Source organism: Procambarus clarkii, unplaced genomic scaffold, assembly GCF_040958095.1.
Source record: "Procambarus clarkii isolate CNS0578487 unplaced genomic scaffold, FALCON_Pclarkii_2.0 HiC_scaffold_159, whole genome shotgun sequence".
NCBI classification, from domain to species: Eukaryota; Metazoa; Arthropoda; class Malacostraca; order Decapoda; family Cambaridae; genus Procambarus; species Procambarus clarkii.
In genome coordinates, this window is record NW_027189192.1 from 72,414 (window position 1) to 140,664 (window position 68,251).

The 68,251-nt window shown below is 32.7% G+C and overlaps 1 protein-coding gene and 1 long non-coding RNA gene across 2 annotated transcripts; both read right to left on the reverse strand.

Annotated features, from left to right (window-relative positions):
• Positions 1-46,672: 46,672 nt before the first annotated feature.
• LOC138361062 (uncharacterized) lies at positions 46,673-47,450 on the reverse strand. Its single transcript, XM_069320538.1, has 2 exons — positions 47,277-47,450; positions 46,673-47,017 (listed from the first exon to the last, which is right to left on the reverse strand). Exons 1-2 carry the CDS (start codon positions 47,373-47,375, stop codon positions 46,793-46,795), a joined length of 324 nt encoding a protein of 107 aa, XP_069176639.1. The 5' UTR covers positions 47,376-47,450; the 3' UTR covers positions 46,673-46,792.
• A 3,375-nt stretch (positions 47,451-50,825) lies between these two features.
• Positions 50,826-51,672, reverse strand: LOC138361061 (uncharacterized). The gene is made up of 3 exons (XR_011226770.1): positions 51,579-51,672; positions 51,204-51,433; positions 50,826-50,998 (listed from the first exon to the last, which is right to left on the reverse strand). It is a non-coding gene; the product is annotated as an uncharacterized lncRNA (long non-coding RNA).
• Between the last annotated feature and the right edge of the window lie 16,579 nt (positions 51,673-68,251).

A 68,251-nucleotide genomic window follows, 5' to 3' on the forward strand; every position in this document is an offset into this window, starting at 1 on the left:
ACCTTAAATACTTTATTTTCAATCATCTATTTGTTTCTCGTTAAAATACTGAGTAAGATATTGAAAAGGGGAGAAGTTCGGTTCTTATTGCATATATCGATGTTTCAGCCGGATTAGAGCGGTTTTACCTGTACATCTTCCCTCGTTAAAATAAACGGAAAATCAAGAACATTATAGTTAATTCTAATGAAAACACATTGTTTTTTATCATTTGTATTGGAAACAACATTGTCATGTCTTTTCTTGGAACTAAATAATACGAAACCTCGCTCTATGATTTGAAGGTAAAATCCTCAAATATGGTAAAATAGTGACTTTTTCACGTTAATCATGTAGTTTGATATTACGCAAATACGCATTTTTACCAATACTTCGATACTATTTCATGTAGTATCACGATATGTGATTTGGCCTTCAAATCTCAGAATTTCGCATAATATTGCATTTTAAGCAAGTTTTCTTGCATTTTGTTTCGTACGAAAAATCATCGAATTTAGCAATATTTTGACGTTTATCATCCCCTTTTCCTTTATTTGATTTAAACAAAATATCATCGAATTAGGCAATATTTTGCGGTTTTTCCACGTTTTTGTGAATTTTCAGTCTATGGGTATTAATTCATTATATATACGATAAAAATGATGCAAACACATAATTGATTAGATAATAACCTTAAATACTTCATTTTCAATCAACTATTTGTTTCTCATTAAAATTCTAAATAAGATATTGAAAAGGGGAGAAGTTCTGTTTTTATTGCATATATCAACGTTTCAGCCGGAATAGAGCGATTTTCGTGTACATCTTCCATCAGTAATATATACGGAAAATCAGGAACATTTTAGTTAATTCTAATGAAAACACATTGATTTTTATCATTTGTATTGGAAACAACATTGTCATATGTCTTTTCTTGGATCAAAATAATACGAAACCTCGCTCTATGATTTGAAGTTAAAATCCTCAAAAATGGTTAAATAGTGACTTTTTCACGTTTTTCATGTAGTTTGATATTACATATATATATTCATTTTTACTAATATTTCGATACTACTTCATGTAGTATCACGATATGTGAATTGGCCTTGAAATCTCAGAATTTCGCATAATATTGCATTTTAAGAAAGTTTTCTTGCATTTTGTTTCGTACGAAAAATCATCGAATTTAGCAATATTTTGACGTTTATCATCCCCTTTTCCTTTATGTGATTTAAACAAAATATCATCGAATTAGGCAATATTTTGCCGTTTTCCACGTTTTTGTGAATTTTCAGTCCATGGGTATTAATTCATATATATGCGATAAAAATGATGCAAACACATAATTGATTAGATAATAACCATAAATACTTCATTTTCAATCAACTATTTCTTTCTCGTTAAAATACTGAGTAAGATATTAAACGGGGGAGAAGTTCTGTTTTTATTGCATATATCGACGTTTCAGCCGGAATAGAGCGGTTTTACTTGTACATCTTCCATCGGTAATATAAACGGAAAATCAGGAACATTTTAGTTAATTCTAATGAAAACACATTGTTTTTTATCATTTGTATTGGAAACAACATTGTCATATATCTTTTCTTGGAACTAAATAATACGAAACCTCGCTCTTACCAATAGATTTGAAGGTAAAATCCTCAAATATGGTAAAATAGTGACTTTTTCACGTTAATCATGTAGTTTGATATTACGCAAATATATTCATTTTTACCAATATTTCGATACTATTTCATGTAGTATCACGATATGTGATTTGGCCTTCAAATCTCAGAATTTCGCATAATATTGCATTTTAAGCAAGTTTTCTTACATTTTGTTTCGTACGAAAAATCATCGAATTTAGCAATATTTTGACGTTTATCATCCCCTTTTCCTTTATGTGATTTAAATAAAATATCATCGAATTAGGCAATATTTTGCCGTTTTTCACGTTTTTGTGAATTTTCAGTCCATGGGTAATAATTCATATACATACGATAAAAATGATGCAAACACATAATTGATTAGATAATAACCTTAAATACTTCATTGCAATCATCTATTTGTTTCTCGTTAAAATACTGAGTAAGATATTAAAAAGGGGAGAAGTTCGGTTTGTATTGCATATATCGACGTTTCAGCCGGATTAGAGCGGTTTTACGTGTACATCTTCCATCGGTAATATAAACGGAAAATCAGGAACATTTTAGTTAATTCTAATGAAAACACACTGATTTTTATCATTTGTATTGGAAACAACATTGTCATATGTCTTTTCTTGGATCTAAATAATACGAAACCTCGCTCTATGATTTGAAGTTAAAATCCTAAAATATGGTTAAATAGTGACTTTTTTCACGTTTTTCATGTAGTTTGATATTACGTAAATATATTCATTTTTACCAATATTTCGATACTATTTCATGTAGTATCACGATATGTGATTTGGCCTTCAAATCTCAGAATTTCGCATAATATTGCATTTTAAGCAAGTTTTCTTGCATTTTGTTTCGTACGAAAAATCATCGAATTTAGCAATATTTTAACGTTTATCATCCCCTTTTCCTTTATTTGATTTAAACAAAATATCATCGAAAATGGCAATATTTTGCCGTTTTTCCACGTTTTTGTGAATTTTCAGTCAATGGGTCGTAATTCATATATATACGATAAAAATGATGCAAACACATAATTGATTAGATAATAACCTTAAATACTTCATTTTCAATCAACTATTTGTTTCTCGTTAAAATACTGAGTAAGATATTGAAAGGGGAGAAGTTCTGTTTTTATTGCATATATCGACGTTTCAGCCGGAATAGAGCGATTTTCGTGTACATCTTCCATCGGTAATATAAACGGAAAATCAGGAACAATTTAGTTAATTCTAATGAAAACACATTGATTTTTATCATTTGTATTGGGAACAACATTGTCATGTCTTTTCTTGGATCAAAATAATACGAAACCTCGCTCTATGATTTGAAGTTAAAATCCTCAAATATGGTTAAATAGTGACTTTTTCACGTTTTTCATGTAGTTTGATATTACGTAAATATATTCATTTTTACCAATATTTCGATATTATTTCATGTAGTATGACGATATGTGATTTGGCCTTGAAATCTCAGAATTTCGCATATTATTGCATTTTAAGCAAGTTTTCTTCCATTTTGTTTCGTACGAAAAATCATCGAATTTAGCAATATTTTGACGTTTGTCATCTCCTTTTCTTCATGTGATTTAAACAAAATATCATCGAATTAGTCAATATTTTGCCGTTTTCCACGTTTTTGTGAATTTTCAGTCCATGGGTATTAATTCATATATATACGATAAAAATGATGCAAACACATAATTGATTACAAAATAACCTTAAATACTTCATTGCAATCATCTATTTGTTTCTCGTTAAAATACTGAGTAAGATATTGAAAAAGGGAGAAGTTCGGTTTTTATTGCATATATCGACGTTTCAGCCGGATTAGAGGGGTTTTACGTGTACATCTTCCATCGGTAATATAAACGGAAAATCAGGAACATTTTAGTTAATTCTAATGAAAACACATTGATTTTTATCATTTGTATTGGAAACAACATTGTCATATGTCTTTTCTTGGATCTAAATGATACGAAACCTCGCTCTATGATTTGAAGTTAAAATCCTCAAATATGGTTAAATAGTGACTTTTTTCACGTTTTTCATGTAGTTTGATATTACGTAAATATATTCATTTTTACCAATATTTCGATACTGTTTCATGTAGTATCACGATATGTGATTTGCCCTTCAAATCTCAGAATTTCGCATAATATTGCATTTTAAGCAAGTTTTCTTGCATTTTTTTTCGTACGAAAAATCATCGAATATAGCAATATTTTGACGTTTATCATCCCCTATTCCTTTATTTGATTTAAACAAAATATCATCGAATTAGGCAATATTTTGCCGTTTTCCACGGTTTGGTAAATTTTCACTCCATGGTTATTACTTCATATATATACGATAAAAAGGATGCAAACACATAATTGATTAGATAATAACCTTAAATACTTTATTTTCAATCATCTATTTGTTTCTCGTTAAAATACTGAGTAAGATATTGAAAAGGGGAGAAGTTCGGTTCTTATTGCATATATCGATGTTTCAGCCGGATTAGAGCGGTTTTACCTGTACATCTTCCCTCGTTAATATAAACGGAAAATCAAGAACATTATAGTTAATTCTAATGAAAACACATTGTTTTTTATCATTTGTATTGGAAACAACATTGTCATGTCTTTTCTTGGAACTAAATAATACGAAACCTCGCTCTATGATTTGAAGGTAAAATCCTCAAATATGGTAAAATAGTGACTTTTTCACGTTAATCATGTAGTTTGATATTACGCAAATACGCATTTTTACCAATACTTCGATACTATTTCATGTAGTATCACGATATGTGATTTGGCCTTCAAATCTCAGAATTTCGCATAATATTGCATTTTAAGCAAGTTTTCTTGCATTTTGTTTCGTACGAAAAATCATCGAATTTAGCAATATTTTGACGTTTATCATCCCCTTTTCCTTTATTTGATTTAAACAAAATATCATCGAATTAGGCAATATTTTGCGGTTTTTCCACGTTTTTGTGAATTTTCAGTCTATGGGTATTAATTCATTATATATACGATAAAAATGATGCAAACACATAATTGATTAGATAATAACCTTAAATACTTCATTTTCAATCAACTATTTGTTTCTCATTAAAATTCTAAATAAGATATTGAAAAGGGGAGAAGTTCTGTTTTTATTGCATATATCAACGTTTCAGCCGGAATAGAGCGATTTTCGTGTACATCTTCCATCAGTAATATATACGGAAAATCAGGAACATTTTAGTTAATTCTAATGAAAACACATTGATTTTTATCATTTGTATTGGAAACAACATTGTCATATGTCTTTTCTTGGATCAAAATAATACGAAACCTCGCTCTATGATTTGAAGTTAAAATCCTCAAAAATGGTTAAATAGTGACTTTTTTCACGTTTTTCATGTAGTTTGATATTACATATATATATTCATTTTTACTAATATTTCGATACTACTTCATGTAGTATCACGATATGTGAATTGGCCTTGAAATCTCAGAATTTCGCATAATATTGCATTTTAAGAAAGTTTTCTTGCATTTTGTTTCGTACGAAAAATCATCGAATTTAGCAATATTTTGACGTTTATCATCCCCTTTTCCTTTATGTGATTTAAACAAAATATCATCGAATTAGGCAATATTTTGCCGTTTTCCACGTTTCTGTGAATTTTCAGTCCATGGGTATTAATTCATATATATGCGATAAAAATGATGCAAACACATAATTGATTAGATAATAACCATAAATACTTCATTTTCAATCAACTATTTCTTTCTCGTTAAAATACTGAGTAAGATATTAAACGGGGGAGAAGTTCTGTTTTTATTGCATATATCGACGTTTCAGCCGGAATAGAGCGGTTTTACTTGTACATCTTCCATCGGTAATATAAACGGAAAATCAGGAACATTTTAGTTAATTCTAATGAAAACACATTGTTTTTTATCATTTGTATTGGAAACAACATTGTCATATGTCTTTTCTTGGAACTAAATAATACGAAACCTCGCTCTTACCAATAGATTTGAAGGTAAAATCCTCAAATATGGTAAAATAGTGACTTTTTCACGTTAATCATGTAGTTTGATATTACGCAAATATATTCATTTTTACCAATATTTCGATACTATTTCATGTAGTATCACGATATGTGATTTGGCCTTCAAATCTCAGAATTTCGCATAATATTGCATTTTAAGCAAGTTTTCTTGCATTTTGTTTCGTACGAAAAATCATCGAATTTACCAATATTTTGACGTTTATCATCCCCTTTTCCTTCATGTGATTTAAATATAATATCATCGAATTAGGCAATATTTTGCCGTTTTTCACGTTTTTGTGAATTTTCAGTCCATGGGTAATAATTCATATACATACGATAAAAATGATGCAAACACATAATTGATTAGATAATAACCTTAAATACTTCATTGCAATCATCTATTTGTTTCTCGTTAAAATACTGAGTAAGATATTAAAAAGGGGAGAAGTTCGGTTTGTATTGCATATATCGACGTTTCAGCCGGATTAGAGCGGTTTTACGTGTACATCTTCCATCGGTAATATAAACGGAAAATCAGGAACATTTTAGTTAATTCTAATGAAAACACACTGATTTTTATCATTTGTATTGGAAACAACATTGTCATATGTCTTTTCTTGGATCTAAATAATACGAAACCTCGCTCTATGATTTGAAGTTAAAATCCTAAAATATGGTTAAATAGTGACTTTTTTCACGTTTTTCATGTAGTTTGATATTACGTAAATATATTCATTTTTACCAATATTTCGATACTATTTCATGTAGTATCACGATATGTGATTTGGCCTTCAAATCTCAGAATTTCGCATAATATTGCATTTTAAGCAAGTTTTCTTGCATTTTGTTTCGTACGAAAAATCATCGAATTTACCAATATTTTGACGTTTATCATCCCCTTTTCCTTCATGTGCTTTAAATAAAATATCATCGAATTAGGCAATATTTTGCCGTTTTTCACGTTTTTGTGAATTTTCAGTCCATGGGTAATAATTCATATATATACGATAAAAATGATGCAAACACATAATTGATTAGATAATAACCTTAAATACTTCATTGCAATCATCTATTTGTTTCTCGTTAAAATACTGAGTAAGATATTGAAAAGGGGAGAAGTTCGGTTTGTATTGCATATATCGACGTTTCAGCCGGATTAGAGCGGTTTTACGTGTACATCTTCCATCGGTAATATAAACTGAAAATCAGGAACATTTTAGTTAATTCTAATGAAAACACATTGATTATTATCAATTGTAATGGAAACAACATTGTCATATGTCTTTTCTTGGATCTAAATAATACGAAACCTCGCTCTATGATTTGAAGGCAAAATCCTCAAATATGGTAAAATAGTGACTTTTTCACGTTAATCATGTAGTTTGATATTACGCATATATATTCATTTTTACCAATATTCCGATACTATTTCATGTAGTATCACGATATGTGATTTGGCCTTCAAATCTCAGAATTTCGCATAATATTGCATTTAAGCAAGTTTTCTTGCATTTTGTTTCGTACGAAAAATCATCGAATTTAGCAATATTTTGACGTTTATCATCCCCTTTTCCTCTATTTGATTTAAACAAAATATCATCGAATTAGGCAATATTTTGCCGTTTTTCCACGTTTTTGTGAATTGTCAGTCAATGGGTATTAATTCATTATATATACGATAAAAATGATGCAAACACATAATTCATTAGATAATAACCATAAATACTTCATTTTCAATCAACTATTTCTTTCTCGTTAAAATACTGAGTAAGATATTAAACGGGGGAGAAGTTCTGTTTTAATTGCATATATCGACGTTTCAGCCGGAATAGAGCGGTTTTACTTGTACATGTTCCATCGGTAATATAAACGGAAAATCAGGAACATTTTAGTTAATTCTAATGAAAACACATTGTTTTTTATCATTTGTATTGGAAACAACATTGTCATATGTCTTTTCTTGGAACTAAATAATACGAAACCTCGCTCTTACCAATAGATTTGAAGGTAAAATCCTCAAATATGGTAAAATAGTGACTGTTTCACGTTAATCATGTAGTTTGATATTATGCAAATATATTCATTTTTACCAATATTTCGATACTATTTCATGTAGTATCACGATATGTGATTTGGCCTTCAAATCTCAGAATTTCGCATAATATTGCATTTTAAGCAAGTTTTCTTGCATTTTTTTTTCGTACGAAAAATCATCGAATTTAGCAATATTTTGACGTTTATCATCCCCTTTTCCTTTATTTGATTTAAACAAAATATCATCGAATTAGGCAATATTTTGCCGTTTTTCCACGTTTTTGTGAATTGTCAGTCTATGGGTTCATTATATATACGATAAAAATGATGCAAACACATAATTGATTAGACAATAACCTTAAATACTTCATTTTCAAACATCTATTTGTTTCTCGTTAAAATACTGAGTAAGATATTGAAAAGGGGAGAAGTTCGGTTTTTATTGCATATATCGACGTTTCAGCCGGATTAGAGCGGTTTTACGTGTACATCTTCCCTCGTTAATAAAAACGGAAAATCAAGAACATTATAGTTAATTCTAATGAAAACACATTGTTTTTTTATCATTTGTATTGGAAACAACATTGTCATATGTCTTTTCTTGGAACTAAATAATACGAAACCTCGCTCTATGATTTGAAGTTAAAATCCTCAAATATGGTTATATAGTGACTTTTTTCACGTTTTTCATGTAGATTGATATTACGTAAATATATTCATTTTTACCAATATTTCGATACTATTTCATGTAGTATCACGATATGTGATTTGGCCTTCAAATCTCAGAATTTCGCATAATATTGCATTTTAAGCAAGTTTTCTTGCATTTTGCTTCGTACGAAAAATCATCGAATTTAGCAATATTTTAACGTTTATCATCTCCTTTTCCTTCATGTGATTTAAACAAAATATCATAGAATTAGGCAATATTTTGCCGTTTTCCACGTTTTTGTGAATTTTCCGTCCATGGGTATTAATTCATATATATATACGATAAAAATGATGCAAACACATAATTGATTAGATAATAACCTTAAATACTTCATTTTCAATCATCTATTTGTTTCTCGTTAAAATACTGAGTAAGATATTGAAAAGGGGAGAAGTTCGGTTTTTATTGCATATATCGACGTTTCAGCCGGATTAGCGCGGTTTTACGTGTACATCTTCCATCGTTAATATAAACGGAAAATCAAGAACATTATAGTTAATTCTAATGAAAACACATTGTTTTTTATCATTTGTATTGGAAACAACATTGTCATATGTCTTGTCAAAATATCATCGAATTAGGCAATATTTTGCCGTTTTCCACGTTTTGTGAATTTTCCGTCCATGGGTATTAATTCATATATATATACGATAAAAATGATGCAAACACATAATTGATTAGATAATAACCTTAAATACTTCCTTTTCAATCATCTATTTGTTTCTCGTTAAAATACTGAGTAAGATATTGAAAAGGGGAGAAGTTCGGTTTTTATTGCATATATCGACGTTTCAGCCGGATTAGAGCGGTTTTACGTGTACATCTTCCATCGTTAATATAAACGGAAAATCAAGAACATTATAGTTAATTCTAATGAAAACACATTGTTTTTTATCATTTGTATTGGAAACAACATTGTCATATGTCTTTTCTTGGATCTAAATAATACGAAACCTCGCTCTATGATTTGAAGTTAAAATCCTCAAATATGGTTATATAGTGACTTTTTTCGCGTTTTTCATGTAGTTTGATATTACGTAAATATATTCATTTTTACCAATATTTCGATACTATTTCATGTAGTATCACGATATGTGATTTGGCCTTCAAATCTCAGAATTTCGCATAATATTGCATTTTAAGCTAGTTTTCTTGCATTTTGTTTCGTACGAAAAATCATCGAATATAGCAATATTTTGACGTTTATCATCTCCTTTTCCTTCATGTGATTTAAACAAAATATCATCGAATAAGGCAATATTTTGCCGTTTTCCACGTTTTTGTGAATTTTCAGTCCATGGGTTTTAATTCATATATATACGATAAAAATGATGCAAACACATAATTGATTAGACAATAACCTTAAATACTTCATTTTCAAACATCTATTTGTTTCTCGTTAAAATACTGAGTAAGATATTGAAAAGGGGAGAAGTTCGGTTTTTATTGCATATATCGACGTTTCAGCCGGATTAGAGCGGTTTTACGTGTACATCTTCCCTCGTTAATATAAACGGAAAATCAAGAACATTATAGTTAATACTAATGAAAACACATTGTTTTTTTATCATTTGTATTGGAAACAACATTGTCATATGTCTTTTCTTGGAACTAAATAATACGAAACCTCGCTCTATGATTTGAAGTTAAAATCCTCAAATATGGTTATATAGTGACTTTTTTCACGTTTTTCATGTAGTTTGATATTACGTAAATATATTCATTTTTACCAATATTTCGATACTATTTCATGTAGTATCACGATATGTGATTTGGCCTTCAAATCTCAGAATTTCGCATAATATTGCATTTTAAGCAAGTTTTCTTGCATTTTGCTTCGTACGAAAAATCATCGAATTTAGCAATATTTTAACGTTTATCATCTCCTTTTCCTTCATGTGATTTAAACAAAATATCATCGAATAAGGCAATATTTTGCCGTTTTCCACGTTTTGTGAATTTTCCGTCCATGGGTATTAATTCATATATATATACGATAAAAATGATGCAAACACATAATTGATTAGATAATAACCTTAAATACTTCATTTTGAATCATCTATTTGTTTCTCGTTAAAATACTGAGTAAGATATTGAAAAGGGGAGAAGTTCGGTTTTTATTGCATATATCGACGTTTCAGCCGGATTAGAGCGGTTTTACGTGTACATCTTCCCTCGTTAATATAAACGGAAAATCAAGAACATTATAGTTAATTCTAATGAAAACACATTGTTTTTTTATCATTTGTATTGGAAACAACATTGTCATATGTCTTTTCTTGGAACTAAATAATACGAAACCTCGCTCTATGATTTGAAGTTAAAATCCTCAAATATGGTTATATAGTGACTTTTTTCACGTTTTTCATGTAGTTTGATATTACGTAAATATATTCATTTTTACCAATATTTCGATACTATTTCATGTCGTATCACGATATGTGATTTGGCCTTCAAATCTCAGAATTTCGCATAATATTGCATTTTAAGCAAGTTTTCTTGCATTTTGCTTCGTACGAAAAATCATCGAGTTTAGCAATATTTTAACGTTTATCATCTCCTTTTCCTTCATGTGATTTAAACAAAATATCATCGAATTAGGCAATATTTTGCCGTTTTCCACGTTTTGTGAATTTTCCGTCCATGGGTATTAATTCATATATATATACGATAAAAATGATGCAAACACATAATTGATTAGATAATAACCTTAAATACTTCATTTTCAATCATCTATTTGTTTCTCGTTAAAATACTGAGTAAGATATTGAAAAGGGGAGAAGTTCGGTTCTTATTGCATATATCGACGTTTCAGCCGGATTAGAGCGGTTTTACGTGTACATTTTCCATCGTTAATATAAACGGAAAATCAAGAACATTATAGTTAATTCTAATGAAAACACATTATTTTTTATCATTTGTATTGGAAACAACATTGTCATATGTCTTTTCTTGGAACTAAATAATATGAAACCTCGCTCTATGATTTGAAGTTAAAATCCTCAAATATGGTTAAATAGTGACTTTTTCACGTTTTTCATGTAGTTTGATATTACGTAAATATATTCATTTTTACCAATATTTCGATATTATTTCATGTAGTATCACGATATGTGATTTGGCCTTCAAATCTCAGAATTTCGCATAATATTGCATTTTAAGCAAGTTTTCTTCCATTTTGTTTTGTACGAAAAATCATCGAATATAGCAATATTTTGACGTTTATCATCCCATTTTCCTTCATGTGATTTAAACAAAATATCATCGAATTAGGCAATATTTTGCCGTTTTCCACGTTTTTGTGAATTTTCATTCCATTGGTATTAATTCATATATATTCGATAAAAATGATGCAAACACATAATTGATTAGATAATAACCTTAAATACTTCATTTTCAATCAACTATTTGTTTCTCGTTAAAATACTGAGTAAGATATTGAAAAGGGGAGAAGTTCTGTTTTTATTGCATATATCGACGTTTCAGCCGGAATAGAGCGATTTTCGTGTACATCTTCCATCGGTAATATAACCGGAAAATCAGGAACAATTTAGTTAATTCTAATGAAAACACATTGATTTTTATCATTTGTATTGGGAACAACATTGTCATATGTCTTTTCTTGGATCAAAATAATACGAAACCTCGCTCTATGATTTGAAGTTAAAATCCTCAAATATGGTTAAATAGTGACTTTTTCACGTTTTTCATGTAGTTTGATATTACGTAAATATATTCATTTTTACCAATATTTCGATATTATTTCATGTAGTATGACGATATGTGATTTGGCCTTGAAATCTCAGAATTTCGCATAATATTGCATTTTAAGCAAGTTTTCTTCCATTTTGTTTCGTACGAAAAATCATCGAATTTAGCAATATTTTGACGTTTGTCATCTCCTTTTTCTTCATGTGATTTAAACAAAATATCATCGAATTAGTCAATATTTTGCCGTTTTCCACGTTTTTGTGAATTTTCAGTCCATGGGTATTAATTCATATATATACGATAAAATTGATGCAAACACATAATTGATTAGATAATAACCTTAAATACTTCATTGCAATCATCTATTTGTTTCTCGTTAAAATACTGAGTAAGATATTGAAAAAGGGAGAAGTTCGGTTTTTATTGCATATATCGACGTTTCAGCCGGATTAGAGGGGTTTTACGTGTACATCTTCCATCGGTAATATAAACGGAAAATCAGGAACATTTTAGTTAATTCTAATGAAAACACATTGATTTTTATCATTTGTATTGGAAACAACATTGTCATATGTCTTTTCTTGGATCTAAATAATACGAAACCTCGCTCTATGATTTGAAGTTAAAATCCTCAAATATGGTTAAATAGTGACTTTTTTCACGTTTTTCATGTAGTTTGATATTACGTAAATATATTCATTTTTACCAATATTTCGATACTGTTTCATGTAGTATCACGATATGTGATTTGCCCTTCAAATATTAGAATTTCGCATAATATTGCATTTTAAGCAAGTTTTCTTGCATTTTGTTTCGTACGAAAAATCATCGAATATAGCAATATTTTGACGTTTATCATCCCCTATTCCTTTATTTGATTTAAACAAAATATCATCGAATTAGGCAATATTTTGCCGTTTTCCACGTTTTTGTAAATTTTCACTCCATGGGTATTACTTCATATATATACGATAAAAAGGATGCAAACGCATAATTGATTAGATAATAACCTTAAATACTTTATTTTCAATCATCTATTTGTTTCTCGTTAAAATACTGAGTAAGATATTGAAAAGGGGAGAAGTTCGGTTTTTATTGCATATATCGATGTTTCAGCCGGATTAGAGCAGTTTTACCTGTACATCTTCCCTCGTTAATATAAACGGAAAATCAAGAACATTATAGTTAATTCTAATGAAAACACATTGTTTTTTATCATTTGTATTGGAAACAACATTGTCATGTCTTTTCTTGGAACTAAATAATACGAAACCTCGCTCTATGATTTGAAGGTAAAATCCTCAAGTATGGTAAAATAGTGACTTTTTCACGTTAATCATGTAGTTTGATATTACGCAAATACGCATTTTTACCAATACTTCGATACTATTTCATGTAGTATCACGATATGTGATTTGGCCTTCAAATCTCAGAATTTCGCATAATATTGCATTTTAAGCAAGTTTTCTTGCATTTTGTTTCGTACGAAAAATCATCGAATTTACCAATATTTTGACGTTTATCATCCCCTTTTCCTTTATTTGATTTAAACAAAATATCATCGAATTAGGCAATATTTTGCCGTTTTTCCACGTTTTTGTGAATTTTCAGTCTATGGGTATTAATTCATTATATATACGATAAAAATGATGCAAACACATAATTGATTAGATAATAACCTTAAATACTTCATTTTCAATCAACTATTTGTTTCTCGTTAAAATTCTGAGTAAGATATTGAAAAGGGGAGAAGTTCTGTTTTTATTGCATATATCAACGTTTCAGCCGGAATAGAGCGGTTTTACTTGTACATCTTCCATCAGTAATATGTACGGAAAATCAGGAACATTTTAGTTAATTCTAATGAAAACACATTGATTTTTATCATTTGTATTGGAAACAACATTGTCATATGTCTTTTCTTGGATCAAAATAATACGAAACCTCGCTCTATGATTTGAAGTTAAAATCCTCAAATATGGTTAAATAGTGACTTTTTTCACGTTTTTCGTGTAGTTTGATATTACATATATATATTCATTTTTACCAATATTTCGATACTACTTCATGTAGTATCACGATATGTGAATTGGCCTCGAAATCTCAGAATTTCGCATAATATTGCATTTTAAGCAAGTTTTCTTGCATTTTGTTTCGTACGAAAAATCATCGAATTTAGCAATATTTTGACGTTTATCATCCCCTTTTCCTTTATGTGATTTAAACAAAATATCATCGAATTAGGCAATATTTTGCCGTTTTCCACGTTTTTGTGAATTTTCAGTCCATGGGTATTAATTCATATATATGCGATAAAAATGATGAAAACACATAATTGATTAGATAATAACCATAAATACTTCATTTTCAATCAACTATTTCTTTCTCGTTAAAATACTGAGTAAGATATTAAACGGGGGAGAAGTTCTGTTTTTATTGCATATATCGACGTTTCAGCCGGAATAGAGCGGTTTTACTTGTACATCTTCCATCGGTAATATAAACGGAAAATCAGGAACATTTTAGTTAATTCTAATGAAAACACATTGTTTTTTATCATTTGTATTGGAAACAACATTGTCATATGTCTTTTCTTGGAACTAAATTATACGAAACCTCGCTCTTACCAATAGATTTGAAGGTAAAATCCTCAAATATGGTAAAATAGTGACTTTTTCACGTTAATCATGTAGTTTGATATTACGCAAATATATTCATTTTTACCAATATTTCGATACTATTTCATGTAGAATCACGATATATGATTTAGCCTTCAAATCTCAGAATTTCGCATAATATTGAATTTTAAGCAAGTTTTCTTGCATTTTGTTTCGTACGAAAAATCATCGAATTTACCAATATTTTGACGTTTATCATCCCTATTTCCTTCATGTGATTTAAATAAAATATCATCGAATTAGGCAATATTTTGCCGTTTTTCACGTTTTTGTGAATTTTCAGTCCATGGGTAATAATTCATATATATACGATAAAAATGATGCAAACACATAATTGATTAGATAATAACCTTAAATACTTCTTTGCAATCATCTATTTGTTTCTCGTTAAAATACTGAGTAAGATATTGAAAAGGGGAGAAGTTCAGTTTGTATTGCATATATCGACGTTTCAGCCGGAATAGAGCGGTTTTACGTGTACATCTTCCATCGGTAATATAAACGGAAAATCAGGAACATTTTAGTTAATTCTAATGAAAACACATTGATTATTATCAATTGTAATGGAAACAACATTGTCATATGTCTTTTCTAGGATCTAAATAATACGAAACCTCGCTCTATGATTTGAAGGCAAAATCCTCAAATATGGTACAATAGTGACTTTTTCACGTTAATCATGTAGTTTGATATTACGTAAATATATTCATTTTTACCAATATTTCGATACTATTTCATGTCGTATCACGATATGTGATTTGGCCTTCAAATCTCAGAATTTCGCATAATATTGCATTTTAAGCAAGTTTTCTTGCATTTTGCTTCGTACGAAAAATCATCGAATTTAGCAATATTTTAACGTTTATCATCTCCTTTTCCTTCATGTGATTTAAACAAAATATCATCGAATTAGGCAATATTTTGCCGTTTTCCACGTTTTGTGAATTTTCCGTCCATGGGTATTAATTCATATATATATACGATAAAAATGATGCAAACACATAATTGATTAGATAATAACCTTAAATACTTCATTTTCAATCATCTATTTGTTTCTCGTTAAAATACTGAGTAAGATATTGAAAAGGGGAGAAGTTCGGTTCTTATTGCATATATCGACGTTTCAGCCGGATTAGAGCGGTTTTACGTGTACATTTTCCATCGTTAATATAAACGGAAAATCAAGAACATTATAGTTAATTCTAATGAAAACACATTATTTTTTATCATTTGTATTGGAAACAACATTGTCATATGTCTTTTCTTGGAACTAAATAATATGAAACCTCGCTCTATGATTTGAAGTTAAAATCCTCGAATATGGTTATATAGTGACTTTTTTCACGTTTTTCATGTAGTTTGATATTACGTAAATATATTCATTTTTACCAATATTTCGATACTATTTCATGTAGTATCACGATATGTGATTTGGCCTTCAAATCTCAGAATTTCGCATAATATTGCATTTTAAGCAAGTTTTCTTGCATTTTGCTTCGTACGAAAAATCATCGAATTTAGCAATATTTTAACGTTTATCATCCCCTTTTCCTTTATTTGATTTAAACAAAATATCATCGAAAATGGCAATATTTTGCCGTTTTTCCACGTTTTTGTGAATTTTCAGTCAATGGGTATTAATTCATATATATACGATAAAAATGATGCAAACACATAATTGATTAAATAATAACCTTAAATACTTCATTTTCAATCAACTATTTCTTTCTCGTTAAAATACTGAGTAAGATATTGAAAGGGGGAGAAGTACTGATTTTATTGCATATATCGATGTTTCAGCCGGAATAGAGCGGTTTTCATGTACATCTTCCATCGGTAATATAAACGGAAAATCAGGAACATTTTAGTTAATTCTAATGAAAACACATTGATTTTTATCATTTGTATTGGGAACAACATTGTCATATGTCTTTTCTTGGATCAAAATAATACGAAACCTCGCTCTATGATTTGAAGTTAAAATCCTCAAATATGGTTAAATAGTGACTTTTTCACGTTTTTCATGTAGTTTGATATTACGTAAATATATTCATTTTTACCAATATTTCGATATTATTTCATGTAGTATCACGATATGTGATTTGGCCTTCAAATCTCAGAATTTCGCATAATATTGCATTTTAAGCAAGTTTTCTTCCATTTTGTTTTGTACGAAAAATCATCGAATATAGCAATATTTTGACGTTTATCATCCCATTTTCCTTCATGTGATTTAAACAAAATATCATCGAATTAGGCAATATTTTGCCGTTTTCCACGTTTTTGTGAATTTTCATTCCATTGGTATTAATTCATATATATACGATAAAAATGATGCAAACACATAATTGATTAGATAATAACCTTAAATACTTCATTTTCAATCAACTATTTGTTTCTCGTTAAAATACTGAGTAAGATATTGAAAAGGGGAGAAGTTCTGTTTTTATTGCATATATCGACGTTTCAGCCGGAATAGAGCGATTTTCGTGTACATCTTCCATCGGTAATATAAACGGAAAATCAGGAACAATTTAGTTAATTCTAATGAAAACACATTGATTTTTATCATTTGTATTGGGAACAACATTGTCATATGTCTTTTCTTGGATCAAAATAATACGAAACCTCGCTCTATGATTTGAAGTTAAAATCCTCAAATATGGTTAAATAGTGACTTTTTCACGTTTTTCATGTAGTTTGATATTACGTAAATATATTCATTTTTACCAATATTTCGATATTATTTCATGTAGTATGACGATATGTGATTTGGCCTTGAAATCTCAGAATTTCGCATAATATTGCATTTTAAGCAAGTTTTCTTCCATTTTGTTTCGTACGAAAAATCATCGAATTTAGCAATATTTTGACGTTTGTCATCTCCTTTTTCTTCATGTGATTTAAACAAAATATCATCGAATTAGTCAATATTTTGCCGTTTTCCACGTTTTTGTGAATTTTCAGTCCATGGGTATTAATTCATATATATACGATAAAATTGATGCAAACACATAATTGATTAGATAATAACCTTAAATACTTCATTGCAATCATCTATTTGTTTCTCGTTAAAATACTGAGTAAGATATTGAAAAAGGGAGAAGTTCGGTTTTTATTGCATATATCGACGTTTCAGCCGGATTAGAGGGGTTTTACGTGTACATCTTCCATCGGTAATATAAACGGAAAATCAGGAACATTTTAGTTAATTCTAATGAAAACACATTGATTTTTATCATTTGTATTGGAAACAACATTGTCATATGTCTTTTCTTGGATCTAAATAATACGAAACCTCGCTCTATGATTTGAAGTTAAAATCCTCAAATATGGTTAAATAGTGACTTTTTTCACGTTTTTCATGTTGTTTGATATTACGTAAATATATTCATTTTTACCAATATTTCGATACTGTTTCATGTAGTATCACGATATGTGATTTGCCCTTCAAATATTAGAATTTCGCATAATATTGCATTTTAAGCAAGTTTTCTTGCATTTTGTTTCGTACGAAAAATCATCGAATATAGCAATATTTTGACGTTTATCATCCCCTATTCCTTTATTTGATTTAAACAAAATATCATCGAATTAGGCAATATTTTGCCGTTTTCCACGTTTTTGTAAATTTTCACTCCATGGGTATTACTTCATATATATACGATAAAAAGGATGCAAACGCATAATTGATTAGATAATAACCTTAAATACTTTATTTTCAATCATCTATTTGTTTCTCGTTAAAATACTGAGAAAGATATTGAAAAGGGGAGAAGTTCGGTTTTTATTGCATATATCGATGTTTCAGCCGGATTAGAGCAGTTTTACCTGTACATCTTCCCTCGTTAATATAAACGGAAAATCAAGAACATTATAGTTAATTCTAATGAAAACACATTGTTTTTTATCATTTGTATTGGAAACAACATTGTCATGTCTTTTCTTGGAACTAAATAATACGAAACCTCGCTCTATGATTTGAAGGTAAAATCCTCAAGTATGGTAAAATAGTGACTTTTTCACGTTAATCATGTAGTTTGATATTACGCAAATACGCATTTTTACCAATACTTCGATACTATTTCATGTAGTATCACGATATGTGATTTGGCCTTCAAATCTCAGAATTTCGCATAATATTGCATTTTAAGCAAGTTTTCTTGCATTTTGTTTCGTACGAAAAATCATCGAATTTACCAATATTTTGACGTTTATCATCCCCTTTTCCTTTATTTGATTTAAACAAAATATCATCGAATTAGGCAATATTTTGCCGTTTTTCCACGTTTTTGTGAATTTTCAGTCTATGGGTATTAATTCATTATATATACGATAAAAATGATGCAAACACATAATTGATTAGATAATAACCTTAAATACTTCATTTTCAATCAACTATTTGTTTCTCGTTAAAATTCTGAGTAAGATATTGAAAAGGGGAGAAGTTCTGTTTTTATTGCATATATCAACGTTTCAGCCGGAATAGAGCGGTTTTACTTGTACATCTTCCATCAGTAATATGTACGGAAAATCAGGAACATTTTAGTTAATTCTAATGAAAACACATTGATTTTTATCATTTGTATTGGAAACAACATTGTCATATGTCTTTTCTTGGATCAAAATAATACGAAACCTCGCTCTATGATTTGAAGTTAAAATCCTCAAATATGGTTAAATAGTGACTTTTTTCACGTTTTTCGTGTAGTTTGATATTACATATATATATTCATTTTTACCAATATTTCGATACTACTTCATGTAGTATCACGATATGTGAATTGGCCTCGAAATCTCAGAATTTCGCATAATATTGCATTTTAAGCAAGTTTTCTTGCATTTTGTTTCGTACGAAAAATCATCGAATTTAGCAATATTTTGACGTTTATCATCCCCTTTTCCTTTATGTGATTTAAACAAAATATCATCGAATTAGGCAATATTTTGCCGTTTTCCACGTTTTTGTGAATTTTCAGTCCATGGGTATTAATTCATATATATGCGATAAAAATGATGAAAACACATAATTGATTAGATAATAACCATAAATACTTCATTTTCAATCAACTATTTCTTTCTCGTTAAAATACTGAGTAAGATATTAAACGGGGGAGAAGTTCTGTTTTTATTGCATATATCGACGTTTCAGCCGGAATAGAGCGGTTTTACTTGTACATCTTCCATCGGTAATATAAACGGAAAATCAGGAACATTTTAGTTAATTCTAATGAAAACACATTGTTTTTTATCATTTGTATTGGAAACAACATTGTCATATGTCTTTTCTTGGAACTAAATAATACGAAACCTCGCTCTTACCAATAGATTTGAAGGTAAAATCCTCAAATATGGTAAAATAGTGACTTTTTCACGTTAATCATGTAGTTTGATATTACGCAAATATATTCATTTTTACCAATATTTCGATACTATTTCATGTAGAATCACGATATGTGATTTAGCCTTCAAATCTCAGAATTTCGCATAATATTGAATTTTAAGCAAGTTTTCTTGCATTTTGTTTCGTACGAAAAATCATCGAATTTACCAATATTTTGACGTTTATCATCCCTATTTCCTTCATGTGATTTAAATAAAATATCATCGAATTAGGCAATATTTTGCCGTTTTTCACGTTTTTGTGAATTTTCAGTCCATGGGTAATAATTCATATATATACGATAAAAATGATGCAAACACATAATTGATTAGATAATAACCTTAAATACTTCTTTGCAATCATCTATTTGTTTCTCGTTAAAATACTGAGTAAGATATTGAAAAGGGGAGAAGTTCAGTTTGTATTGCATATATCGACGTTTCAGCCGGAATAGAGCGGTTTTACGTGTACATCTTCCATCGGTAATATAAACGGAAAATCAGGAACATTTTAGTTAATTCTAATGAAAACACATTGATTATTATCAATTGTAATGGAAACAACATTGTCATATGTCTTTTCTAGGATCTAAATAATACGAAACCTCGCTCTATGATTTGAAGGCAAAATCCTCAAATATGGTAAAATAGTGACTTTTTCACTTTAATCATGTAGTTTGATATTACGCATATATATTCATTTTTACCAATATTCCGATACTATTTCATGTAGTATCACGATATGTGATTTGGCCTTCAAATCTCAGAATTTCGCATAATATTGCATTTAAGCAAGTTTTCTTGCATTTTGTTTCGTACGAAAAATCATCGAATTTAGCAATATTTTGACGTTTATCATCCCCTTTTCCTTTATTTGATTTAAACAAAATATCATCGAATTAGGCAATATTTTGCCGTTTTTCCACGTTTTTGTGAATTGTCAGTCTATGGGTATTAATTCATTATATATACGATAAAAATGATGCAAACACATAATTGATTAGATAATAACCATAAATACTTCATTTTCAATCAACTATTTCTTTCTCGTTAAAATACTGAGTAAGATATTAAACGGGGGAGAAGTTCTGTTTTTATTGCATATATCGACGTTTCAGCCGGAATAGAGCGGTTTTACTTGTACATCTTCCATCGGTAATATAAACGGAAAATCAGGAACATTTTAGTTAATTCTAATGAAAACACATTGTTTTTTATCATTTGTATTGGAAACAACATTGTCATATGTCTTTTCTTGGAACTAAATAATACGAAACCTCGCTCTTACCAATAGATTTGAAGGTAAAATCCTCAAATATGGTAAAATAGTGACTGTTTCTCGTTAATCATGTAGTTTGATATTACGCAAATATTTTCATTTTTACCAATATTTCGATACTATTTCATGTAGTATCACGATATGTGATTTGGCCTTCAAATCTCAGAATTTCGCATAATATTGCATTTTAAGCAAGTTTTCTTGCATTTTGTTTCGTACGAAAAATCATCGAATTTACCAATATTTTGACGTTTGTCATCCCCTTTTCCTTCATGTGATTTAAATAAAATATCATCGAATTAGGCAATATTTTGCCGTTTTTCACGTTTTTGTGAATTTTCAGTCCATGGGTAATAATTCATATATATACGATAAAAATGATGCAAACACATAATTGATTAGATAATAACCTTAAATACTTCATTGCAATCATCTATTTGTTTCTCGTTAAAATACTGAGAAAGATATTGAAAAGGGGAGAAGTTCGGTTTGTATTGCATATATCGACGTTTCAGCCGGATTAGAGCGGTTTTACGTGTACATCTTCCATCGGTAATATAAACGGAAAATCAGGATCATTTTAGTTAATTCTAATGAAAACACATTGATTTTTATCATTTGTATTGGAAACAACATTGTCATATGTCTTTTCTTGGATCTAAATAATACGAAACCTCGCTCTATGATTTGAAGTTAAAATACTAAAATATGGTTAAATAGTGACTTTTTTCACGTTTTTCATGTAGTTTGATATTACGTAAATATATTCATTTTTACCAATATTTCGATACTATTTCATGTATTATCACGATATGTGATTTGACCTTCAAATCTCAGAATTTCGCATAATATTGCATTTTAAGCAAGTTTTCTTGCATTTTTTTTCGTACGAAAAATCATCGAATTTAGCAATATTTTGACGTTTATCATCCCCTTTTCCTTTATTTGATTTAAACAAAATATCATCGAATTAGGCAATATTTAGCCGTTTTTCCACGTTTTTGTGAATTTTCAGTCTATGGGTATCAATTCATTATATATACGATAAAAATGATACAAACACATAATTGATTAGGTAATAACCTTCAATACTTCATTTTCAATCAACTATTTGTTTCTCGTTAAAATACTGAGTAAGATATTGAAAAGGGGAGAAGTTCTGTTTTTATTGCATATATCGACGTTTCAGCCGGAATAGAGCGGTTTTACGTGTACATCTTCCATCGGTAATATAAACGGAAAATCAGGAACATTTTAGTTAATTCTAATGAAAACACATTGATTATTATCAATTGTAATGGAAACAACATTGTCATATGTCTTTTCTTGGATCTAAATAATACGAAACCTCGCTCTATGATTTGAAGGCAAAATCCTCAAATATGGTAAAATAGTGACTTTTTCACGTTAATCATTGTTGGGGTTTCTCCTCTCTATTATTCTCTACCCTTACTCTAGGGTGAGCAATAGTTATGCTCAAGGTAACTCACCGTAGCCCTGCGGGTCTTCCCTCGATCCTCACGGCGCCACTGCACGCCAGGAGAGTCTCCCAGTCAATCTTAACGGCCTCTTATTAAGAAAGAGTGAGAACACGACTCGTTCACATCGACTGTCGTGTGCCCTCCCCAACAATAGGGCTCTACGGTAAACCACAAGGTCGCCAACTGGTGTTTTTTTTAGGTGGCCAGTAACACCATCAGTGGACTGGAGTATTCAGTGGTAGCCTTGGCAAGGTCACACTCAAAAGATCAGGAATCAGGCAGGTACTTATTGTTATCACTCTATGTTTACCAGTATAATATAGCCACAAGATCAATGGAGGGGATGATAAAAACACAAAGAGAGTTTTGTATTTTACTTAAAATGTATGAAAGATGTCACAAGGCCAAACAATAACAAATAAATCAACTGATCCTGACGCGGCTGGTAATTCCCACGGATATTATGCGATCATCAGGGGGCAACATCTCCCCCCCCTCATCAAGTGTCAAAAACCAGCTGATCGCGTGGCCTCTCCGCGCGAACTTTGCTTGTTTTCTAGATTCGCTGTTTCGTTAAATTCTCCAATATTACTAGAAACTCGCACACTCGATATTGGCTAAATAAACCGGATTACTCAGTTACACTGTACTCAGGCTCAAACAGTCTTTTCTACAATCAATGCTATAATGATTCACTGTAATGGCTTCACATTGTTCTTCACTCAACAATATATTATGAACTATTAACACTGGAGTTTTCAGTACTTTCTCTCGTTGGCGATAACGCAATAATTCACTGTACTCACAAATGATTATTCACTGAATGAACATAGACATATATATGGTTTATAAATCAATCATCAATACATGGAAAATAAATAGTTTCTGGGCACATAGCCTAACCTCCAAATACTGGCATAATCTTATATATATTTTACCACTATATGTTCATATCAAAATCTATAGAAAGATATACACAACACAGTAAATTTATCACTGGTTCCTGGTGCCTGTACACACCAATAATCAACATGAATATTACAAGTACTCTTGATAGTACTGTCTAGCACACTGGTGCTTTACCGTGACATAGGTGAGACTTGCTCACGACATATAAAATCTTCAGGCTAGATAATACAGCCAAATAATATAGCTAACTAAAGGGGAATGGGGAGGGAACTAGAACCACCTACTTCACCCTATCCTCCGATGAGAGTCGAGATGTAGCTCCTGGTCCTCGTGTCGGGAACGCCCCCACACTACACGTCGTCGTGTCCTATCAGAGCCTCTCGTCGTCCCACCGTTTAGCGCGTCGTCTCCGTGCCTCCTCACTGCAGGTCCGTCCTCCTCCTTGACTTCTTGAAGGTTGGAGTCGGTCTCCTGGCCGTCGTCTTCTCCCAGCAACGGCTGTCGCCTACGTCTCAGCTACAGTCGTCCGGTTTCCCCAAATAGTCCTCTCTTCCTCAGCTACCCAGTGGCTCTGTCAGCCACTACGCTGTCACGAACTGGTGAATTGCCACAGACGTCAACATACGTCACTGCACGGCTTCACTGCTACTGGCACAGTACCTGACTGGAGCACTTGTTGCTCAAATAACCGTCAATTCCCTCTTCTGGTTCAACACATGAACTAGGGAAGACTTCTCAGAGTACTGGCGGACTTCAGGTGACGCGTAAATCCACGGTAGTGGGAAACAGCTGTTCGACAGACAGGACCACTCGTCGCACGTCCGACCTCTATGACGTGTCGTGTCTGACTGCTGGCGCCAGCCCGGCGCGCTGGCCGGACCCCCTTCCTTCGTGACGTCACTTTTGCCATGGGAGGTTTTCATTGGCTCCCGGTGCCACATTGCTGTCGGTGACCAATCCGGTGCCACTGACGTCACACGGTTTTGGCGGGAGATCAGGGAAGCAAGCGCCATCTTGGCTCCCTAAAGGGCCTAAACCACAGGCCAAAATATTACTATTTCACAAATTTCTCGGCTCTCCGAGAACACTTCACTCTCTCCCATATATGAAATTGTAGCCTGCAACGTAGAGAACGCTTGGGAAAAGCAGACATGACTCTTACCGCAGGCGTGGGAGAATTATAAGGGGGGGAACTCCGTCACATCATGTAGTTTGATATTACGCATATATATTCATTTTTACCAATATTCCGATACTATTTCATGTAGTATCACGATATGTGATTTGGCCTTCAAATCTCAGAATTTCGCATAATATTGCATTTAAGCAAGTTTTCTTGCATTTTGTTTCGTACGAAAAATCATCGAATTTAGCAATATTTTGACGTTTATCATCCCCTTTTCCTTTATTTGATTTAAACAAAATATCATCGAATTAGGCAATATTTTGCCGTTTTTCAACGTTTTTGTGAATTGTCAGTCTATGGGTATTAATTCATTATATATACGATAAAAATGATGCAAACACATAATTGATTAGATAATAACCATAAATACTTCATTTTCAATCAACTATTTCTTTCTCATTAAAATACTGAGTAAGATATTAAACGTGGGAGAAGTTCTGTTTTTATTGCATATATCGACGTTTCAGCCGGAATAGAGCGGTTTTACTTGTACATCTTCCATCGGTAATATAAACGGAAAATCAGGAACATTTTAGTTAATTCTAATGAAAACACATTGTTTTTTATCATTTGTATTGGAAACAACATTCTCATATGTCTTTTCTTGTAACTAAATAATACGAAACCTCGCTCTTACCAATAGATTTGAAGGTAAAATCCTCAAATATGGTAAAATATTGACTGTTTCACGTTAATCATGTAGTTTGATATTACGCAAATATATTCATTTTTACCAATATTTCGATACTATTTCATGTAGTATCACGATATGTGATTTGGCCTTCAAATCTCAGAATTTCGCATAATATTGCATTTTAAGCAAGTTTTCTTGCATTTTGTTTCGTACGAGAAATCATCGAATTTACCAATATTTTGACGTTTGTCATCCCCTTTTCCTTCATGTGATTTAAATAAAATATCATCGAATTAGGCAATATTTTGCCGTTTTTCACGTTTTTGTGAATTTTCAGTCCATGGGTGATAATTCATATATATACGATAAAAATGATGCAAACACATAATTGATTAGATAATAACCTTAAATACTTCATTGCAATCATCTATTTGTTTCTCGTTAAAATACTGAGTAAGAAATTGAAAAGGGGAGAAGTTCGGTTTGTATTGCATATATCGACGTTTCAGCCGGATTAGAGCGGTTTTACGTGTACATCTTCCATCGGTAATATAAACGGAAAATCAGGAACATTTTAGTTAATTCTAATGAAAACACATTGATTTTTATCATTTGTATTGGAAACAACATTGTCATATGTCTTTTCTTGGATCTAAATAATACGAAACCTCGCTCTATGATTTGAAGTTAAAATACTAAAATATGGTTATATAGTGACTTTTTCACGTTTTTCATGTAGTTTGATATTACGTAAATATATTCATTTTTACCAATATTTCGATACTATTTCATGTAGTATCACGATATGTGATTTGGCCGTGAAATCTCAGAATTTCGCATAATATTGCATTTTAAGCAAGTTTTCTTGCATTTTTTTTTCGTACGAAAAATCATCGAATTTAGCAATATTTTGACGTTTATCATCCCCTTTTCCTTTATTTGATTTAAACAAAATATCATCGAATTAGGCAATATTTTGCCGTTTTTCCACGTTTTTGTGAATTGTCAGTCTATGGGTTCATTATATATACGATAAAAATGATGTAAACACATAATTGATTAGATAATAACCTTAAATACTTCATTTTCAATCAACTATTTGTTTCTCGTTAAAATACTGAGTAAGATATTTGAAAGGGGAGAAGTTTTGTTTTTATTGCATATATCGACGTTTCAGCCGGAATAGAGCGATTTTCGTGTACATCTTCCATCAGTAATATGTACGGAAAATCAGGAACATTTTGGTTAATTCTAATGAAAACACATTGATTTTTATCATTTGTATTGGAAACAACATTGTCATATGTCTTTTCTTGGATCTAAATAATACGAAACCTCGCTCTATGATTTGAAGTTAAAATCCTCAAATATGGTTAAATAGTGACTTTTTTCACGTTTTTCATGTAGTTTGATAATTCGTAAATATATTCATTTTTACCAATATTTCGATACTATTTCATGTCATATCACGATATGTGATTTGGCCTACAAATCTCAGAATTTCGCATAATATTGCATTTTAAGCAAGTTTTCTTGCATTTTGTTTCGTACGAAAAATCATCGAATTTAGCAATATTTTGACGTTTATCATCTCCTTTTCCTTCATGTGATTTAAACAAAATATCATCGAATTAGGCAATATTTTGCCGTTTTCCACGTTTTTGTGAATTTTCAGTCCATGGGTATTAATTCATATATATACGATAAAAATGATGCAAACACATAATTGATTAGATAATAACCTTAAATACTTCATTTTCAATCATCTATTTGTTTCCCGTTAAAATACTAAGTAAGATATTGAAAAGGGGAGAAGTTCGGTTTTTATTGCTAATATCGACGTTTCAACCGGATTAGAGCGGTTTTACGTGAACATCTTCCCTCGATAATATAAACAGAAAATCAAGAACATTATAGTTAATTCTAATGAAAACACATTGTTTTTTATCATTTGTATTGGAAACAACATTGTCATATGTCTTTTCCTGGAACTAAATAATACGAAACCTCGCTCTATGATTTGAAGGTAAAATCCTCAAATATGGTAAAATAGTGACTTTTTCACGTTAATCATGTAGTTTGATATTACGCAAATATATTCATTTTTACCAATATTTCGATACTATTTCATGTAGTATCACGATATGTGATTTGGCCTTCAAATCTCAGAATTTCGCATAATATTGCATTTTAAGCAAGTTTTCTTGCATTTTGTTTCGTACGAAAAATCATCGAATTTAGCAATATTTTGACGTTTATCATCCCCTTTTCCTTTATTTGATTTAAACAAAATATCATCGAATTAGGCAATATTTTGCCGTTTTTCCACGTTTTTGTGAATTTTCAGTCTATGGGTATCAATTCATTATATATACGATAAAAATGATACTAACACATAATTGATTAGGTAATAACCTTCAATACTTCATTTTCAATCAACTATTTGTTTCTCGTTAAAATACTGAGTAAGATATTGAAAAGGGGAGAAGTTCTGTTTTTATTGCATATATCGACGTTTCAGCCGGAATAGAGCGGTTTTACGTGTACATCTTCCATCGGTAATATAAACGGAAAATCAGGAACATTTTAGTTAATTCTAATGAAAACACATTGATTATTATCAATTGTAATGGAAACAACATTGTCATATGTCTTTTCTTGGATCTAAATAATACGAAACCTCGCTCTATGATTTGAAGGCAAAATCCTCAAATATGGTAAAATAGTGACTTTTTCACGTTAATCATGTAGTTTGATATTACGCATATATATTCATTTTTACCAATATTCCGATACTATTTCATGTAGTATCACGATATGTGATTTGGCCTTCAAATCTCAGAATTTCGCATAATATTGCATTTAAGCAAGTTTTCTTGCATTTTGTTTCGTACGAAAAATCATCGAATTTAGCAATATTTTGACGTTGATCATCCCCTTTTCCTTTATTTGATTTAAACAAAATATCATCGAATTAGGCAATATTTTGCCGTTTTTCCACGTTTTTGTGAATTGTCAGTCTATGGGTATTAATTCATTATATATACGATAAAAATGATACAAACACATAATTAATTAGATAATAACCTTAAATACTTCATTTTTAATCAACTATTTGTTTCTCGTTAAAATACTCAGTAAGATATTGAAACGGGGAGAAGTTCTGTTTTTATTGCATATATCGACGTTTCAGCCAGAATAGAACGGTTTTACGTCTACATCTTCCATCGGTAATATAAACGGAAAATCAGGAACATTTTAGTTAATTCTAATGAAAACACATTGATTTTTATCATTTGTATTGGAAACAACATTGTCATATGTCTTTTCTTGGAACTAAATAATACGAAACCTCGCTCTATGATTTGAAGGTAAAATCCTCAAATATGGTAAAATAGTAACTTTTTCACGTTAATCATCTAGTTTGATATTACGCAAATATATTCATTTTTACCAATATTTCGATACTATTTCATGTAGTATCACGATATGTGATTTGGCCTTCAAATCTCAGAATTTCGCATAATATTGCATTTTAAGCAAGTTTTCTTGCATTTTGTTTCGTACGAAAAATCATCGAATTTACCAATATTTTGACGTTTATCATCCCCTTTTCCTTTATGTGAATTAAACAAAATATCATCGAATTAGGCAATATTTTGCCGTTTTCCACGTTTTTGTGAATTTTCAGTCCATGGGTATTAATTCATATATATACGATATAAATGATGCGAACACATAATTGATTAGATAATAACCTTAAATACTTCATTTTCAATCTATTTCTTTCTCGTTAAAATACTGAGTAAGATATTGAAACGGGGAGAAGTTCTGTTTTTATTGCATATATCGACGTTTCAGCCAGAATAGAGCGGTTTTACGTCTACATCTTCCATCGGTAATATAAACGGAAAATCAGGAACATTTTAGTTAATTCTAATGAAAACACATTGATTTTTATCATTTGTATTGGAAACAACATTGTCATATGTCTTTTCTTGGATCTAAATAATACGAAACCTCGCTCTATGATTTGAAGGTAAAATCCTCAAATATGGTAAAATAGTGACTTTTTCACGTTAATCATGTAGTTTGATATTACGCAAATATATTCATTTTTACCAATATTCCGATACTATTTCATGTAGTATCACGATATGTGATTTGGCCTTCAAATCTCAGAATTTCGCATAATATTGCATTTTAAGCAAGTTTTCTTGCATTTTGTTTCGTACGAAAAATCATCGAATATAGCAATATTTTGACGTTTATCATCCCATTTTCCTTCATGTGATTTAAACAAAATATCATCGAATTATGCAAAATTTTGCCGTTTTCCACGTTTTTGTGAATTTTCAGTCCATGGGTATTAATTCATATATATACGATAAAAATGATGCAAACACATAATTGATTAGATAATAACCTTAAATACTTCATTGCAATCATCTATTTGTTTCTCGTTAAAATACTGAGTAAGATATTGAAAAGGGGAGAAGTTCGGTTTGTATTGCATATATCGACGTTTCAGCCGGATTAGAACGGTTTTACGTGTACATCTTCCATCGGTAATATAAACGGAAATCAGGAACATTTTAGTTAATTCTAATGAAAACACATTGATTTTTATCATTTGTATTGGAAACAACATTGTCATATGTCTTTTCTTGGATCTAAATAATACGAAACCTCGCTCTATGATTTGAAGTTAAAATCCTCAAATATGGTTAAATAGTGACTTTTTTCACGTTTTTCATGTAGTTTGATATTACGTAAATATATTCATTTTTACCAATATTTCGATACTATTTCATGTCGAATCACGATATGTGATTTGGCCTTCAAATCTCAGAATTTCGCATAATATTGCATTTTAAGCAAGTTTTCTTGCATTTTGTTTCGTACGAAAAATCATCGAATTTAGCAATATTTTGACGTTTATCATCTCCTTTTCATTCATGTGATTTAAACAAAATATCATCGAATTACGCAATATTTTGCCGTTTTCCACGTTTTTGTGAATTTTCAGTCCATAGGTATTACTTCATATATATACGATAAAAATGATGCAAACACATAATTGATTAGATAATAACCTTAAATACTTCATTGCAATCATCTATTTGTTTCTCCTTAAAATACTGAGTAAGATATTGAAAAGGGGAGGAGTTCGGTTTTAATTGCATATATCGACGTTTCAGCCGGATTAGAGCGGTTTTACGTGTACATCTTCCCTCGTTAATATAAACGAAAATTCAAGAACATTTTAGTTAATTCTAATGAAAACACATTGTTTTTTATCATTTGTATTGGAAACAACATTGTCATATGTCTTTTCTTGGAACTAAATAATACGAAACCTCGCTCTATGATTTGAAGGTAAAATCCTCAAATATGGTAAAATAGTGACTTTTCACGTTAATCATGTAGTTTGATATTACGCAAATATATTAATTTTTTACCAATATTTCGATACTATTTCATGTAGTATCACGATATGTGATTTGGCCTTCAAATCTCAGAATTTCGCATAATATTGCATTTTAAGCAAGTTTTCTTGCGTTTTGTTTCGTACGAAAAATCATCGAATTTAGCAATATTTTGACGTTTATCATCCCCTTTTCCTTTATTTGATTTAAACAAAATATCATCGAATTAGGCAATATTTTGCCGTTTTTCCACGTTTTTGTGAATTTTCAGTCTATGGGTATCAATTCATTATATATGCGATAAAAATGATACAAACACATAATTGATTAGAAAATAACCTTCAATACTTCATTTTCAATCAACTATTTGTTTCTCGTTAAAATACTGAGTAAGATATTGAAAAGGGGAGAAGTTCTGTTTTTATTGCATATATCGACGTTTCAGCCGGAATAGAGCGATTTTCGTGTACATCTTCCATCGGTAATATAAACGGAAATCAGGAACATTTTAGTTAATTCTAATGAAAACACATTGATTTTTATCATTTGTATTGGAAACAACATTGTCATATGTCTTTTCTTGGATCTAAATAATACGAAACCTCGCTCTATGATTTGAAGTTAAAATCCTCAAATATGGTTAAATAGTGACTTTTTTCACGTTTTTCATGTAGTTTGATATTACGTAAATATATTCATTTTTACCAATATTTCGATACTATTTCATGTCGAATCACGATATGTGATTTGGCCTTCAAATCTCAGAATTTCGCATAATATTGCATTTTAAGCAAGTTTTCTTGCATTTTGTTTCGTACGAAAAATCATCGAATTTAGCAATATTTTGACGTTTATCATCTCCTTTTCATTCATGTGATTTAAACAAAATATCATCGAATTACGCAATATTTTGCCGTTTTCCACGTTTTTGTGAATTTTCAGTCCATAGGTATTACTTCATATATATACGATAAAAATGATGCAAACACATAATTGATTAGATAATAACCTTAAATACTTCATTGCAATCATCTATTTGTTTCTCCTTAAAATACTGAGTAAGATATTGAAAAGGGGAGGAGTTCGGTTTTAATTGCATATATCGACGTTTCAGCCGGATTAGAGCGGTTTTACGTGTACATCTTCCCTCGTTAATATAAACGAAAATTCAAGAACATTTTAGTTAATTCTAATGAAAACACATTGTTTTTTATCATTTGTATTGGAAACAACATTGTCATATGTCTTTTCTTGGAACTAAATAATACGAAACCTCGCTCTATGATTTGAAGGTAAAATCCTCAAATATGGTAAAATAGTGACTTTTCACGTTAATCATGTAGTTTGATATTACGCAAATATATTCATTTTTTACCAATATTTCGATACTATTTCATGTAGTATCACGATATGTGATTTGGCCTTCAAATCTCAGAATTTCGCATAATATTGCATTTTAAGCAAGTTTTCTTGCATTTTGTTTCGTACGAAAAATCATCGAATTTAGCAATATTTTGACGTTTATCATCCCCTTTTCCTTTATTTGATTTAAACAAAATATCATCGAATTAGGCAATATTTTGCCGTTTTTCCACGTTTTTGTGAATTTTCAGTCTATGGGTATCAATTCATTATATATACGATAAAAATGATACTGTGACGGTAACGCGTTGGTGTTCGGCTGTTTAAGGCTAGGGGTATGGCCTCGTCACATAGTTATAAAAAAAAATAGAAAAACTGGAACTTCGTCTGTGGTAAGGTAAGGAGAAGACACACAAAACACAAGTAAACTTTAACAATGAAATTTTAATTACGTTAAATAAATCAAAACATGAAAATAATGCACAAACAAATTCTTATAATAAAATCAATGAATCAAAATAATAAGAATACTTAAATGACACAATGAAAGTTACGTTAAGGCAAAATAATAAGAAGTGCAACACAAAAGTTAAGTGGGAGGTGCTGGAATATTGGCTTAAAGCCACCACCTCTCTCAGTACACGCTAACGTCTAGCTGGGAGGAGTGCTGGCTACGAAAGCACGGAACATTCTGAGGACTGATGTTGGGGCGACCCCAGACATCAGGTAGTATTGGGGGCGAGTGCAGGTGCAGCCAGACCGGCGACCAATCAGCGGAGCCGTAGCGATCAACGGGTAGTTTGGTGGTTGGAGTTCGAACAGGTGGCTGGTTGCATACGTTTCTGCTCACCCTGGCAAGCCTTGCTGGTGTTTGTTGTCGTTGTTGGACATTTCTTCCATAGTCTTTTATATAGTTGTGAAGACGTAATTATGAAGGGAAGAGCAGGCTCAATCTCTTGAAGGAGATTATCGTCACAACTCTCCCCCGAAGCCTGCGGTTCTGGAAGAAGTACGTCGTTATTTGGTGGAGTAATGGATGGTGTCGCTTCTACTTCATAAACTCTGGAGAGATCATGGGCTAAGATGTTGTCAGACTCTTGGTATAGCGTGTCTCCAGGTTGAATTTCTGCAGTTAGCAAGCCCATAGTAGAAGACGTTGAGATGAGAAGTGGGCGTGCTGCAGGAGGTGTAGGGTGGTGTGGTCCGTATTGATGGTGGACCGAGCACTTTTCAGGTGTGGAGTGAAGTGCTGAAGCTTCAGGATGAGGAAGAGTAGCTCCTTGCCAATTGTTCCGTCGTTCCTTGTAGCAGTAGTTGCTGACAGGTGAATTCTTCTCGCCTCGTTGCTGCATCACGACACCACCATCGTCGGTACCATTGGCGTCGACATGGAGGATGTAGGGCTTATCTGACGAGGTGAGAGTGGAATTAGAAGAGGGCATAGGAGCACGATTATTATCCTGAAAGCATTTGGGAAGATCATTAAGGATTTTGGAATTAGAAAGCGCCGACTCCTTGTCAGTGCTTTCGGGAGAAGAAGCCGGGATGGTCTCACTGTGGATGTAGGGTTCTGTGAAGGTAGAACAATTAATCAAGACAGTGGGAGGAGTACCATTATATTGCTTCAGGAGGTTGACGTGGCACAGCTGGGTCTTCCGCCGCCTATCTGGAGTCTCTATCACATATGTGTTGTTGCTTCTGCACTCTTTGACGCAGTAGGGTCCTGAAAATCTGTTTTGTAAAGGTGAACCTGGGATAGGGAAATAAGCAAGGACGAAGTCTCCCGGCTTGAATTTTCTTACTTTGCTGGTCTGGTCGTAATGAGTCTTCATTCTCACCTGGGCTTTCAATAGATTATCATGGGCAAAGCGGTGGACTCTCTCTAGAATGTGCTGAAGGTTTTGAAGAAACTGGGGCACATTCTGATGCTCACTGAAGGTGGCATCTCTGAGAGAGTCTTTGAAAGCCTTAAGGGGAGTACGGCACTTACGGCCGTAGAGCATCTCATAAGGAGATACTCCTAGGGACTCATTGGGGAGACTTCTGAAAATACACATTATTAGGTCAATCTGCTTATCCCAATCCTTTGAGGTTTCACTACAAAACTTTTTCAAGAGTGCTTTGATGGTCTGATGACTACGTTCAAGAGAACCCTGTGAAGCAGGATGATAGGGGCTGGACAATACCTGTTTGATGTTGAACTCCTCCAGTGTCCTTTTGAAGAGATCACTGGTGAAGTTGGTGCCACAGTCACTTTGAATCTCCCTGGGAAATCCGTATTGAGTGAAGATCTTCAATAGATGTTTGATAACCGTAGCAGCCGTGATGTTCTTCACTGGAACTGCTATGGGAAATCTGGTGGTAGGACACAGGATGGTTAGGATGTAGGCGTTACCTGAACTGGTCCGAGGTAAAGGACCAACACAGTCTATTACGAGTCTGTGGAAAGGTTCCGCAGGCACCTGTATGGGAATCAGTGGTGCTCTGGGAATGGAGACGTTCGGTTTGCCTGCCATCTGACATGTATGACACTGTTTTACGTACTGTTTGACGTTGTTTACCATACCTGGCCAGTAGTAGTCTTGACGAATCCCATGGTAAGTCTTGTTGAAGCCGTAGTGGGAGAATGTTCCGTGCTTTCGTAGCCAGCACTCCTCCCAGCTAGACGTTAGCGTGTACTGAGAGAGGTGGTGGCTTTAAGCCAATATTCCAGCACCTCCCACTTAACTTTTGTGTTGCACTTCTTATTATTTTGCCTTAACGTAACTTTCATTGTGTCATTTAAGTATTCTTATTATTTTGATTCATTGATTTTATTATACATATTTGTTTGTGCATTATTTTCATGTTTTGATTTATTTAACGTAATTAAAATTTCATTGTTAAAGTTTACTTGTGTTTTGTGTGTCTTCTCCTTACCTTACCACAGACGAAGTTCCAGTTTTTCTATTTTTTTTTATAACTATGTGACGAGGCCATACCCCTAGCCTTAAACAGCCGAACACCAACGCGTTACCGTCACAAGTTATATGGGGTAACTTCATCACTCACCGGAGGAGAAACTTCACCGGAGGAGAAACTTCATCACTCTCTTGAACCTCTGCTGGAACATACTCGAGAATAGGGTTTCTGGGCACAGAGTTACACACCTGGGGTTTGTCCATGACGATCAGGTTGGTCGGTTGCAGGTCTTCTGCCAAGTCGTTGCCTAGGAGAAGTTGCACTCCAGGCATGGGAAAAGGCTTTTCCCTGACGGCGACTTGGACTTCCCCGTTCACGTAGGGACAATCCAGGTGGACTCTGGCGAGAGGGTATGGAGTAGTAGCAGTGAGGTCAGTGATGAAGACCGTTTCCCCGGTGTAGACTATGTTGGGCACAGCCGACTTCAAGATGATCGATTGTAGAGCCGCTGTGTCCCTCAAGATCTTCAATTTGAAACGTCCCTCCGGATTTGAACCGTTGGCAGAGACAGTTCCAGTATACAGGTGGTTACTGAAAAGAGAAAGATCATTAACATCAACACCAACATTCATCACAGGCTTACCGGACTTAGGAGGAGTTGGTTTGGGTCGTTGTTGGTCAGTGGTTCCCTTGTATTGAGACTTACCACATTTGTCGATGGTATGTCCATAGAGTCTACAATATTTGCAGTACAGTTGTGAACCAGCTTGATCGGGGCTCACTTTCTCGTAACTGTACCACGACTTCTTACTGGAGGATGGTTCAGGTGTCAGCCGGTGGATGAGGCTGTAAGTGTCAGCCGACTTAGCACACTTCAGGTAGTCGGTTTCTTCTTTATCTGCTAAGTAGAGGCGGACAGGAGGCGGCACACGTCTCAAGAATTCTTCAACAAGCATCAGGTTGACGAGTTCTGTAAAAGTAGAGACATGTGCTGCTTCCAGCCATTTCATGAAATACCTCCGTTTCGTGTTAGCAAACTCGAGGAAGGTAGTGGTACTTGCCTTCAGGTGGTCACGGAATTTCCTTCTATAACTTTCAGTAGAGAGGAGGTAGGCGTCCAACACTGCTTGTTTCAGAGTGTAGTAGTCATTCTCAGACGCCAAAGTACTGAGTGTGACTGCAGCTCTACCTGTAAGATGGACTCTGAGAAGTGTGGCCCATTGGTTGACAGGCCAACTGAGTTGATTAGCAAGGGTTTCAAAGGTGGTAAAAAAAACATCAACTTCTGCTTCTACAAAGGATGGCATTAACTTACTTGCATGTGATATATTAAAACTGACGGGAAGATTGGCAGTAGCTTGTTGGCGCTGAGTGAAGTGGGAAGTTTCCAAGGCGATTTCGCGTTGACGACACTCTAGAGCCAGAGTCGCTTGTTGCTTGTCATGTTCGCGTTGTATTTCCAACTCGCGTTGTTTGGTTTCAAGCTGTACTCGTTCACGTTCACGGAGTAATGCGACCTCACGTTCGTGTTCTTCTCTCCTCAAAGCAGCTTCGCGTTCTTGTTCGTCTCTCCTCAAAGCAGCTTCGCGTTCTTGTTCTTCCCTCCGTATGGCAGCTGTTCGTTCTTCAATCTTTGCCAGTTCTAGTTTGAGTTTCAGCGTTGCCAAGTCAGGTTTATCTGCAATATAGTAAGTTTCATGAGTTTCAGAGTCTATCTTACCTTGCTCTAAATAGTAATCCAGCAACAGGTTGTGTAGGTCATTTTTGTTGGCTTGATAGGGAACTTCTAGTTGATACTCATGTGCAAGAGTTTGTAGTTCAGTCCTCTTGGCACGACTTAAAGTCCCTATTTCACCTGCTGGATTTGCACGGAAAGTTTGGAGACGAAACATGGTGAAATTAGCAAATAAAGGTACACGAATGTTCAATAATGAAATGTCAGAAACAGGACAACGTGGCAACTGGTACCTATCCTGTGTGATCTTTAACAATTAACGTTAAGTGAAAGATATTAAATTAAATCAAGGGCGCAGGAAATCTTGTACCCGGTACTCATGTAAGAGAATAAGGGCAAGAAAATCCTACTAACAAATGAAACAAAGTTTCGAAAACAAATGAAACAGTTAAATGCTTCAAAAGTAAAATTGGTAGTCCAAGGATGTAGGCATACCTTGCCAAGTCTCTATAGGACATAAAGCAAGTTTTTCCTACTGAATTTAATATGATACTTACAGAATTAGCGAACTTTTGTGCTCTGAAAAAATAAGCTAATTCCCTACCGTTGTATGTATCATCATCTCTGACTGACGTGTAGGGGTGCGAGGTGTCAACTTGTGACGAGAACTGCTGCTGAGGTCCCAATTCAGCAACTAAAGTTCGAGCTAGAGGAACTATGGCCCTCTTTGTCCTCCTACAGTCAGATTGCAGAAGATTGGGTACTCTTGACCCGGGGCAGACCACAGTACCAGGGTACCAATATGATGATCTGTCAGAATGAGAAATATTCAAGGGACATAGATGGTAAACACGAGTAATAACAAGGAGGGAGAGATGACCAATTAAGAGTATGACTGCGGCCTACAGTCACCACGTAATCCAAAGTTGTCTCACCTTCACTATATGTTACTCTCGTAATGCACAATACACCGCACCTTATAAAAAATGAAATTGAATGAAAAATAGTAAAGCTACGTTAACAAAGTTAAATACGCTTACCATAAATTACCACTTGGCACCAGTACCTGAGTGAAGCTCCCGGACAGGCCCCCATATAACTTGTGACGGTAACGCGTTGGTGTTCGGCTGTTTAAGGCTAGGGGTATGGCCTCGTCACATAGTTATAAAAAAAAATAGAAAAACTGGAACTTCGTCTGTGGTAAGGTAAGGAGAAGACACACAAAACACAAGTAAACTTTAACAATGAAATTTTAATTACGTTAAATAAATCAAAACATGAAAATAATGCACAAACAAATTCTTATAATAAAATCAATGAATCAAAATAATAAGAATACTTAAATGACACAATGAAAGTTACGTTAAGGCAAAATAATAAGAAGTGCAACACAAAAGTTAAGTGGGAGGTGCTGGAATATTGGCTTAAAGCCACCACCTCTCTCAGTACACGCTAACGTCTAGCTGGGAGGAGTGCTGGCTACGAAAGCACGGAACATTCTGAGGACTGATGTTGGGGCGACCCCAGACATCAGGTAGTATTGGGGGCGAGTGCAGGTGCAGCCAGACCGGCGACCAATCAGCGGAGCCGTAGCGATCAACGGGTAGTTTGGTGGTTGGAGTTCGAACAGGTGGCTGGTTGCATACGTTTCTGCTCACCCTGGCAAGCCTTGCTGGTGTTTGTTGTCGTTGTTGGACATTTCTTCCATAGTCTTTTATATAGTTGTGAAGACGTAATTATGAAGGGAAGAGCAGGCTCAATCTCTTGAAGGAGATTATCGTCACAATACAAACACATAATTGATTAGAAAATAACCTTCAATACTTCATTTTCAATCAACTATTTGTTTCTCGTTAAAATACTGAGTAAGATATTGAAAAGGGGAGAAGTTCTGTTTTTATTGCATATATCGACGTTTCAGCCGGAATAGAGCGATTTTCGTGTACATCTTCCATCAGTAATGTGTACGGAAAATCAGGAACATTTTAGTTAATTCTAATGAAAACACATTGATTTTTATCATTTGTATTGGAAACAACATTGTCATATGTCTTTTCTTGGATCTAAATAATACGAAACCTAGCTCTATGATTTGAAGTTAAAATTCTCAAATATGGTTAAATAGTGATTTTTTTCACGTTTTTCATAGAGTTGGATATTACGTAAATATATTCATTTTTACCAATATTTCGATACTATTTCATGTCGTATCACGATATGTGATTTGGCCTACAAATCTCAGAATTTCGTATAATATTGCATTTTAAGCAAGTTTTCTTGCATTTTGTTTCGTACGAAAAATCATCGAATTTAGCAATATTTTGACGTTTATCATCTCCTTTTCCTTCATGTGATTTAAACAAAATATCATCGAATTAGGCAATATTTTGCCGTTTTCCACGTTTTTGTGAATTTTCAGTCCATGGGTATTAATTCATATATATGCGATAAAAATGATGCGTGTGTGTATACTCACCTAGTCTCACCTAGAATATCTTGTGTGTAAGTTCTCAACTAGTACTCACCTAGTATACCTTGTATGTGTGTATTCACCTAGTATATCTTGTTTCTGGGTGTACTAACCTAGTATATGTTGCGTGTGTGTGTGTATACTCACCTAGTCTCACTTAGAATATCTTGTGTGTAAGTTCTCAACTAGTACTCACCTAGTATACCTTGTATGTGTGTATTCACCTAGTATATCTTGTTTCTGGGTGTACTAACCTAGAATATGTTGCGTGTGTGTGTGTATACTCACCTAGTCTCACCTAGAATATCTTGTGTGTAAGTTCTCAACTAGTACTCACCTAGTATACCTTGTATGTGTGTATTCACCTAGTATATCTTGTTTCTGGGTGTACTAACCTAGTATATGTTGCGTGTGTGTGTGTATACTCACCTAGTCTCACCTAGAATATCTTGTGTGTAAGTTCTCAACTAGTACTCACCTAGTATACCTTGTATGTGTGTATTCACCTAGTATATCTTGTTTCTGGGTGTACTAACCTAGTATATGTTGCGTGTGTGTGTGTATACTCACCTAGTCTCACCTAGAATATCTTGTGTGTAAGTTCTCAACTAGTACTCACCTAGTATACCTTGTATGTGTGTATTCACCTAGTATATCTTGTTTCTGGGTGTACTAACCTAGTATATGTTGCGTGTGTGTGTGTATACTCACCTAGTCTCACCTAGAATATCTTGTGTGTAAGTTCTCAACTAGTACTCACCTAGTATACCTTGTATGTGTGTATTCACCTAGTATATCTTGTTTCTGGGTGTACTAACCTAGTATATGTTGCGTGTGTGTGTGTATACTCACCTAGTCTCACCTAGAATATCTTGTGTGTAAGTTCTCAACTAGTACTCACCTAGTATACCTTGTATGTGTGTATTCACCTAGTATATCTTGTTTCTGGGTGTACTAACCTAGTATATGTTGCGTGTGTGTGTGTATACTCACCTAGTCTCACCTAGAATATCTTGTGTGTAAGTTCTCAACTAGTACTCACCTAGTATACCTTGTATGTGTGTATTCACCTAGTATATCTTGTTTCTGGGTGTACTAACTTAGTATATGTTGCGTGTGTGTGTATACTCACCTAGTCTCACCTAGAATATCTTGTGTGTAAGTACTCAACTAGTACTCACCTAGTATACCTTGTATGTGTGTATTCACCTAGTATATCTTGTTTCTGGGTGTACTAACTTAGTATATGTTGCGTGTGTGTGTATACTCACCTAGTCTCACCTAGAATATCTTGTGTGTAAGTACTCAACTAGTACTCACCTAGTATACCTTGTATGTGTGTATTCACCTAGTATATCTTGTTTCTGGGTGTACTAACTTAGTATATGTTGCGTGTGTGTGTATACTCACCTAGTCTCACCTAGAATATCTTGTGTGTAAGTACTCAACTAGTACTCACCTAGTATACCTTGTCAGACCTTGCCTATACCCTATACAGACCTTGTGTGTGTGTAGGATCATATGTGGCATTCTTCCAAGAAAAGGAGTTAGAAATGAAACGGTATAATCAGATCCTTTTATACAACACATTGAGAAAGAATAAAGGTTAAGTGTGGTATCAGTAAGATTTACACACTAGTCCACACTTGCGTGGTGTACAATATGTGTGTGTACAATGTAAGTGGAGGCAGAGTTGGAGGGAGGGAAATGTAGTTGGTGGACCTGTGGTCAGGGTGGCTCCAGAGGTAGGGTGTCAAATTTCAGTGTTTATGGCAGGGTAAGGGAATGGTCGTCGGTGGTCTTGTGATTCAATATTTTCTTGTTGTCGCTAAGTTACACTTTTTCAGGTCTATATAGTACAATGGCCAGTCCTCATGTACCTAGTAATTATGTACCTTAAATTATGTACGTAAATTATGTAATTATGTTCATGTACCTAGTAGCTAGTAGTTATAGTGTCAGTTGGGGGTTAATGGGCCAGGCCGAGCGTGCCTGTGCCCCACAAATATCACCCTTATTGCTGACTAGTTGGTATAACGGCTTTTCCCAAACCTCTCTCTCGCCAGAATTATACTGACATGTGAATATCTTTGGCAGTTGATGAATCCTAAATATAAATAATAAATAAATAAATGTTTATTTAGGTAAGGTACATCCATACAAGAAATTTTTACAAAGATTGGTGGACTTATAGATAGATTCATACATTGCATAACTGCATGGCATAACTGGCAATCCCCTCACAGTGTTCAAGTGAGAACTGGATAAGCACCTCCAAAGGATACCCAAGTATGCCAAGTATGCTGCCCTGAGGAACACCAATGTTGATGGGTAGGGTGGGAGAAATTGAATTATTCACAGAAACATACTGGAGCCTGTCAGTGAGGTACGTAGGATTTGAGGTATTGCAGGGGATACAAGACACTGATCACTGGTCTCCCATTTGGTCCTCATTGCTTTATCTTACTATTATTGAATGTCAATAACCGTATTATGCAATTTCAATTTCTTCTATTGCTTTCTTTATTATGCACCCCATACCCATCCCGTGGGCCGTGGTGTAAAGGATTACAGAGGCACATAATCGGTTCAGGACCTGAACCCTCTAGTTCGTTTAGCTAAGCAAATAACAATGTTTGACGCTAGTTACAAAATTATTAATGTTGTATACACATGTACACACACACTCATACATACATACATATATATATATATATATATATATATATATATATATATATATATATATATATATATATATATATATATATATATATATATATATATATATATATATATATATATATATATATATATATATATATATATATATATATATATATATGTATATAACCTGTGCTGCCAAATGTCACAACAGTGCCAAAGGTCATGTATGGTTTAGTTTCTAGTGCGTGTGTGTGTGTTACGTCTGAAGTCTTCTTGGTTTTATGCGTAACTGTGGCGGTTCAGCGAGGGGGTTATATGCTGCTTGTAAGGTTGGCGTTCGATTCCCCCCCTCTGATGAACACCATTCACTTCGTTTTCATATCACATCAGATTATGTAAATTTACTAACATTTATATCACGTTCACGTGAAAACCCACGGAAGATTTTCGCGCCAAAGGAAACCGGAAATGACATCATAGCAGGTGCAAGCCATCCAAAGGAACATATATATATATACATATATATATATATATATATATATATATATATATATATATATATATATATATATATATATATATATATATATATAATTATACCAGTATAATCTAATAATATATACTGGTCTAATAAAATAATTAGACCAGTTAATACTCTCACTCGTTGTGTTAGGATATGTTAGCTTGATAAAACTGACTGTTCATTGTTGAGAAATGTGTTAACAAACAATATATCTGACTTATCAAGACTGTAGCTTGCTTAGCAAAAGGAACTTTTTTTAAATTTGGGTTCAGTTTAACTACCGCTCAAGGGATGAGTAATTGGGGCATAATAAAGGAACTAAGCTGATAAAATGAAAGATGGGAAAACAACATTAGAAAGATAAACTCGAGAGACGTTTTCATGTTAACCCGAAAATTATTTGAGGAGCAAGACAGACTGCGGGTCAAGCAATTGGTCTTTATGCTATCGTGATGGGGGATCAGCCATTACACGTGTTAATGACTCTTGTATAGTTGTGTAGTTAAGGACATCAGGGTAAAGGGGTAATGGGCATTGTGGTTGATTGTTCTACCTGGGAATCCTCCACTGTTTTATATCTTATGTATGTATGTATGTACTAACCTAGTTGTGGTTGCAAGGGTTGAACTTTGGCTCTTTGGTCCCGCCACTTGAATACATACACTTGAATACATACACTTTCCATACACTTGAAACTGTGTATGGAATCAGCCTCCACCACATTACTGCCTAAAGCATTCCATTTATTAACTACTCTGACACTGAAAAGTTCTTTCTATAATCTCTCTGTGGCTCATTTGGGTACTCAGCTTCCACCTGTGTCCCCTTGTGCGTGTACCACATGTGTTAAATAAATGTATGTATGTATGTATATATGTACGTATGTATGTATGTATGTATGTATGTATGTATGTATGTATGTATGTATGTATGTATGTATGTATGTATGTATGTATGTATGTATGTATGTATGTATGTATGTATGTATGTGTGTATGTATGTAAGGAGAGAGAGAGAGGGAGAGAGAAAGAGAGAGAGAGAGAGAGAGAGAGAGAGAGAGAGAGAGAGAGAGAGAGAGAGAGAGAGAGAGAGAGAGAGAGAGAGAGAGAGAGAGAGAGAGAGAGAGAGAGAGAGAGAGAGAGAGAGAGAGAGAGAGAGAGAGAGAGAGAGAGAGAGAGAGAGAGAGAGAGAGAGAGAGAGAGAGAGAGAGAGAGAGAGAGAGAGAGAGAGAGAGAGAGAGAGAGAGAGAGAAAGAGATGAAGATCGAGACAGAGAAATAGATATAGACAGAGTCAGGGAGAGAATGTTAGACACAGAGACGTATAGATAAGGATATGCAAAGTCAGTGAGAGAATGACAGAGATAGAGCGAGGAAAGAGACAGAGAGATAGGCTGACACAGAGAATGTCAGAAACGAGGAGAGGCAGAGACAGAGGGACAGGGACAGACGGACAGGGCCAGAGGAGGGACGGGGGAACAGAGGGGGAGCAGTGGGACAGGGAGGGAGACAGGGACAGAGAGGGGGACATGGACAGAGACAGAGACAGAGGGACAGGGTCAGAGAGGGGGACCGGGGGACAGAGGGAGGAGAGGGGGGCAGGAGACCAAGAGAGAGGGGACAGAGGAGAGACAGGGACAAGGGGACAGAGATGGATAGGGGGACTGGAGGAAAGGGAGGGGGACAGATGATGGACAGCGGACAGAAAGAGTGGGCAGGGGGACAGAGAGGTACAGGGGACAGAGAGATGGACAGGGGGACATAGAGGAACAGGGGGACAGAGAGTGACAGGGGGACAGAGAGAGGAACAGGAGGACAGAGAAGAACAGGGGGACAGAGAGAGACAGGGGGGACAGAGACAGGGACAATGGGATAGAGAGGGACAGGGGGACAGAGAGATGGAAAGGGGGGACAGGGGGACAGAGAGGGGGACAGAGAGGGGGAAAGGGATCTGGGACAGAGGACAGAAAATGTGGGCAAGGGGACAAAGTGAGGGACAGGGGACAAAGATGGACAGGGGGACAAAGATGGACAAGGGGGACAGGGGGGACAGGAGGAAAGGGGGGAGATGTATGAGGGGAAATGTTTGCGGAAGATGGAGAAGGGGTATTTAGAACGGTAAGTTAGAGAGGGGGCAACTAAGGCCCATCATTGAAAAACAAATGAGCATCATTGCAATAGCAGGAGCCACGCACATATTTAGCCTGCGTTGTTGAGACATTGTCAATTAAGCGGTGTCCAATAGCAGTATCTTCGGTATTTAAGCGTTACCTTAAAAAATACTGGAAATATTGAAAGCTATTAATCCAGATATTAATCCCCTTGTGCAACGCACACAAGAGGCAACAGCTTCTAGCTCTACAAGCCGCAATATAAAATAGAGAATAGGCGATTGTTTTCACTCACAGTGTAATAAACCCACGGACCCACCCACCCGCTGAAGCCGTAAATGCCAAGACATTACTTCCGTTTAAAATTAAGCCGGAATAATCCTCAGGTATGTGGAGGATGTGGGAGGCCTTTGATCAACCACCGACTTCCTGCCCCGTCGACGGGGCCATCAGCCCTCAGTGTGCCCTCAGCCAAAATAATGTGAAACATGTATGTGGGTGTATTAAATATTTTAATTTATTATTTCCAAGATTTAGCTGTTAGCTCTTGGACCCCGCCTTTCTAAGCGTCGGTTGTCTAATGTACCGACTCTCGGCCTCTTTTCCTCCATCATATCTAAACAACATATATTTTTATCTAACACACTCACACATCCCCAAGATGCAGCCTTTAGCAGCTTCCTGACTTTCAGGTTCCTATTTACTGCAAGGTGAATAGAGGCATTAGTGTGTGTATGTTTGTGTCTGTGTGTGTGTGTGTGTACGTGTGTGTGTTTGTGTGTATACTCACCTAGTTGTGGTTGCGGGGGGTTGAGCTCTGGCTCTTTGGTCCCACCTCTCAACTGGCAATCAACTGATGTACAGAATCCTGAGCCTACTGGGCTCTATCATATCTGCATTTGAAACTGTGTATGGAGTCAGCCTCCACCACATCACTGCCTAATGCATTCCATCTATTAACTACTCTGACACTGAAAAAGTTCTTTCTAACATCCTAGTGGTTCATTTGGGTACTAAGTTTCCACCTGTGTCCCCTTGTTCGCCTACCACCCGTGTTAAACAGTTTATCTTTATGTACCCTATCAATTGCATTTCTCGCAGCCTGTCCTCGTAACTCATGCCTCTTAGTCCTGGGACTAGCCTATTGGCATACCACTAAACTTTTTCAAGCTTCGTCTTGTGCTTTTTTTTTTTTTTTTTTTTTTTTGAGATATATACAAGAGTTGTTATATTCTTGTACAGCCTAGTACTAAGTATATGGTGTTTGGCTAGATAAGAGTAAAACTGCTTGTAGATTAGTTTTTCAAAAAATGTTGACAAGTTAGGCAGGATTGATATAGGTCTGTAGTTGTTAACATCTGTGAGATCACCACATTTGTGTACAGGGGTAACTCGCTTTTTTTAGGATAACTGGAAAGGTTTGGAGTTCAAGTGACCTGTTGAAGAGCATGAGAATTCTTTGGAGACAATTCCTAACCTATACTTCTTCTCAAGGTCATGTTTTTTATTAATGGGTTTAAGTATTCCCTTTGTAAGCAAGGGATTGTTAAGCCTTTTGGTTATGCTTACAAAAAAGTCACAGGACAGACATTATCAGCAGCAGTTATAAAATTGTCAATAGCAGTTTCATTGTGCAGCCTAAAACTTAACTCCCTTGACTCTAGAGGTATATATATTAGGTTTAGGTTAGGTTTTTTTAATTAAACCAGCCAGGATGAGTGAAGCCATGAAGGGCGTTTTTATTAATCAAAACACCCAAATGTTGGGTGCTTCAGGTGTTGTTCCTCTTGGATGATCTTGTACCTCTCTGTCTCACACCTGTAAGAATGACTGATATGGTTAAGGGGGAAACAAAGTGCAGGCAAGGCAATGGAGGCCAGTAGTAATCTTAGGGCTAGGATAATTAGAAATTAGAGAAATTAAGTAAGAGAAATTAGCAAGAGAAATCAGGTAAAATTTATTATACTTAACTTTTGTATCATCAGTTTAGTAGTAAATCTTCATCTTCATCATCATCATCTTCACTGTCACAAAGCTCCAGGTAGGGCTCGGAAACATCAACATCCTCTTCCTGGTATCCAAATAAACGCTTTGCATCACTCAGCTTGTCAGAACACAACTTTTGCCCTTGCTTCAAAAGAGCCAAGATTCCACTCTTATTTTTGGTTGATAGGTGCTTCTCTTCAATAGTGTACTTGTTAGGATCCTGTAATATATAGACTATTTAATGGGGTTTAAGACATTTACAAATTTCCCTGAAAATACTAAAGAAATTAGAATAAGTAAATAAAGTTTTCGGTAAAAGTTCAAATATATGTAAAACACACCAGTACAGTATATGAAAACCATGGAATTGTCTACCTGTCAAAGTTGTAAATAGCAAGACTTTACTCAAGTATAAAATTCTGCTGGATAAATGTTTATGAAGAACTGAATTGCAACACACATTTAGGCTGTTAGCTTACCTTGCTTAGATATGAAGGAAAAATTCCACATAACAACTCTTCAGTATGTTCGGTTAAAATCTCTCTCTTATTCTTGTAATATGCGAGATAATGCAGCATTTCTTGAACAGTGTGTTGTTGCTCTTCTCTGGATCTCTTCTGAAGCTCCACATCTTCTACTGCCTTCTTTTTTTGAGCAAGGGACACTAATAAAAGAGGAAAATTATATTTACTGCAAGTAAACTACAACTCAATTTAATGTAATTACAGTTTAGGTACTTGCATTATACATACTATACATAGTTTATTGTGCAGTATCAACCTGATAAAAACCTACGGATTATGATACTGCACCTATTTTACAAACAGTAGTGATGATATTTTACTTCAAAAATAAGTAAAGCTTATCCATTATGCATGCTAAATGTTAGTTATCTTGATAAGGCCGAATTGTAACCCCTGATAAAATGAGATGTAGTTACATACCATTTTGGCTATGATGAGGCAATAAATTGTGCCATGGCAGGATACCTTCTATTGCATCCTTTTCACTGAGAATTTCAGAGTTTTCACTATTGTAGATTTTTATGAAGCCTTGAAGCTTTTTCCTATCACACTCATTTCTGTGCCGGAGTGAAGAGCGCATTTTACTGGATGCTGCAAATAAAGTTTTTTGGCTGAAAGTTTTAAAGTTGTTAAAAAAATTTCCTCATCATTTACCTACATAGAAATTATAGACAAGAGCTAAATAGAAATTGCTTCAGAGTTAACAAAGAAATAGTAAGCCTACCTGCATCAGTGGCAATCAGATTTTTGCGATGCCTGATAGAGTCTGCAACTGCCTCGATAGAATATTTTATGTTCTTCGAGGTTGTTCCAGTGTTTAACTCTAACTCCTTACAAATCATTTGTAGGTCAGATCGCCATTCTTGAATCAATGACTTTTGAACATCAAGTTTGTCGATCTCATTTGAAACTGTTATTTCCGTCTCTCTGGCCTATTTGAAAATATAATAAATTTAATGAACAAATCACATTAACCGTGATGAGTGGTTCGAACCTATGGGCTTGGCATTCCCAGATGCTTGCTGTAGTTGAATGCGCCACAACATGGTCAAAAGAATTGCAACCTAGGGTACTAATGAACCCACAATTCAATTTTTGTTAGTTATGCACCCCCATACCCATTCCATGGGCGGTTGTGCATGCAGTTTCCCATGTACTTGGTCTGTGTCCTCCAGTAGTTTTACCTCTGATGGCCCTTTCAATACACATAGAATTCATATTATTGTGATATATCAATACATGGAGAAAGACATTGAAATGGGGGCATCAAAGGCAGAACTACTGAATGACAGAGACCGAGTTCATGGGGGAATTGTGTGAAACCTGGTTTGGCTTCAGTGGAAGCCTTGGGATCCTTGTGGGTGCAGTAGTACTCCAAGTTGCAATTCATCTGACCATGTCGTGGCGTAGTGAACTAGAGCATGCATCTGAGAGCACTCAGTGCATGGGGTTCAAACCCTCATCACAGTTCCCGTGATATATCACGATACTGTGATTTCTCTGTGAACACATTTGATATATCTCGGAATCATACATTTAGGTTAATTAAATACTATATACTTTATACAAATTAACCTTATTGATATATTGAAAAAGTTCAAGCAGTTAATTCAAGGAAATGGTCGCTAATTTATAATGGAAAATATATGTAGTACATGATCTGAACACATAACTAACCTATAAATGCATTATAATACCTTTCACATATAAATGCATTATAATAAGTTTCAAAATAAATACAAATAAATAAAATAAATATATATTATTTTTAGTACCTTTCTGAGTCGAGTAACTAATGCACGAGCCAGTCCATCAATTTTTCGATGGTTCCAAAAGACTGCACCCTCTGTGAGTTCTTCTGTTCTTTCTGAGAAAAATATTTATAGCAATGAACATCTTGAAGAGCATAGATTAATAAGTTTCATAACATACCTTTACTCACCACGACCAACTCAAGTTTGACCAATATGTTTTCATTCTTTTATTGATTATTTGAGGGAGTTGATACTTATTGAATACTGAATACAAATCGCATTATACTGATTACAGGGCAGGTAAAATAATAAAAAACTTGATCAGATGAACCATATAAACAAATACCAGCTTTCAGCATGTTTTTAGTTGTAGAGTTGTATCGTGAGAGGTATGCAAACACTTGCTCTGCCTCTTCCCCTAAAGTCATGCCACTTCCTTCTTGCCACCGCCCTCCATACAATACCTTTAACATAAAAGTATACAGTAAAAAAAAATTCAAATTATTGTACAAAAATTAAAAGCCTCCTACTATATTAAATGATACGTATATCATTAATCTTAAACAATCAGAAATCTTAAATTTTTTTACACAAACTGTACTTATTATATTTAATGTAATGTATACATTACATTAAATTTAATTAGTATACATAAATGTATACATTAGTATACATAAATGTAATGTTATATTTTTATTTACCTGACAATACCAAGCATGTCCTTTTGCATGTAGGACTCCTAAAAATGGCTTTGCTTGACCAATGTGAAAATGTGATTGTTTCTGAGCCACAGTTAAGGCCCATGGCCAATATTTGCAAATTATGTCTTGACAAATAAACTTTACGTATTTGAAATACATAATTTGCAAATAGTGGGCATAACTGTACAGCTCTCCTTGATACATATTCAAGGTGTGGAGGATAATACCATGTCGACAGGAGGCCATGCTGATTCCTGTTTCATCCAAACTTTGGAATGAAAGAGGCTTATTTTGAGCAGCTTTCCATGTAGACACTCCACACGTGTGCTTACTCTGTTAAACAAAAATATTTATAGTAACTAAATAACCAGTTGGTGAGCATGATTATAATTATGTAGGACGGGTAGAAGGTAGAGATTATTTTGTGCGATAGGCATTGTTGTTGCACATAAGAATTTCTATGGGTTATATTTCCTTATTCAATATATATAAACTATAATGAAAAAATACAAAAATGGCCACCATATGTTATAGTCGCCAAACAGTTATTAGGTAAAATTGAAGGTTTCTCAATATATAATAAAACTCACCTTAGTTTTCAAGCTCTGAATAGTGCCAACATGAGCTTGAACATCTTCATCTTTGCTGAAGATAATATCAGAATAATAGGGGTTTCTGATACCTCTGCAATGATAATTCAGAAATAATTATTTATTGTCTGTAACCACTATAATATTAAACAATGGGTAATGGGGTATCAAAAAATGTTTTATATGAAGAATTCTGATGCACTGCTAAATTTTACATAAAACAAAAATTTACATGGTGTTAGATAAATAAAATGATGATATGGATGCAATTGAAAGGCAAACTATAAAGACATACTCAGTTAAAAAATATGTCATATGACAATGTATATTTATATGTGCATACTTTATTTATAAGAACATTAATTTGAAGACAATATAATTCATTATAATATAGTGTGTGTAGAGAACAAAAGAATACTATACATTAAGTATCTGTAAAGCACATTTTATTACCTCCCAACTTTGTTGTAACGATACAGCTTCTTGTTGCCATCAATATGTACTGCTAAAGGGGTTTTATCACAAGCAGGACACTCATTGTCAGCTTCTCCTCTAATTTTTCTCAGCTCATATTGCTGGAATCGCCATTCGAAGAACACTCTCTTCGAAGTTATATAATTAATGGGTCCAATCTAGGAATAGAATTTTTTAGATGGTGACATTTAAAATGCATATTATGACATAAGATAAATAAACAAAAAAAGCATTCCATTTTGTGTTTGAACAAAATTAAAAACTAATTATTAATAAATGAATATACATTACTACAAAATTTTTATAATTTTTGTATTGAAATATAAAACTGAAAATATTAAGAATAACGGTATCAAAACATACACGCCCACGAGAAGCACCAAAGGATTCCAGTGCAGTGACTAATGCCCGAAATGATGTTCCGGGACAATTTCTTTTTATATGGTGCCATGATTCAAGCAGACTGGTGCTGTAGAATGTGCTGCTCTTTCCTAATGATGAATAGAAACCAGACTTGTGCATGGTCTTGCCTAGTTGTTGATGCTCATATCCACAGTGGCATGTATAGATTGGAGTATAGAGGTCATACCTTCCTGTAGTTTAAAATACAGTGCATGGCGACTTGCTAAAATAGTGATGTAAAAATTAACATTTATAGCAACAAAAATTTCAAAATGTATTGTGATTCAGGAATATCCGGTAATGGAAATAAAAGGGTAAATTTTAAAGTTTATTTACCCATTATAGTGATGAAGATGCAGAGATTGCTGGAGCTTGAAATTTTAAACTTGCAATCTGTGCAGTTGGGGCAAGAATTTGGTGGTTGGGCTGGTACAACAGGTTCTGGTAACAAAGAAAAGGAAGACAGTTTGACAAAATGAGTTTTGTGGAAAAGAATTTCAGACTGAATATTTCATTGTTTCTTGATTGTACAAAATATTGACATTATTCTCCAGATAATGACTGAGAAATTCACAGAAGAGAAACAATCAGACGATTAAATCAATCTATAAAACCAAGTGTCAGGTTTAAACTTTAAGACTTCTCCAAATGTTGTAATGACTGAAATGAAACATTTATTCATTTTATTTTGTTATACCAAGATAATCGTAGCTCTAGACTGGGATTGGGAAGTAGAAGTAATCTCGGAACAAAGTACGGATTTTATACAGGTATCGTATACTTACTCCAGTGAAAGATATTTCCTTCAGGGCACACAGTTTGTGTCGGGTCTAATGGCTCATAAAAGCCATTTTTCCAATATAATCTGTGGTGGAAAGGCATGAGAAAATGTTGCATTTGGTCACAAATGTGACACAAAAATGCAAAACAGTCTTCACATTTGATGCTTGCCTCACAATTTGTACATTGTACACAAACTTTACCTGATGAAAAAAGGGGTAATTATTTATACTAATTTTAAATACTGTATACCTAACATTTTAAACAATCTGAAGTCTAAATGTATTAATAGAGTGTCATTAATTTGCATATGATGCTTATTATACAGTATAACCTTAATGAACACAGCAATATTTAATTTACCTTTATCTGGAACACCCAACTCAGACAATGTCCAATCGAACAGCATTGCCCTGCTTTCTCCCCAATTAATCTCTGCATTTTTTCTTCTTTTTTGCCAGTCAGAAACACTTGGCTGAGAATCTTTAATTTGTTCAAGTTCTGCAGCAAGTACTTTGAAATATGGAATTACAAATTAGTAAGAAAAATTTGTAAGTGAAAGGAATGATTAGTATAATATGTTAAACAAAATTTCATAGGCATTAAGCACAATTTTGGTACATAATATTTATGACGTGTGTCCATTAAATAAACCCTCATTTAAATACCAACAAATGATGTTGGGACATACCAACATCAAATGATTCCAAAGTTTCTTCACCAGCTGCCAAATAACTTTGAGTGTACGTTCTGCCACTAGTAGAATAGCCCGCATTTTGAATGTGTGGTGGTGAAAGTATAGCAGGCAGAATGTCTGGGTGGCACATTTGAAGATTTAAGCATGGTACATAATTGCAAATTGTATACAAGTATTAATATTTTCAGACAAATCTCAAGATATTACTATAACTAACTTTATGCTACCAAGTTGTTCAGTGTTATAGTAATTTAATCTCCATAATTGTCTAGCATACACTTAAAAATAGGCAACAAATATTATTGGAAAGTACACAAATAACAGCTGTAGAAATATTGTTAAAAAAATAATAGAAGATTACCATCAGATTGGGGTGCAGCTGGTCTTTGTTTTGAATTAATGTGTGATACATCCTGTATGTTATCTTTTTTCTGTTTCTTGTTTGTCACCTTTATTGAGTTTGGTTCCTCCACGTTTAAGAGTCTCTTCAAGTACTCATTTCTTTGTATCATTGCAGCACGTGCTTTCTGGTACTCACGTTCAAGATGTTCTCTAGTCATCACTGCTATTCTCCGGTGAAATTCTGAAGAGAAAATAATAGTGTTCGAAGGAAAAGTACAAGAACAAAACAAGAAAATTATGCTTATGCAAAATTATGCTACAATGTACCTATTAATAATCTTAAAATTTGCTACAAATTACCTACTTATAATTATGTGTTAAATTATGGACTTTCCCATAATGATATGCATGTTAGTGGCATTACCTATACTGCCTACCTGGAGCCCCCTAGAGAGATAGTGACACAAGTTAAGGTAATCCCTTTAGTAAGGTGCTGGGTCAACATAAATAAGCTATAACTAATAAGGACACAAATCAATATGTTCATTTAACAGTGGTATTAACATTTATATAAATATAGCTAAGAATAAGTTTTTACAAGTGTAACAAAGTGAAAGAAATGTATGAAAATTTTGATGATATATTAAAATGCTCATTGATTGAACTTGTCTTCCTATATATAAAGTATAAAAATAGTAAACACAGTACCATTATTGTTGTCTGTAGTTATTTTTGGAACATCTGGTATGTACAGCATACTGTCAAAATCCGATGATCTATCTGAAAAATAGATTGGTAGCGTAAATATTTGAATTCATTGCATAGCCTTTTATACAAACAAAAAAGAAAAATTGTACAGAAAAGCTAACACAACATTATAACACCTTTCTGTGGTACTTTCTATGGTACAAAAGAAAACAAACCTTAATTATAAAGAAAAATAAACTGACAGAAGAACTATGAATACTGCTGAAAATACTTTCCACAAAATATCTGAACCAAGGGATAGTACCCCGAGATTTGAAATATGAAAATTTCACCCTTACAGTATTTAAAAAAAAAGGAGAAAGAGTTAAGCACAAAACTAATGTCCGATCAGCTAGGTATAACACATCTGCAAGCTCATGGCGAAAATCCTAAGGGAGGGAATCATTTACCATCTTTCAGTGAACAATCTTATTCAATCGACACACCATGGTCTTCTTAAAAACAGATGCTACCTTATAAACCTCCTCACTTTTGGGACATGGTAACATGGTACTCAGATAAAGGGTTTCCGGTGGATGTATTTCGCATAATATTGCATTTTAAGCAAGTTTTCTTGCATTTTGTTTCGTACGGTTTTTCATCGAATTTAGCAATATTTTGACGTTTATCATCCCCTTTTCCTTCATGTGATTTAAACAAAATATCATCGAATTAGGCAATATTTTGCCGTTTTCCACGTTTTCGTGAATTTTCCGTTCATGGGTATTAATTCATATATATACGATAAAAATGATGCAAACACATAATTGATTAGATAATAACCTTAAATACTTCATTTTCAATCATCTATTTGTTTCTCGTTAAAATACTGAGTAAGATGTTGAAAAGGGGAGAAGTTCGGGTTTTATTGCATATATCGACGTTTCAGCCGGATTAGAGCGGTTTTACGTGTACATCTTCCCTCGTTAATATAAACGGAAAATCAAGAACATTATAGTTAATTCTAATGAAAACACATTGTTTTTTATCATTTGTATTGGAAACAACATTGTCATATGTCTTTTCTTGGATCTAAATAATACGAAACCTCGCTCTATGATTTGAAGTTAAAATCCTCAAATATGGTTATATAGTGACTTTTTTCACGTTTTTCATGTAGTTTGATATTACGTAAATATATTCATTTTTACCAATATTTCGATACTATTTCCTGTAGTATCACGATATGTGATTTGGCCTTCAAATCTCAGAATTTCGCATAATATTGCATTTTAAGCAAGTTTTCTTGCATTTTGTTTCGTACGAAAAATCATCGAATATAGCAATATTTTGACGTTTATCATCTCCTTTTCCTTCATGTGATTTAAACAAAATATCATCGAATTAGGCAATATTTTGCCGTTTTCCACGTTTTTGTGAATTTTCAGTCCATGGGTTTTAATTCATATATATACGATAAAAATGATGCAAACACATAATTGATTAGATAATAACCTTAAATACTTCATTTTGAATCATCTACTTTGTTTCACGTTAAAATACTGAGTAAGATATTGAAAAGGGGAGAAGTTCGGTTTTTATTGCATATATCGACGTTTCAGCCGGATTAGAGCGGTTTTACGTGTACATCTTCCATCGTTAATATAAACGGAAAATCAAGAACATTATAGTTAATTCTAATGAAAACACATTGTTTTTTATCATTTGTATTGGAAACAACATTGTCATATGTCTTTTCTTGGAACTAAATAATACGAAACCTCGCTCTATGATTTGAAGTTAAAATCCTCAAATATGGTTATATAGTGACTTTTTTCACGTTTTTCATGTAGTTTGATATTACGTAAATATATTCATTTTTACCAATATTTCGATACTATTTCATGTAGTATCACGATATGTTATTTGGCCTTCAAATCTCAGAATTTCGCATAATATTGCATTTTAAGCAAGTTTTCTTGCATTTTGTTTCGTACGAAAAATCATCGAATATAGCAATATTTTAACGTTTATCATCTCCTTTTCCTTCATGTGATTTAAACAAAATATCATCGAATTAGGCAATATTTTGCCGTTTTCCACGTTTTTGTGAACTTTCCGTCCATTGTTATTAATTCATATATATATACGATAAAAATGATGCAAACACATAATTGATTAGATAATAACCTTAAATACTTCATTTTCAATCATCTATTTGTTTCTCGTTAAAATACTGAGTAAGATATTGAAAAGGGGAGAAGTTCGGTTTTTATTGCATATATCGACGTTTCAGCCGGATTAGAGCGGTTTTACGTGTACATCTTCCATCGTTAATATAAACGGAAAATCAAGAACATTATAGTTAATTCTAATGAAAACACATTGTTTTTTATCATTTGTATTGGAAACAACATTGTCATATGTCTTTTCTTGGATCTAAATAATACGAAACGTCGCTCTATGATTTGAAGTTAAAATCCTCAAATATGGTTATATAGTGACTTTTCACGTTTCTCATGTAGTTTGATATTACGTAAATATATTCATTTTTACCAATATTTCGATACTATTTCATGTAGTATCACGATATGTGATTTGGCCTTCAAATCTCAGAATTTCGCATAATATTGCATTTTAAGCAAGTTTTCTTGCATTTTGCTTCGTACGAAAAATCATCGAATTTAGCAATATTTTAACGTTTATCATCTCCTTTTCCTTCATGTGATTTAAACAAAATATCATCGAATTAGGCAATATTTTGCCGTTTTCCACGTTTTGTGAATTTTCCGTCCATGGGTATTAATTCATATATATATACGATAAAAATGGTGCAAACACATAATTGATTAGATAATAACCTTAAATACTTCATTTTGAATCATCTATTTGTTTCACGTTAAAATACTGAGTAAGATATTGAAAAGGGGAGAAGTTCGGTTTTTATTGCATATATCGACGATTCAGCCGGATTAGAGCGGTTTTACGTGTACATCTTCCATCGTTAATATAAACGGAAAATCAAGAACATTATAGTTAATTCTAATGAAAACACATTGTTTTTTATCATTTGTATTGGAAACAACATTGTCATATGTCTTTTCTTGGAACTAAATAATACGAAACCTCGCTCTATGATTTGAAGTTAAAATCCTCAAATATGGTTATATAGTGACTTTTTTCACATTTTTCAATTAGTTTGATATTACGTAAATATATTCATTTTTACCAATATTTCGATACTATTTCATGTAGTATCACGATATGTGATTTGGCCTTCAAATCTCAGAATTTCGCATAATATTGCATTTTAAGCAAGTTTTCTTGCATTTTGTTTCGTACGAAAAATCATCGAATATAGCAATATTTTGACGTTTATCATCTCCTTTTCCTTCATGTGATTTAAACAAAATATCATCGAATTAGGCAATATTTTGCCGTTTTCCACGTTTTTGTGAATTTTCAGTCCATGGGTTTTAATTCATATATATACGATAAAAATGATGCAAACACATAATTGATTAGATAATAACCTTAAGAACTTCATTTTCAATCATCTATTTGTTTCTCGTTAAAATACTGAGTAAGATATTGAAAAGGGGAGAAGTTCGGTTTTTATTGCATATATCGACGTTTCAGCCGGATTAGAGCGGTTTTACGTGTACATCTTCCATCGTTAATATAAACGGAAAATCAAGAACATTATAGTTAATTCTAATGAAAACACATTGTTTTTTATCATTTGTATTGGAAACAACATTGTCATATGTCTTTTCTTGGATCTAAATAATACGAAACGTCGCTCTATGATTTGAAGTTAAAATCCTCAAATATGGTTATATAGTGACTTTTTTCACGTTTCTCATGTAGTTTGATATTACGTAAATATATTCATTTTTACCAATATTTCGATACTATTTCATGTAGTATCACGATATGTGATTTGGCCTTCAAATCTCAGAATTTCGCATAATATTGCATTTTAAGCAAGTTTTCTTGCATTTTGTTTCGTACGGTTTTTCATCGAATTTAGCAATATTTTGACGTTTATCATCCCCTTTTCCTTCATGTGATTTAAACAAAATATCATCGAATTAGGCAATATTTTGCCGTTTTCCACGTTTTCGTGAATTTTCCGTTCATGGGTATTAATTCATATATATACGATAAAAATGATGCAAACACATAATTGATTAGATAATAACCTTAAATACTTCATTTTCAATCATCTATTTGTTTCTCGTTAAAATACTGAGAAAGATGTTGAAAAGGGGAGAAGTTCGGGTTTTATTGCATATATCGACGTTTCAGCCGGATTAGAGCGGTTTTACGTGTACATCTTCCCTCGTTAATATAAACGGAAAATCAAGAACATTATAGTTAATTCTAATGAAAACACATTGTTTTTTATCATTTGTATTGGAAACAACATTGTCATATGTCTTTTCTTGGATCTAAATAATACGAAACGTCGCTCTATGATTTGAAGTTAAAATCCTCAAATATGGTTATATAGTGACTTTTTTCACGTTTCTCATGTAGTTTGATATTACGTAAATATATTCATTTTTACCAATATTTCGATACTATTTCATGTAGTATCACGATATGTGATTTGGCCTTCAAATCTCAGAATTTCGCATAATATTGCATTTTAAGCAAGTTTTCTTGCATTTTGTTTCGTACGGTAATTTCATCGAATTTAGCAATATTTTGACGTTTATCATCCCCTTTTCCTTCATGTGATTTAAACAAAATATCATCGAATTAGGCAATATTTTGCCGTTTTCCACGTTTTCGTGAATTTTCCGTTCATGGGTATTAATTCATATATATACGATAAAAATGATGCAAACACATAATTGATTAGATAATAACGTTAAATACTTCATTTTCAATCATCTATTTGTTTCTCGTTAAAATACTGAGAAAGATGTTGAAAAGGGGAGAAGTTCGGGTTTTATTGCATATATCGACGTTTCAGCCGGATTAGAGCGGTTTTACGTGTACATCTTCCCTCGTTAATATAAACGGAAAATCAAGAACATTATAGTTAATTCTAATGAAAACACATTGTTTTTTATCATTTGTATTGGAAACAACATTGTCATATGTCTTTTCTTGGATCTAAATAATACGAAACCTCGCTCTATGATTTGAAGTTAAAATCCTCAAATATGGTTATATAGTGACTTTTTTCACGTTTTTCATGTAGTTTGATATTACGTAAATATATTCATTTTTACCAATATTTCGATACTATTTCCTGTAGTATCACGATATGTGATTTGGCCTTCAAATCTCAGAATTTCGCATAATATTGCATTTTAAGCAAGTTTTCTTGCATTTTGTTTCGTACGAAAAATCATCGAATATAGCAATATTTTGACGTTTATCATCTCCTTTTCCTTCATGTGATTTAAACAAAATATCATCGAATTAGGCAATATTTTGCCGTTTTCCACGTTTTTGTGAATTTTCAGTCCATGGTTATTAATTCATATATATACGATAAAAATGATGCAAACACATAATTGATTAGATAATAACCTTAAATACTTCATTTTGAATCATCTATTTGTTTCACGTTAAAATACTGAGTAAGATATTGAAAAGGGGAGAAGTTCGGTTTTTATTGCATATATCGACGTTTCAGCCGGATTAGAGCGGTTTTACGTGTACATCTTCCATCGTTAATATAAACGGAAAATCAAGAACATTATAGTTAATTCTAATGAAAACACATTGTTTTTTATCATTTGTATTGGAAACAACATTGTACATATGTCTTTTCTTGGAACTAAATAATACGAAACCACGCTCTATGATTTGAAGTTAAAATCCTCAAATATGGTTATATAGTGACTTTTTTCACAGTTTTTCATGTAGTTTGATATTACGTAAATATATTCATTTTTACCAATATTTCGATACTATTTCATGTAGTATCACGATATGTGATTTGGCCTTCAAATCTCAGAATTTCGCATAATATTGCATTTTAAGCAAGTTTTCTTGCATTTTGTTTCGTACGAAAAATCATCGAATATAGCAATATTTTGAACGTTTATCATCTCCTTTTCCTTCATGTGATTTAAACAAAATATCATCGAATTAGGCAATATTTTGCCGTTTTCCACGTTTTTGTGAACTTTCCGTCCATTGGTTATTAATTCATATATATATACGATAAAAATTATGCAAACACATAATTGATTAGATAATAACCTTAAATACTTCATTTTCAATCATCTATTTGTTTCTCGTTAAAATACTGAGTAAGATATTGAAAAGGGGAGAAGTTCGGTTTTTATTGCATATATCGACGTTTCAGCCGGATTAGAGCGGTTTTACGTGTACATCTTCCATCGTTAATATAAACGGAAAATCAAGAACATTATAGTTAATTCTAATGAAAACACATTGTTTTTTATCATTTGTATTGGAAACAACATTGTCATATGTCTTTTCTTGGATCTAAATAATACGAAACGTCGCTCTATGATTTGAAGTTAAAATCCTCAAATATGGTTATATAGTGACTTTTTCACGTTTCTCATGTAGTTTGATATTACGTAAATATATTCATTTTTACCAATATTTCGATACTATTTCATGTAGTATCACGATATGTGATTTGGCCTTCAAATCTCAGAATTTCGCATAATATTGCATTTTAAGCAAGTTTTCTTGCATTTTGCTTCGTACGAAAAATCATCGAATTTAGCAATATTTTGAACGTTTATCATCTCCTTTTCCTTCATGTGATTTAAACAAAATATCATCGAATTAGGCAATATTTTGCCGTTTTCCACGTTTTGTGAATTTTCCGTCCATGGGTATTAATTCATATATATACGATAAAAATGATGCAAACACATAATTGATTAGATAATAACCTTAAATACTTCATTTTGAATCATCTATTTGTTTCACGTTAAAATACTGAGTAAGATATTGAAAAGGGGAGAAGTTCGGTTTTTATTGCATATATCGACGATTCAGCCGGATTAGAGCGGTTTTACGTGTACATCTTCCATCGTTAATATAAACGGAAAATCAAGAACATTATAGTTAATTCTAATGAAAACACATTGTTTTTTTATCATTTGTATTGGAAACAACATTGTCATATGTCTTTTCTTGGAACTAAATAATACGAAACCTCGCTCTATGATTTGAAGTTAAAATCCTCAAATATGGTTATATAGTGACTTTTTTCACATTTTTCAATTAGTTTGATATTACGTAAATATATTCATTTTTACCAATATTTCGATACTATTTCATGTAGTATCACGATATGTGATTTGGCCTTCAAATCTCAGAATTTCGCATAATATTGCATTTTAAGCAAGTTTTCTTGCATTTTGTTTCGTACGAAAAATCATCGAATATAGCAATATTTTGACGTTTATCATCTCCTTTTCCTTCATGTGATTTAAACAAAATATCATCGAATTAGGCAATATTTTGCCGTTTTCCACGTTTTTGTGAATTTTCAGTCCATGGGTATTAATTCATATATATACGATAAAAATGATGCAAACACATAATTGATTAGATAATAACCTTAAATACTTCATTTTCAATCATCTATTTGTTTCTCGTTAAAATACTGAGTAAGATATTGAAAAGGGGAGAAGTTCGGTTTTTATTGCATATATCGACGTTTCAGCCGGATTAGAGCGGTTTTACGTGTACATCTTCCATCGTTAATATAAACGGAAAATCAAGAACATTATAGTTAATTCTAATGAAAACACATTGTTTTTTATCATTTGTATTGGAAACCACATTGTCATATGTCTTTTCTTGGAATCTAAATAATACGAAACGTCGCTCTATGATTTGAAGTTAAAATCCTCAAATATGGTTATATAGTGACTTTTTTCACGTTTCTCAATGTAGTTTGATATTACGTAAATATATTCATTTTTACCAATATTTCGATACTATTTCATGTAGTATCACGATATGTGATTTGGCCTTCATATCTCAGAATTTCGCATAATATTGCATTTTAAGCAAGTTTTCTTGCATTTTGTTTCGTACGAAAAATCATCGAATATAGCAATATTTTGACGTTTATCATCTCCTTTTCCTTCATGTGATTTAAACAAAATATCATCGAATTAGGCAATATTTTGCCGTTTTCCACGTTTTTGTGAATTTTCATGTCCATGGGTATTAATTCATATATATACGATAAAAATGATGCAAACACATAATTGATTAGATAATAACCTTAAATACTTCATTTTCAATCATCTATTTGTTTCTCGTTAAAATACTGAGTAAGATATTGAAAAGGGGAGAAGTTCGGGTTTTTATTGCATATATCGACGTTTCAGCCGGATTAGAGCGGTTTTACGTGTACATCTTCCCTCGTTAATATAAACGGAAAATCAAGAACATTATAGTTAATTCTAATGAAAACACATTGTTTTTTTATCATTTGTATTGGAAACAATATTGTCATATGTCTTTTCTTGGAATCTAAATAATACGAAACCTCGCTCTATGATTTGAAGTTAAAATCCTCAAATATGGTTATATAGTGACTTTTTTCACGTTTTTCATGTAGTTTGATATTACGTAAATATATTCATTTTTACCAATATTTCGATACTATTTCATGTAGTATCACGATATGTGATTTGGCCTTCAAATCTCAGAATTTCGCATAATATTGCATTTTAAGCAAGTTTTCTTGCATTTTGCTTCGTACGAAAAATCATCGAATATAGCAATATTTTGAACGTTTATCATCTCCTTTTCCTTCATGTGATTTAAACAAAATATCATCGAATTAGGCAATATTTTGCCGTTTTCCACGTTTTTGTGAATTTTCAGTCCATGGGTATTAATTCATATATATATACGATAAAAATGATGCAAACACATAATTGATTAGATAATAACCTTAAATACTTCATTTTGAATCATCTATTTGTTTCACGTTAAAATACTGAGTAAGATATTGAAAAGGGGAGAAGTTCGGTTTTTATTGCATATATCGACGTTTCAGCCGGATTAGAGCGGTTTTACGTGTACATCTTCCATCGTTAATATAAACGGAAAATCAAGAACATTATAGTTAATTCTAATGAAAACACATTGTTTTTTATCATTTGTATTGGAAACAACATTGTCATATGTCTTTTCTTGGATCTAAATAATACGAAACGTCGCTCTATGATTTGAAGTTAAAATCCTCAATATGGTTATATAGTGACTTTTCACGTTTCTCATGTAGTTTGATATTACGTAAATATATTCATTTTTACCAATATTTCGATACTATTTCATGTAGTATCACGATATGTGATTTGGCCTTCAAATCTCAGAATTTCGCATAATATTGCATTTTAAGCAAGTTTTCTTGCATTTTGCTTCGTACGAAAAATCATCGAATTTAGCAATATTTTAACGTTTATCATCTCCTTTTCCTTCATGTGATTTAAACAAAATATCATCGAATTAGGCAATATTTTGCCGTTTTCCACGTTTTGTGAATTTTCCGTCCATGGGTATTAATTCATATATATACGATAAAAATGGTGCAAACACATAATTGATTAGATAATAACCTTAAATACTTCATTTTGAATCATCTATTTGTTTCACGTTAAAATACTGAGTAAGATATTGAAAAGGGGAGAAGTTCGGTTTTATTGCATATATCGACGATTCAGCCGGATTAGAGCGGTTTTACGTGTACATCTTCCATCGTTAATATAAACGGAAAATCAAGAACATTATAGTTAATTCTAATGAAAACACATTGTTTTTTATCATTTGTATTGGAAACAACATTGTCATATGTCTTTTCTTGGAACTAAATAATACGAAACCTCGCTCTATGATTTGAAGTTAAAATCCTCAAATATGGTTATATAGTGACTTTTTTCACATTTTTCAATTAGTTTGATATTACGTAAATATATTCATTTTTACCAATATTTCGATACTATTTCATGTAGTATCACGATATGTGATTTGGCCTTCAAATCTCAGAATTTCGCATAATATTGCATTTTAAGCAAGTTTTCTTGCATTTTGTTTCGTACGAAAAATCATCGAATATAGCAATATTTTGACGTTTATCATCTCCTTTTCCTTCATGTGATTTAAACAAAATATCATCGAATTAGGCAATATTTTGCCGTTTTCCACGTTTTTGTGAATTTTCAGTCCATGGGTTTTAATTCATATATATACGATAAAAATGATGCAAACACATAATTGATTAGATAATAACCTTAAATACTTCATTTTCAATCATCTATTTGTTTCTCGTTAAAATACTGAGTAAGATATTGAAAAGGGGAGAAGTTCGGTTTTTATTGCATATATCGACGTTTCAGCCGGATTAGAGCGGTTTTACGTGTACATCTTCCATCGTTAATATAAACGGAAAATCAAGAACATTATAGTTAATTCTAATGAAAACACATTGTTTTTTATCATTTGTATTGGAAACAACATTGTCATATGTCTTTTCTTGGATCTAAATAATACGAAACGTCGCTCTATGATTTGAAGTTAAAATCCTCAAATATGGTTATATAGTGACTTTTTTCACGTTTCTCATGTAGTTTGATATTACGTAAATATATTCATTTTTACCAATATTTCGATACTATTTCATGTAGTATCACGATATGTGATTTGGCCTTCAAATCTCAGAATTTCGCATAATATTGCATTTTAAGCAAGTTTTCTTGCATTTTGCTTCGTACGAAAAATCATCGAATTTAGCAATATTTTAACGTTTATCATCTCCTTTTCCTTCATGTGATTTAAACAAAATATCATCGAATTAGGCAATATTTTGCCGTTTTCCACGTTTTGTGAATTTTCCGTCCATGGGTATTAATTCATATATATATACGATAAAAATGATGCAAACACATAATTGATTAGATAATAACCTTAAATACTTCATTTTGAATCATCTATTTGTTTCACGTTAAAATACTGAGTAAGATATTGAAAAGGGGAGAAGTTCGGTTTTTATTGCATATATCGACGTTTCAGCCTGATTAGAGCGGTTTTACGTGTACATCTTCCATCGTTAATATAAACGGAAAATCAAGAACATTGTAGTTAATTCTAATGAAAACACATTGTTTTTTATCATTTGTATTGGAAACAACATTGTCATATGTCTTTTCTTGGAACTAAATAATACGAAACCTCGCTCTATGATTTGAAGTTAAAATCCTCATATATGGTTATATAGTGACTTTTTTCACGTTTTTCAATTAGTTTGATATTACGTAAATATATTCATTTTTACCAATATTTCGATACTATTTCATGTAGTATCACGATATGTGATTTGGCCTTCAAATCTCAGAATTTCGCATAATATTGCATTTTAAGCAAGTTTTCTTGCATTTTGTTTCGTACGAAAAATCATCGAATATAGCAATATTTTGACGTTTATCATCTCCTTTTCCTTCATGTGATTTAAACAAAATATCATCGAATTAGGCAATATTTTGCCGTTTTCCACGTTTTTGTGAATTTTCAGTCCATGGGTATTAATTCATATATATACGATAAAAATGATGCAAACACATAATTGATTAGATAATAACCTTAAATACTTCATTTTCAATCATCTATTTGTTTCTCGTTAAAATACTGAGTAAGATGTTGAAAAGGGGAGAAGTTCGGGTTTTATTGCATATATCGACGTTTCAGCCGGATTAGAGCGGTTTTACGTGTACATCTTCCCTCGTTAATATAAACGGAAAATCAAGAACATTATAGTTAATTCTAATGAAAACACATTGTTTTTTATCATTTGTATTGGAAACAACATTGTCATATGTCTTTTCTTGGATCTAAATAATACGAAACCTCGCTCTATGATTTGAAGTTAAAATCCTCAAATATGGTTATATAGTGACTTTTTTCACGTTTTTCATGTAGTTTGATATTACGTAAATATATTCATTTTTACCAATATTTCGATACTATTTCCTGTAGTATCACGATATGTGATTTGGCCTTCAAATCTCAGAATTTCGCATAATATTGCATTTTAAGCAAGTTTTCTTGCATTTTGTTTCGTACGAAAAATCATCGAATATAGCAATATTTTGACGTTTATCATCTCCTTTTCCTTCATGTGATTTAAACAAAATATCATCGAATTAGGCAATATTTTGCCGTTTTCCACGTTTTTGTGAATTTTCAGTCCATGGGTTTTAATTCATATATATACGATAAAAATGATGCAAACACATAATTGATTAGATAATAACCTTAAATACTTCATTTTGAATCATCTATTTGTTTCACGTTAAAATACTGAGTAAGATATTGAAAAGGGGAGAAGTTCGGTTTTTATTGCATATATCGACGTTTCAGCCGGATTAGAGCGGTTTTACGTGTACATCTTCCATCGTTAATATAAACGGAAAATCAAGAACATTATCGTTAATTCTAATGAAAACACATTGTTTTTTATCATTTGTATTGGAAACAACATTGTCATATGTCTTTTCTTGGAACTAAATAATACGAAACCTCGCTCTATGATTTGAAGTTAAAATCCTCAAATATGGTTATATAGTGACTTTTTTCACCTTTTTCATGTAGTTTGATATTACGTAAATATATTCATTTTTACCAATATTTCGATACTATTTCATGTAGTATCACGATATGTGATTTGGCCTTCAAATCTCAGAATTTCGCAAAATATTGCATTTTAAGCAAGTTTTCTTGCATTTTGTTTCGTTCGGAAAATCATCGAATTTAGCAATATTTTGACGTTTATCATCCCCTTTTCCTTCATGTGATTTAAACAAAATATCATCGAATTAGGCAATATTTTGCCGTTTTCCACGTTTTTGTGAACTTTCCGTCCATGGGTATTAATTCATATATATACGATAAAAATGATGCAAACACATAATTGATTAGATAATAACCTTAAATACTTCATTTTCAATCATCTATTTGTTTCTCGTTAAAATACTGAGTAAGATGTTGAAAAGGGGAGAAGTTCGGTTTTATTGCATATAATCGACGTTTCAGCCGGATTAGAGCGGTTTTACGTGTACATCTTCTCTCGTTAATATAAACGGAAAATCAAGAACATAATAGTTAATTCTAATGAAAACACATAGTTTTTTATCATTTGTATTGGAAACAACATTGTCATATGTCTTTTCTTGGAACTAAATAATACGAAACCTCGCTCTATGATTTGAAGTTAAAATCCTCAAATATGGTTATATAGTGACTTTTTTCACGTTTTTCATGTAGTTTGATATTACGTAAATATATTCATTTTTACCAATATTTCGATACTATTTCATGTAGTATCACGATATGTGATTTGGCCTTCAAATCTCAGAATTTCGCATAATATTGCATTTTAAGCAAGTTTTCTTGCATTTTGTTTCGTACGAAAAATCATCGAATATAGCAATATTTTGACGTTTATCATCTCCTTTTCCTTCATGTGATTTAAACAAAATATCATCGAATTAGGCAATACTTTGCGGTTTTCCACGTTTTTGTGAATTTTCAGTCCATGGGTTTTAATTCATATATATACGATAAAAATGATGCAAACACATAATTGATTAGATAATAACCTTAAATACTTCATTTTCAATCATCTATTTGTTTCTCGTTAAAATACTGAGTAAGATATTGAAAAGGGGAGAAGTTCGGTTTTTATTGCATATATCGACGTTTCAGCCGGATTAGAGCGGTTTTACGTGTACATCTTCCATCGTTAATATAAACGGAAAATCAAGAACATTATAGTTAATTCTAATGAAAACACATTGTTTTTTATCATTTGTATTGGAAACAACATTGTCATATGTCTTTTCTTGGATCTAAATAATACGAAACGTCGCTCTATGATTTGAAGTTAAAATCCTCAAATATGGTTATATAGTGACTTTTTTCACGTTTCTCATGTAGTTTGATATTACGTAAATATATTCATTTTTACCAATATTTCGATACTATTTCATGTAGTATCACGATATGTGATTTGGCCTTCAAATCTCAGAATTTCGCATAATATTGCATTTTAAGCAAGTTTTCTTGCATTTTGTTCGTACGAAAAATCATCGAATATAGCAATATTTTACGTTTATCATCTCCTTTTCCTTCATGTGATTTAAACAAAATATCATCGAATTAGGCAATATTTTGCCGTTTTCCACGTTTTTGTGAATTTTCAGTCCATGGGTTTAATTCATATATATACGATAAAAATGATGCAAACACATAATTGATTAGATAATAACCTTAAATACTTCATTTTCAATCATCTATTTGTTTCTCGTTAAAATACTGAGTAAGATATTGAAAAGGGGAGAAGTTCGGTTTTTATTGCATATATCGACGTTTCAGCCGGATTAGAGCGGTTTTACGTGTACATCTTCCATCGTTAATATAACGGAAAATCAAGAACATTATAGTTAATTCTAATGAAAACACATTGTTTTTTATCATT

Excerpts from the sequence above, each read along its gene's own strand:
- LOC138361062 (XM_069320538.1), bottom strand. The coding sequence starts at position 47,375 with ATGCTGCATTATCTCGCATATTACAAGAATAAGAGAGAGATTTTAACC. Across the intron at positions 47,018-47,276 it reads TTCCTTCATATCTAAGCAAG|GATCCTAACAAGTACACTAT; the intron begins GTAAGCTAACAG and ends TATATATTACAG.